General features: G+C 36.3%; 1 protein-coding gene and 1 long non-coding RNA gene across 5 annotated transcripts; both read right to left on the reverse strand.

The window, feature by feature from the left end:
• Positions 1-4,449: 4,449 nt before the first annotated feature.
• On the reverse strand, positions 4,450-36,455 carry LOC127070723 (histone-lysine N-methyltransferase PRDM16-like). Of its 3 annotated transcripts, none has more exons than XM_051009062.1 (7): positions 36,069-36,455; positions 35,589-35,749; positions 21,044-21,175; positions 19,481-19,607; positions 12,795-12,894; positions 10,800-10,956; positions 4,450-10,718 (listed from the first exon to the last, which is right to left on the reverse strand). In XM_051009062.1, exons 1-7 carry the CDS (start codon positions 36,433-36,435, stop codon positions 8,691-8,693), a joined length of 3,072 nt encoding a protein of 1,023 aa, XP_050865019.1. In that variant the 5' UTR covers positions 36,436-36,455; the 3' UTR covers positions 4,450-8,690. The 3 variants fall into 3 exon arrangements, with proteins under 3 accessions (XP_050865019.1, XP_050865018.1, XP_050865017.1); XM_051009061.1 differs by having other exon boundaries at positions 4,450-10,703; positions 35,553-35,749; XM_051009060.1 differs by having other exon boundaries at positions 35,553-35,749.
• Positions 36,456-36,536: 81 nt separating this feature from the next.
• LOC127070746 (uncharacterized) lies at positions 36,537-57,004 on the reverse strand. 2 transcript variants are annotated; one of them, XR_007784629.1, is made up of 3 exons: positions 56,972-57,004; positions 40,818-41,109; positions 36,537-36,605 (listed from the first exon to the last, which is right to left on the reverse strand). It is a non-coding gene; the product is annotated as an uncharacterized LOC127070746 (long non-coding RNA). The 2 variants fall into 2 exon arrangements; XR_007784628.1 differs by having other exon boundaries at positions 56,610-56,998.
• Positions 57,005-72,089: the final 15,085 nt, after the last annotated feature.

Consider the following 72,089-nt stretch of genomic DNA (forward strand, 5'->3'; position numbering starts at 1 on the left):
AATAAAATTATGAAAAATCAATATATTTATAAATAGTTATTATATATAAAACACCCTATACATATATATATATATATATATATACATACAGACATACATACATACGTATAGATATATACGAACGTAACATGGATCATCGAGATAGTTGAGTTTGTTTTCTATTCCGCGATAGGAGAGTAATATCGCTAGTAGTCTCGATACAGCTATAACGCATACACACGCATATACACGTACACACACACATATATATATACTTATATACATACGTACATACATACAAGGTAACAACATAGAACATAGAAACGGATTAGAGATCGGTGGGTGTGTTGCCTCGGCGCGGCTGCGCGATCATGCGTTGAAATGAAAGGAGACGTGCGACGTCTCGAGATGAGAAAAACGAGCCGAGAGCAGCGCTCGATCTATGCTCTCGATCGAACTCAACTTCGAGAGCTCGATCGGTCGCAATTTTTATTTACTCTAAATTCTCTCGTATTCCTTAAAAAAAAAAAAAAACGAGAAAAGGAAAAAAGAAAGGAAAAGAGAAAGAAAAGAAGTTTGGCGAACGAGAGAACGTGACTCCTTTCTCGTTTCGTACAAATTCGAATATATCGAAGCACTTGGTTATAAATCGAGTTCGATCAATATTTTTCATTTCAAAAATCATTTTAATACGATCGATACGATCGGTTATCAATATCGATGTCACTTTCACCTCCATTTTATGATCATTCCATCGCTCTCTGTATTTTTTTTTTTTCAATTTATATATATATATATAATTTATATATATATATTTATGTATGTATGTACATGGTAAGTCGAAAATTATTATTCGTCTTTTAGCAAATATTATTGTTGGACATTCATTATTACGTTTATTGGGATTAATCGGACAATTAATCAACGTATTGAAATTAATTTTCCTTTTTTTTTTGTTATTTCTTTATTTTTTGTTCTTTTTTCTTTTTATTAATTATAAATCAAATTCTTCTAATAGCATATAAAATCAACCGTATCAATTATTCCATCACACACATTTATATATATATATATATATATATATATATATATTGCTGATGTTTTTGATTGCTTATTTAATGATTTAACAGACAATATTTCGTTATATAAAATGAAATAAAAAGATTTCCGAGGTTGTCTATAATTTTCTGTTAAGTGATTTGATTGTAATAATTGAAATGGTCGAATTTACTCGTCAATTATTATTATCATTATTATCATCATCATCATTATCATCATCATTATCATCATCATCATCATCATCATCATCATCATCATCATCATCATCGACAAAACCCGTATGTTTTTCCTTTAACAAGAAAAGAAAGTAATAGTATTCTACAAAACAGATAGATACGATCTATACTAATTGATTAATAATTGCTAATTTTCTTCTTAAACGACTATCTTTCATTTTCTCGTATGATCGATAGCGTACATTTTCTTCTTCGATATCGATTATCGACGAGAGTTCTTCAACGGGGTGAGTTTAATGTTTTATTTCACAAAAAAAAAAAAGAAAAACGAAAAGAGAGAAGAAAAGAGAAGAAAAAGCGAGAGTAAATGAGAACATCCCGGAAGATCTATCGATCCTTACGAACGAACAGACGAACGAACAGACGAACGAACAAAACGAAAAACAGAATAAGAAACAAACATATATATATATATATATACATACATATATACATACATACAAATAGATAGATAGATAGATATATAGATAGAGATAAAGAAAGAAATAGATAGAGATAAAAATAAAAAGAGAGAAAGAGATAGAGAAAGACTCATTCTTAAATCGTCTCGTTTTGTCTGGTCTCGTCGATCGATTTGGTCCCGTTCTGATCGATTTTTTCCACTTTCTAAACGCTTTAGAGCCCCCACGATCTGCCCTGAGAGACTGCGTGGAATTTCGTGATTAGCAACAACGTTTTTGTCAACGTCACGTTGGCAATAATGTTCGTTGGCGCGTAGAATTATTGCCTCATCGGTGCCGTGGAGGTTGCCTCGTTCGCTCTCCTTCCATCTCTTTCTATTCGAGTTAGCGAGTCGTCTATCTGTTCGTCCATCTATACGTCTATCTTTTTCTCTTTTTCCCTCTCTCTTTCTCTCTCTCTCTCTCTCTCTCTCTTTCTCTCTCTCTTTCTCTTTCTCTCTTTATCTTTTCTCAGTTAAGTCGCTGTTCTTTTGTGACTGGAAGCAATCGACAACGATCGTCGACGACAACGTCCACAACCTAGACTAGGTATACCTACTTACCTATGATAGTCTATCTTCGTTTAACGTTCGTACTTCTCCAATGTATTATCACGATCGAGTTTATTATTTCTTCTTTTTTTTTTTTCTTTTTCTTTTTTTTCTTTTTTCCTTTTCTTCTTCTTCTTTCTCTATCGAAGGAGCAAAGAAATCTTATCTCTCTCTTTTCTCTATTATTCTCTCTATCATTCTTATTCTCAAATTCACATTCCTCAAATTATTCCACTCCCCTTCGATGATATTAAACGAAAGGATAATAAATACATGGATGGATGGATGGATGGATGGATATACACGTTAATTATTCCTTCCTAGCGTGTTAGTTAAAAAACTTACTTATTTTCACTGAAATGCTTGAGACTTTTTCAATAAACCTTTCAAACGAATCGTAATGCACCACGAAGGAATTCGATTCGAACTAAGAGAGGAAGGCTTTGATCGATCGATCGATCGTGATCGATTCAATGGCGGTGTTGCGTTTTAACGAGCGTCGGTGTCGTACGTTACTCTATTAAACGTTAAAACGTTATAACGTTATAAATCGTATTTCGTTTCGTTTCGTTTCGTTCAGGGGAATATAAGGTAAGTTTTGAAATAGTATACTATGAGAAATAGAAAGAATAAGAAAGAGAGAGAGAGAGAAAGAAAGAAATAGAATCGATCGAACGATCGCAGGAAGAATGTCGAAGGAAGGAGACCTTAGAACGGATCTATCTATAAGTGCAACATATCGTATAAACCTATGTATGTAACCAAGAGTAAGCTTTGAATGAAATCGAGTGGGTGTCGAGAATCGATTTCAACGTTCACGAATACGAAGTACGTGTATAAAGGCAAAGTTCAACGTTCATTGATCCGACGTATACGAGGAAAATATAGATCGTTTCGTTTCATTTATATTACGTAACGAAACGTTATTGTTAAATATTAATTAACGATATTAAGAGATCTCAGAGATATCGATCGTATCAATACGATTTAATTGCTCGTTCGATTGAGTTCCTAGTTTATCTTTTGGATATTTCATACAAAGTGATTTTATGATCAAAGAGAAAAAGAAACTGTACGATTTCTATGGATTAATTCATTGGTATACGTAATCTACCAAGTATTTCGTCAATGGGATTCGATTGATAGTGATATTTTCGATCGTTTCGATAAAAATATATCTATGATACGTTTGATCAATGGACGAGTCTATGAATAAAAGGAAAAAGTGAGTCAATGATCGTCGTGTCTCGGTAATAGTACAATACTAAAAAATATATATATATATATAAAGAAATATTAATTTTATCATTATATGACTTTCAATCGTTAATCGTTAAGTTAACTAATGGTTAAATAATTAATATAATGTCATATAGTAATAAAGAGTAATTGTTAAATAAATTTAATATTATTTAATATCAATCGCGGTTTTGAGCAGAATTATTTTCGAAGTGACATGAAGTGCCACCTAACGTAAATTCCTTGAACTAAATGATTATGATAACGCAGCGATCTGCTTTCTACATTACCTTCTGCAAAAGTCGATAAAGAAAATTTCTCGGTAGAAAAATTTTACTTTGACTTTAACTTCCAAGCATATATAAAATTAAAAATGATAAATGTATGTTATATTATTCCAATAAATCTAATCGTTTTTATCTATCGTTTAATCGTTATCGTTATACTTATATTCCGTTCAACGCTATTCACGTTTCTGAATAAAACAACTTGAGAAATAATTCGTTAGATGCCATCTAACGAGAATATTACAAACGAGAAGGTAATGATAAAGCAGCGATCTCCTATCTGCATCATCGACATTCAGTCGATAAGCACCATCTCTGTTACAAATAAATTTATATTTAAAATTAAAATGAAAGAATAATTATTAACACGTCCAACTATTATTTTTCCATGTTATTTTCCATATAATTCCATCCGATTAATCCTTCCGAGTTATATTGAAATTTTACATCAAACAACGACGCTTTAATACGTAAATTTATTTTAATAAAAGCTATGAAAATAGACCCATAAGAGGAAAAAAAAACACACAGAAAAGAAAAAAGAAAAACAGCATCCTAACTCACATTTCCAAGATATTAAATCCTTCCTTTCGAAGGTATTAACGAGCGATGGCGTTGGAAAAGAAAAACGAATCAATCGAGTCCGACGCAAGTGAGATTAGATGTCGAGGTTGAACTGTAATATTTTAATATTAATTATAATGAAGTTACAGGATGTATGTATGTATGTATGTATGTACGCGCGCCTCTGCTGTCTGTGTGTGTTTGTGTCGGTGTTTCTTTTTTTTCTTTTTTTCAATTTTTTTTTTTGTTTTGTTTTATACAGTATGTATAGATACACAAAGTCGTAATATAGTTCGTTCTTAATTATTTGAGCAATGTAATTATGCTTAATTCAATTCAATAACTTCTTATTATCGTCTACGGTGAAAGAGAAAAAGGAGACAGAGAAGACAGAGATATTATATGTATATAACACGTATTCGTAAAATTTACGTTAAAAAAGAAGTTAGAAGAAGCCCCATCGTTCATCGTCTCTGAATGAATTATCATTCTATAACGTTCTTGTACAAACGGAGAACAATCAATTTCTATTTTAATATATATCTGACCGATACGAAAAAAAAAAAAAAAAGAACATTCCTCTCGTATACGTGTAGGGACACACGTATTTTATTCGTTATATTATCCTGCCTATGTATACGCGCGTGTGGGTGGTAAGAGTGTACGTATCTGTATGTGCGTGAGTGTGTACGTGTGCGTGTTTTGTTACATGTTAATTTATGTGCTCGATTTTACGATTTTAATCGTACGGCTCGTCGCCTTCTGGCCTTTTCTAAACGAGGATGGGGTTATTCTGTCTGTTTCAATTACGACTGCGATAACTATGACCTAACTAATGAGCGATTTCGATAACGAGATCGATCGCTATGTCTCTCTCTCTCTCCCTCTCTTTTTCTCTCTTTTCGAGAGTCGTCCTACGTAAATACGTTCATAACGTCTCTCTTTCTCTCTCTCTCTCGCATTCTCTCTCTCTCTCTCTCTTTCTTTTTTCCTCTCTTTTTCTCACTAACGACGAATCATCATCCCTAAAGTTCCATTATTCATATATGTATAATTATGTATAATATGTATATGCCTATGTATATAAATTCACGGAAAAACCCTTGTTTCTCTTCTTTACAAACGTATTACTACCTAATGGAAATTTGTACACAGTTTTCGCGCAGAAATTTCATTCTTTCTTTCTTCCTTTCTTTCTTCATTTCTTCTCTTCTCTTCTTTTTTCTTCACTTCTTTCTTTTTCTCTCTCTTGACTATACTCACGTTAATCCTCTCTCTCTCTGTCTCTCTGTCTCTCTCTTTCTCTTTCTCTCTCTTTCTCTCTCTTTTCATCTCTAATCTCTCTTATTTCTTCTCTCGTAAATGCTCCTAACAAGTCGCGTCTATTTAATTAATATCTCAACTTCTTTTCGTCGCTTTGGCTTCGTGGACTATCCGATAAAAATTGTCTTCTCTTCCTCTCCTTATTTTCATCCTTCTTCTTTCTTCTCTCTTCCTTCTTCTAACTTAAAACGACAGCGTTTAAAAGCAATATTCAATTAATTATATTAATCATTCGATTTATTTCGTTCGTTACCAGTTACAGAAAAAAAAAAGAAATAAATAAAGAAAGAAAAAAAGAAAAAAAAACGAATCGTAATGATGAGGGAAGAATGTAAAAATAAAATTGAAAAGAGAGTAAGAGAGAGAGAGAGAGAGAGAGAAACGGAGAAAGAAAAAAGAAAAGAAAAAATGGGAAAAGAAATATAAAACAAAACGAAAAAGATTCAAAGAAAAGAAGGACGAGAGAAAAAGAAAAGAATTAAAAAAAAAAAAAGAAAGAAAAGGAACGATCTCGCGAGAAAAAATCGTCGCCAATGATTCGATAACGCACGAGAGAGATTCGATAATATATCACGATTTTCAATTACCGTAATGTGTTAAATCTATTTACGATGTTGTTTTTACGCGATGATCGATTTCATACTCGAGTAAAACGCAGAATAAGCTAATCAAAATCGATTTGTCGAGTCACACTCGACAAATAAATGTCGAGTGACACTCGACAAACTGATGTCGAGCGTGACTCGACACGAGTATCGTACAATCGACTCGATCAAATTTGATCAAATTTGATAAAATTTCTTCGAAGACGAATTGAATAATCTTTTTTTAAAAATCCCCCTTTTTTTTCTTTTTTAAATGTCTCTCCCTTCCCCTCATTTTTGACTAACAAATTTAAATCGTTTCGTTAAATGGCAAACAACATCGAACGAACTATTTTCACACGTATTATTTATCGTGAATTAACGTTCCAAATCGATCATCGTGAATTAACGATCCTATCGTCCGAATATCATCGTTGACTTTAATAATACAATGTGACGATTAATATCAATCGATGTCGCTTATCGATTCGACGAATCAATTTTCAAATGTGAATCTTTGACTTTAACTAGGAACGACGAGAATCTAAAAATCATTATTAGTTCGATCAAACGAACGAACGAATGAAGATTCTTTTTTCTTTTCTTTTCTTTTTCTTTCTCTTTTTTTTCGAAAGCAGATGATCGCAGATGATACAATTGAAAATTCACGTAGGAAATTAAAATAGTGATTTCTTTCAACGTCGAACAACGAAACGTCGTATCGTTCGTTGATCGTTGATAAATCGTTAAGTTTGTTAAATCGAATGAAATGTATCGTTTGAAAAATACCGAGATCGACGATTTTAAGAGAGTTTAGAAAACGCAGAGACAACGCAAATATCTATGTCGGATCTTCTTCATAGGTGATGGAAAAATGTTCTCTCGCTTCTCCGTTTCTCCATACTTGTTTCTTTTCTTTGTTACGACGGTTGACATCGTTTCGTTTCGTTTTGTTTTTTGTTTCTTATCTTATCTTTTCTTTCTTCTTTTCTTTTTATTTATTTTTTTTTTCTTTTCCATTTCATATTCACAAATTAACGCAGCGCAATTTCATTAACTTGCAAGGAGTAGGAAGAAGCTATTAAAAAGATCGATTCGAGCGACGACGCTATAACTCGGAATCGTGCCGGTCGAAAAGGAGATACGGCGAAACGATGACGATAACAAGATTTTGTAAAAAAAAACAAAAAAAAAACAAAAAAGAAAAGAGAAAAAAAAGAAAGAAAAAAGAAATCTTGTCCCGATAGAATCAGATCGTCGATTAGAATTAATGCGAATACGATGATTATCGAACAATAGTTAATTCAGAAAAGTTCGCATGATCGCCGTACATCCTTGATCGACATTTGACAATGATAACGATTAAATAATTTCGATAATAATAATAATAATAATATTAATAATATATAATAATATATAATAATATATAATAATAATAATAAAATAGTACAATAAATAATAATGTGCGAGGAACGTAGATTCGAATATTGACAGTGAGAATAAAAAGGGTATGTTTGATCATGCTACTCATAGGAACTAGACTATAGAAGAATGTTTTGCATATGTGTGTCTGTGTGTGTATGTATGTATGTATGTCTGTATGCGTTTGTATTTGTGTGTGTATATATATATATATATTTATATATTGTACGTGTCTATATTCACGAATTTTTTCGACGCTAACGTTCCTCGTTTTTATGCGAAAGAACTGAAGCCAAAAAAAAGAAAAAAAAAAGAAATAGAAAGAGCTATGATTCAACGATTTCCATATCCAATAGATATTAAGAGAACTATTATTTTCTCTCGTTATTTTTAGTCGATTCTCGAGACACCATTGTTCGATAAAAAGAAAAAGAAAAAATAATAATGATAATAGTAAAAGCACGCATATAAGTTCGATCTCATTCTCTCTTTCTCTCTCTCTCTCTCTCTCTCTCTCGCTCTCACTCTCGCTCTCGCTGTCTTTTTCTTTTTCAATTTTTACTTTTTTGTTATTTTTTTTTTTTTCCCATAAAACTCGTCCAACCAGCCGTGCAACTCGCTCGAGAATAAATGTTATACACGTTAACAAAGTGTATTACATTTTTGTCCACTCATGTGTCTTTGATGGATTAAGACAACAAAAAAAAAAAAGAACCACACACGAAGAGGGGTAGTAAAAAGAAAATGGAAAAGAGGGAGGAACGAAAGACGTTCGTTTTTTTTCTTTCTTCTTTTTTCTCTTTTCACACTATAGTTGTTTCGTTCAGCTGAAACGAACGAACGAACGAACGAACGATCTCCATCATTGATAAATCTTCATCGTTGATTGGATCTTGAAGAGACGATCGTAGCATCGTTGTTCCATTTATTCCATCGTCAGAGATTAAATGATCAGGGTTAGAGAAGGAGGTATAAGCGAGTAGTATCAGTCGATACGATCTTTCGGTTATGTGGAGATCTCGATAACCGGTTCGGCTGTATTATTGTTGAGCAATTCCTGTTTGTCTCTCAACTTAAGATCGTATTGGGAGGGCGAGGGAGAATCTTTGGTCTCTAAGGGCGAAAGACCGTCAGCCTCTTCGAGAGGTGAAACGCCTTCCTCGCTGTCCTCGTCCTCGTCGTATTCAGTTTCCATTTTGGACTCATGTATATCGTGCAAACGACCGGACAAATATGCTGGATGAGGTGGCAAATGATAACCAGGTTCACCACCATAAGTTACCTTACCCATGAACGATCTGATCTCATCGAAATACGTGTCCTCTCGTTCGTTCTCGTTGCTACTGCCAGGAGAATCAGCTACGGAGACAACACCGCTGCCATCGTCTGCCTCGTGCTTTTTCAAATGTCTATCCAAATTGGTTTGTTGACCGAAACATCTCTCGCAAAGGGGACACTTGAACGGTCGTTGCTTGTCATGAATATTTCTAACGTGTCGTTGTAGGTTGCTGGATATACTGAACGATCTTTCGCAGTATTTGCACTTGTAAGGTTGTTCGCCGGTGTGGGTACGTAAATGCCTAGTAAGATTCGCCGATCTCGGGAATACCTTTCCGCAAAACTTGCACGAGTAACGATCCTTTATCTTACCGTGCGCGTGATGATGGTGATGGTGATGATGATGGTGATGGGGTGGCATTACGGCATCTTGAAACGGTTTCACGCCGGGGAACGCACCCATCGGCGGCCTGGCAAGCAGGTCGAATCCCCCTCCTGGCCTGGCGCCGCTGAGCCCGTTCATTAGTGTCCCTAAAAAAGGAAGTCCACGGGGTGGCCCGAACGGTGGAAGAGGTGGTAATAATCTCGATTCGGCCGAAGCACCTCCTGCCGTAGGAGGAGCACCTGGGAATGCAGGAAAAGTACTTCCAGGTGTACGATACATGGCTTCCAGAAACATCGGATGTATCGGTCTGGGATACGCCATGTGCGGAGGAGTATTCGTTGGCGTTTGATCCGTTGTTGAAAGATTCGTTCTGAGACGCGGACTACTCGTTACGTCCTTCGTATCGATGACAGCCATCGGTGGGATCGGTACGACGTTTTCCTCTTCGGTCGTTCTCGGTGGATCCACAGGTGGTGGCGGAGGTTCCTCGACGGTTATTGGCGCTGGCGAAGGACTACGACTCTTTCTCTCGTCTATCGATACGTCCTGCTTCTTCGTTTGCACCCTCAGATCTAAAGGCTGATCTGTCGATTCTTCGTTCGTAGAATTCGTCGCCGTTTCGATTTCCATTTTTTTTTCTAGCGACTTTCCGAGGTTCTCACGACGCTTGCTCTGATCGTCTTCGGACTCTGACGTTGGGTGAACGAGTGGCCTGGCTGGTGACGGCCTGAACAACGAGGTTGCCTCCTCGCCGGCCGACGGCGATATCTTACTGTGTTGGGGATGAATTCTTGGCGGGGTGAAACGTTCCTTCTTCGGGCTCTCGCTTCTTTTATCACCGTCGTCGAGTTTCGGTGGGAAAAGTAACGGGGAGTTTAGAAAGTTCGGTGCATTTGGAAATATTCCGGGATACGGTGTCATCAGGCTAGGCGGATAAAATGGTAAACCACCTGGTAGACTGACCGGTGGTCTCGGATAAACGAGGAAAGGACTAGGCGCCGAAGTTGGTAATTGTGGCATTGTTCCTGGTGGGCCAGTCGGTGTCGTTGAATCGCAGAAACGTTTATGCTTCGACAGTGACGTAACCGTGCTGAAGGATTGTCCACATTTGACGCACTTTATTTGCATGCGACAATCCGCGTGCATGCGTTTGTGTCGGCAAAGATTGGAGAACTGAGTGTACGCCTTGAAACAGACCTCGCACTGAAATGGCTTAACGCTGCTGTGAATGTGAGTGTGTTGCTTCAATCCGGAACTCGTGGCGAACGTTTTCCCGCATTCGGTGCATGCGTGACTCCTCGCCCCAACGTGATTCGAACGTATGTGACGTTGGAGATTAGACGGGTCCGTAAAAACCTGTCGGGTGTTCGACTATTAGCGATACTTGGAAGATTGCATTCATTTGGAATATCGTAATTTTATCGTCGGCTATATCTAAAAATTAATAATTACCCTCGGACAATTTTCGCAAGGATAATTCCTTCGATCGCCGTGAACAATGGCTCGATGACGAACTAAAAGTGCTCGCCAAGCGTAACCACGTGGACAATCGTCGCACCGGTGTTGATCAGCTGGATATCTATGACAAGTCACCAGGTGTCCGTCCAATCTGAAATGCAATTCAAACAAAAAAAAAAAAAAAGAAGACACGATTAGCGAGAAAATAAAGTATTTCTTTCGGTGATCAATTCGTTACCGTCTAAACCGATCCGACGAATCCCCTTACGACTTAATGCAAACGGATGAAAATAAAGAGGTGATGAGGGGAAGAAAAAGAAGAACAAAAGAAAAGGAAAAGAAAAGGAACAACGACGAAAGTACAATGATCAAAGAAAAATGGCTAAAGATCGATGCGGAGTGCTTAGAGAAGACGACTATGGCCAAGTCTGGCTCGAGGATGATGACTAACAAGTGGCACCACCAACCTGCCAGCAAACTACCTTTCTCTCTCTCTCTCTCTCTCTCTCTCTCTCTCTCTCTCTCACTCTCTCTCAACTAATAACGCTCGTCCTCCCCAAGAAAATGGTCATCGTACGTGCAACACAGATACAGACACAGACACAAACGCGTACGAACAGCTACACAGACGGACAACAACCGCTAGAATGTATTCGTAAGTTTAGTTGAAGGAGGAAGAAGGGCGTCTTCGAGGGTGTCACAAAGTGGGCACGGGTTATGGTCACAGGATGGCATGGTGTGTGAGACAGCATTGATTTTACACCCTCGAACTCCTCGTGTGAAAGCTATTCCCTGTGAGATAGTGCCTTCACGGTGACGGTGCACCGTGCCAGATGAGTGCCGAGCACGCGACGCCTTCGATGATGTATGCGAAAGACGTTCGATGCGACCGAATGCGGACCTCAGAATTATTTTTCTTCGTTACAACAGGTGAACTTTCAACCTAGGTATATGCATGTACGTACACTCACACGCACATCCATACACATGTCACATGATAATATATTCTTCTCGATAGGAAAATTCAATATCTACAAAATTTCACTTTTGTAAAGTAAATTCTTTTTTCTTTTTTTTTTTTTTTTTCTAACAAGTTGAATAATTTATTTTAAACAATATCCATCGATTATATCAAGCAAGCAAAAAAAAAAACGATCGAGATCTTTTACAACACTCGAATGGAGAGCTAGAAAATAAAAGAAATTCTTTGCAAAAATAGAAATTCAATGGAACATGTAAAACTGAATAAACAATATGATTTTAATACGGATCATGTATTTTACTATTCCTAAGACAAGTGAAGTACTCAACAGAGAAAGTAGTCGACTCACTTCTATTACCTTTCTTACTCTTTTTCTCTCTCTCTCTCTCTTACTCTTGAGAAAAAAGCTATGGGACATCGAAGGGGTAGTCCTTGGAAGGAGCTCGCGTGATCACGAGCCCTTTTCGAAGCGAGTATATATCCCATAGCGCTTAGATTTAAAGTGGATAACGTGCCTCGAAGCCTAACCACCCCCATCCATCTCTCACCCTCTATTTCTTCCTCCCTATCTCCCTCTTTTTCTCTCTCTCCCTCTCTTCATATCTATACAAGACCTATATCAATTAATAATCGACGTTCGATGTAGACATTTACGTCGTGTGTGATGAGTGTTAACGATTGCAAACGAATGAGAGAAAAAAAAGGGGGAGAAGAGAGAGAGAGAGAGAGAGAGAGAGAGAGATTCGTGTCAACTATACCGTTAGTAATCTGATTCGAAAAAAACATACGACGATGTCTTATGAATCCTTCATGAGTAGAACTTTGTTACACGGTTATAATGATAACGATTTCATGGATAATGATACGAGTGAATATACGATAATAATAATAATAATAAAAATAATAAAAAAGGGCGGGGATTAAAAATATCTTCGTCCTGTTACATACATACGTAGATGCATATATGAATCTAACGATTGATCTATTCTATTTTTTTTTATACTTACAAATCTATGTCTTGAAAGGGTTTGTCACAGACAGTACATCTCGTCTCGCTCTCCTCTTCGTCCTCTCTGTCTTCATCGACTGTACCGCTATGTTGAGATGCTGTACAGAAAAAATTAAAGAGGAAAATATAAAAGATATGAACTAATTAGATGAGAAAAACCGATTCGATTCGATTGGATAATGTTAGATCCAATTCGATTGGATAATGTTACACGTGTGTTTTATTTATTTATTTTTTTTTTGTTATGGATAAAAAAGAAAAAAGAAAAGAAAACACGTACCACATACGTACATATGTGCACACATACAGTATGTGTATTACGTGACCGAAATTATTACAAGGAGGGTTTCTAACGTTTTATAGTATGCCTGTGTTTTCTATCTCTCTCTCTCTCTCTCTCTCTCTCTCTCTGTCGCTGTACACACACATACATATACACACTAGAATTATTTCATGAATTATTAAATTAAATCGCCGTTATCGTACGATCTGCACGACGAAGAGTGCAGCCTGTCTCTGCTGGTGGCGTAACGAGAAATTAAAGAGTCTGTCAATACGGGGAAATAATTTTGTTCTATGGAAAAAAATAATAACGTGACGTTGGTAAGATTGAAAATGGAATAAAAAAAGAAAAAGAAAAAGAAAAAGAAGAAAAGGAAAAAGAAATGAAAGAAAATGAAAAAATAAATAAAAAGAAAAAGGAAACAAAAACGAAAAAGAAATCTAGCCAATTTACCTAGTTTCAATATATTTTTTTTTCTTCTTTCTCTTTTTTTCTTTTGGAAAATATGTAAAACTACGTTGTTACGTCGTAATAAACTACAGCGCGACAACACTGACAATCTACTTTACTTCGAAATAATCGAACACACTTTTATTATCACAGTGATGCACTTTACAAAAAATTAAAAAAAATAAAAAAAAATAAAAATAAAAATAAAAAATAACAAAAATAAAAATAAAAAGGAAAAAAAAAGTAGAAAGAAAATTTTCCTCTTTCTTCTTGTATTTTGGTTTATATTAAACAATACACGATGCGATACACGAAATCCTTTAATTTCTTGAAGTATCCCGATCACGTAGGACGTGATCACGATCGGACACACAATAAAGTACTAAAGACGATAGATAAAATGATGGTTTGCCATGGCAGGTAGGCAAAGTGACCTATACCTTCCTTTAATGCACGCTCGTTGGAATCACTTTCTATTGGTAAAAGCGACGTACTCGGTTGACCAATGGCAAGTTAGTTCCCCCAACATATGTCAAACCATGAATCCGTGACAAAAGACCAAACGCCAACGCCTTTTTTAATCCGTTTTTTAGAAAATTAATATGCGTAAGATCAATGATCTCTAGATTGTTAATTAACAATCGATTATTTCTATATCAACGTTATCACACGTTCTATATATTTCAACGATGATAACAATATGATAATTGTGATATTGTGATATCAACTGATCGGATTAAAAATATCTTAGATTATGAATTTTTCTAATTAGAAAAGACAAACGTTACGTTCGTTATTATCTAAACAATAATATATCTTATTAATCTCTTTGATCTATCGTCCCTATATTTACCGAATACATAAAATAACCTTTTGAAAATAACGTAGTAGACCTCCAACGGTTATTTAAATCTGCCGCTACACTTGTCCGTACCAAGACCATATGGTCTAACGATGGCCCCCAACGGACCTTCATGGGAACTGGCCGCAACACCCATCGTACCACCATCGTGTACGATCCAACCCCCACTTTCTTCTCTTCTCTACCCCATAACGTTAATCGTCCTTCCTTCTATGGACTAATTCGATACGGCATACCGTAAATTTAGGACAATGTAGAATGTAAGATGACATCTGATCGATGAATTTAACTTTGAGAAGAAACGACTGTCATCTAATTGTTGGATTTATTAATATTTTTCTTTTTTTTTAATCTTTTGAAACCAATCTAAGATAGAATCCATCAACGAATCAACGAATCAACGAATGATGAATATTAAAGAATTTTTCTTTCTTTTTTTCTTTACCCCACGTTTAAAATTTGTTCATCCAAGAGAAACAACGCCATAGGTGGCCATAGAGATGCATTATGCCTTTTATGTTAATCGTTGGTGTAGAAGAAGACCGGTAGGAAAGTCACGTTGCGTAAAGTCAACAGGTGGGATCCACCGACAACGCAGATATACACACGCACACGCACACACGCTTACACGCACTCACCCCCTGCGGCCAAGTCGTCGGTTGGTTGCTACTTTTCATGGGAAAAAGTAACGGAAATCGACGCCTTACGTGACACATCGATGCTTCCAAATAATCATGAGCGAATCATTAAGGATTTTTTCTCTAACGGTATTTTTTTTCTTAGAGAGAGAGCTAACAACCTTGCAATCTAAGAAATATATAAGTACGCACGTACACGTCAACGAATAAAGAAAAATATTTCTAAACATCCCTGAAATAAAAATTGTATAATCAATCTACGATCACACGTTTGTACGATGAATTGTGAATGAATTTTCTAATTGTTTAATCTAATTTCGAAAAAAAAAAAAAGAAAAAGATATTTTGACTTTTTACGCCATTCACAATTTCATCCCTCTCTCATCTCACGGGACTTCACAAGGCTAATCTTCTGTATCCATATATAAAATAGACGTGTCATTAGTCTCCGATGAATCGAACGGGGCTTGTAACCGTGTCAGATACACCCCCTCCCCTTTTCTTCCTCCCGTAGGAATCCACCCTCCTTTTTCAGGATGAAAACGTCGCGTGTCCCTTTTGTGCACGAGATACCCCTTTTTTCTACTACTAAAACCGTGCCCCTTTTTTTTCTTTTCTCTCTCTCTCTCTCTCTCTCTCTCTCTTTCCCCTCAAACCCTGTTAATCGACAATGCTCGACCATAAATTATATCTACGACCCTAATAGAGACATCGAATAACATTGAGAGAAACAGAAAGAGAAAGAGAGAGAGAGAGAGAGAGAGAAACTGGACCAACACGAGAGACGTATCCTTAATATACCTATGTATGTGTGTGTATGTGATGAGAGAAGCTAAGGATACTGAAGAGAAAAAAAACAGTATAGGAAAAATCAAAACCATAACTCACTTTAACTACCCCATGCCAGATGCATCTACGCTCCACCCTCTAGGCACGCGCGCGTGGTTTACCCCATTGCCGTTGAAAAAAAAAGAAAATAAAAAAAAAATAATAATAAAAAAGAAAGGAAATTATGACGGAAAGAAAAAACGTGTTCAGTTCGAATTTCTTATTCGATCGTTACCTTGGATAACATTCTTAAAACTGTATCGTTAAAACGAATGTTTTTTAACGTTAAACGTGATTCTGATAATACTTTTATTTTATTTTCATTCTTTTTTTTTTATTGAAAATATTGAATAAAATTGATAATTGAATCGATAATCTAATAATCGAGATATTGATAAGAGAAATTAAATATATATTATTTATATATTATATAATAACTATAAGGTGTCAACAATCCAAACTTTTTCTTCTTTTTTTTTTTTTCATTGCAGACACCCTGTATCTACGATGTAAGTACATACTTGTCATGTATTTAGGTTACACGATTTCTAGCATTGATATTCGATATGGATTAAATGTAATATGATTATTAAGGAACTACATATGTATACATATACATATGCACGCACACACACACACATATATATATATATAATTGAACGAATATAAAGCTTATTAAAAAAAAAACGACACGATGTTCTATGAATAGAAGTGTTAAAACGAGATACCCTTCGTACATTCTCTCTTGTTCCCTTGTTTCCTTACAAAAAAAAAAAAAAAATGATCCTGTTGAAGGGAGAGAAAAAGAAAGAAAGAGATAGAGAAAACGCCCAGATGTATCTATCAAAGGACTTCTATCCAGCTTATATGTATCACATATGTATATATATATATTTTTATATAACATCATTATCATACGTACATACATATGTATTATACCTACGTCTCGTATAATTAAACATCTTATATTATTATCACTAATGATAATAGAAATAAACAAAAAAAAGATATTTACGATCTTTCAAGATATTAATCGAATATTTTTATTAAATGAAATTTCTATTCCTCCTTCTTCTCTATCCCTCTCCCTTTTTTCCTCTCTTCCCTACTACACAAGCTGGCCACGTCGTTCTAGTATGGCGGTTGCTCGTAAAAGAGCTCCTTAATGTGTTAATTAATTTTCCGAAATTAAGATCGTCGTCTGCGTGACTCGACTTAATTGCTCGGATAAGTTTTCGCGTACACGGTACAGTCTAGAGTATCGTAAAACAAACGCCTTCGTTTAGAGCCCTTCTTGAAGTCCCTTCGAACGTATACCAAATACTTAAGTATAATTCGCTTTAAAATCGAGAGACCCTTCGCATTGTCCCGTTATCATTCTATTTCTTTTAAGAAATATAGAAGATAAGAGATGATAGTTCATAAGCGATTACGAATTAAAAATTGATCTACTACTTGTTCTTTATCTTTTCTTTTATTTTTTAAATCGTAAAACTACGAATCTAATTTAAATAGTTTCAAAAAATATGGAAAAAAGTTTCGGAAAAGTTTTCAAATTCATCTTAGGAACTTTTGCCACGAATATATAATCAAAAAGAATTTTTTGATTCGAATTATAATAATAGATTTTTGAAAATAACACAACCAGCTGAAAAAATTGAAATCCGAAATTAATCGATGCGGTACGAAAGGGAAACAATTGTCAATTATCAATTAACGAAGTTGAAAGTTTAATTTAGTGTATCTTCCCTTCTTTTTCTTGAAAGAAAGAAAAAGAAAGAGAGAGAGAGAGAGAGACGGAAAGAGACATTTACGAGGGTACTAAAATTACTAGGAAAAATAGTGAGCAAATTAGTCGAAGTAGGAAAAGCTCGTTCATACGACGACGACGACGACGACGACGACTAAAACGACTAAGACGACTAAGACGACTACAACTACGACGACGATTCTCAAACTTCGACAATAAGCCCGATTTTAATTACCTCGACATCTGGGTGTCGAATATAACGTTCCGTCCCTAATCTTGCCCTTCAAGTCGTCATCCTGATTTTGACCATCGCTTAATTTCAATCAGATAATCGTCGAGCAATAAGGTACTTCTCCTCTTTCCAGATGTTCCAAATATTATATACATATATATACTTCTATGTGTGTGTGTGTGTCATAAGGAGATTAAATATTAAATTTGATAACTCTGCTTTCGAAAAAAATGATAAGGATTCGATATCTATATGTGACTTTTCTTTTTAAATACGATTTACCATATAATAAAATTATTACGAAATTAAAAAGAATGTAATATTAAACAAAAAAAAAAAAAATAAGTAAATAAATAAATATATAAAAAAAAAATAAAATAAAAAGAAGAACAGAAAAGGAACATAAAATTACGATCTTCTTTAGATTAAAGAATTTTCGAGTATAATCCTATATATATATATACACGTATACATGCATACTCTATTAAACGAAAAAAAATTGAACATAAACATGTATCGAAAAAGGGTTAAAAGGTTCACTTAAACTTCGTGTCCCGTGGCTTTTGTACTTCGTTTCTACATGCATTTTAACTTAGGCGTAAGAGGGAAGAAACGGACAATTCAAAAGCGACACGAGCCACTACTAACGAACAATGTCGACGGAGAAAGAGAGACAGACAGATAGAAACAGAGAGACAGACAAAGAGAGAAAGAGAGAGAGTGAACGATAGAAAGAGAGTGATAGATAATCAGTACTTATTACCGAGAGACAGGGGTTAATACTCAACGGTCGACCAGGTGAATCACGCCAGAAATCAAGGGTGCATGACGGTGACAGCGTTTCCCAACGATAATCCACGATTTAGCCCTTAGTCCTAAACGTATAACTACACCCCCGCTACTGTTTAACGTCCCTGACTCCTGCCTTCTCGAAAGACACCTGCCCTTCCTTTTGCATTCTACATATTCGTAATCGTATGCGAGCACGAGCCGCTACGGTTATGCGATGGCTATCACCCATAGAAAGTCGACTAGTAAATTTAACTGTTTTAAGGGCTTGCTTCGTTGACCCTCCCAAAACAATACCTTTTTCATCCTTCCAATACTTTCATATTGTTATTTCAATATTGAATAATATCCTATTTAATATCGTTTAATATTGAAATTATAAAAATGAATGATTGCATTATTGTAAAAATATAATCGTCTTGTTAACGTGAAATGTAATAATATCGTAAAGTGTAATGATTAATAGTCTTGTTAATTTTTAACGTTACATTCATTCATTCGATTAATATTTTTAAACATATCGTCGCATTATTTTTTCAAATAAATCGTCAGTATTTGTAATCTAAATCGTAAACTGACGTAATCCTGACGCTTAATTATTTATATTAATCGTTCTAGAAAATAATCCCTATACGTACTACCGACCATTTGTTTCGCTGAATATTTATAATTAATCGATAAGAATATCGATTAGTCAAATAAATAAATATCGATCGTTATAATAGATTAAATATCGTTTTGTACGGTTCTTTTCTTTTTTCTTTTTTCGATACCTGTAAAATTTAAAGGACGCAACGAAAGTCTAGATTAACATTAGATTAATATTATAAAAATAAGATTGTTCATGCTAACCGGTTTCTCTGTCGCTTCTATCTTCGGTAGCATTCTCACCAAGGATGTCTTGTAATTGGAGAGGTTCTCGTAGACCTAGTAGGAGCTCTTCACCAATTGCGATGTCTCGAATGGTCTCGTATAATATCTATGACAAAAAAAAAAAAATAATAAAACGTCAAAGAAATAAATAAAAAAGAAACTTATAAACATTTATAAAAGAAACGTGAACGCAAAACTGTGTATATCATCTCTATATTAATACTTGACTAAACATGGAAATACATATGTACATATATTATATATATATATATAAAAAAAGAATTGAATAAAAATAAAATATCGTAAAATAAAAATGTTCTTTCAATGAAAACTTCGGACGCTAATTTATGTCGAATACACAGGCACCTCTCTTTCCCCTCTCTCTCTCTTTCTCTCTCTCTTTCTCCCTCGAATGATGTTCGATAACTCTTAAAGGATCTTTATGGTGTCGTCAAAAGCATCGAAACGTCATTACGATTCTGCAAAGCACTGATAGAAAGAGAGAAGGAGAAAAAGAGAGAGAGAAAGAGAGAACCATGTCCCTCATTCCCACAGCGATTGCAAAAGGGCGTATACGAAGTCAGTAAAACGACCCCGTAGGGTGACTTAATAACTAAACACCCTGTATACATGTAACTTAAGGGCGCGCCCACGAAGCCGCGGCTACCATGTGGCGTAGTTCACACAGAGAATCGTAAGGACGGTAGTCCAAGCTCGACCCCAAATTGACATGCTGACCTTTATCGTTACGCTTTATTCGATTTGTTTATCTTCGTTGTTATAAACGATATCTATTAAATGAACGAACGATGTTATTTTTGTTGTCCTTGTTTTTGTTAACGTTACTGTGAAATAACATTCGAGAAGACCTCTACAAATCTTTTGCAACGTAGATAAATAATTTTTCAATCGTCATACGACAATCTATCTAAATACTGTACGATCTAATATCGTAAGAAATTGTTGTATAAAATTCTGAGACGTTATTATAATTATTTAATACGATAACGAAACGTACTACTGTAAGAAAAAAATTATTATAACAATTAATTACAACTATCGATCGTTAAGAAAAATATGTATAAGTATTACGAGGACGATAAAAACGACGACGATCTAACGTACGATCAATGATCTAATGTTCCAAAAAATTATACCGGAAATAAAGGTACAACATTCCTGGAAGAGTAAGGTTATAACATGTTATAATTATTTTATCCAACATATGCGCAATTTTAACAAAAACTAATTATCATAATAATTAACTCGCAACTGTCGATAGTCGATCAACTGTTGTTCTCAACGTTGGATAATTGTTCATATGGATAATGACGACTAATCATGTTCTAATCATCGAATTGTTCTACATACAAAATTCGACATTTTATTCAACTAAATAGAAAACGTAAATGCGTGATATCGTTAAGAAGAAGAAGAAGAAGAAGAAGAACGTAAAAGCTCGGTAAAAATCTCCTACGAAGATATCTAAAAATAAAGTTAATCGACGAATTTGACGATTTATTAATTAATAATATTAATTACCTCTCCTCCAATAAGTATATGCCGCAAATTGATTAGATGAGGCGTTGCTGTACTGCGTATGTATTTTAACCAATTGCTCCTTTCGTGAGAAGCGTCCAACCATCCTCGTACACCACTGCCGACTATTCGAACCTGAAAATAAAAGGGAATATAAACTCTCGTAGACGATATGAAAACAATAAGAAAATTCTGAGAATTACAACGTCGTGTGTTTACTAGAACAACAAGAACAACAAGGACGACAAGGACGACAAGGACACTTGTACGAAACGTAACGTAGATAGATACTTGGATCTCTTCTTTCTTTCTTTCTTTCTTTCTTTCTTTCTCTTTCTTTTTTGTTTCTTTGTCCCACGTCTCCAAGTATTTCATCGAAAACAATAATTTATCTTCGTTCAGAAATATAGAGGACGTCTCTTCGAAATGAAACCGCGATGTTTCGGATCCGGAACATTGCGTTTAACGGGCCGTCGATCTTGGATATCGCCCTATCATCATCACCACTCTAACCTTCTATCCAACATCCCCCAAAATTTACGGACCAACCCCTGAGTATTGAGAGAGAAACAGAGAAAGAGAGATAGAGAGAGAGAGAGAACGAGAGAGAAAACGAACTCGACAAGTGATTTTTTCAATTGTCTTGCAACGGACTCACGCCTCGCGACGCTTGGCTGGTCAACCATCTCACCCTGATCCATAGAGTCTTCTCACCCTGTATACACCCTTCTCTCTTTTAGAAAGAAAGAGATCGTCCGACTCTTTTCATCGGCACCCTTGAAAATACTTTCTACGATAACTACTCTTATATGAGATATTGTTTTATATTATATTATATATCATCGAAAATGTTTACTTTTAATTGTATGATTTAATAATATATGCATCTGTGAAATACATATGAAATTGTTTTGTAATTATTTTAAATATTTAATCCAATAATCGATATGTATGTATATATATTTTCTTTGTACGATTGTAATAATTTTTAATAATAAAAATGTTTTTACAATAATTACTGTTTTTATTATAAAAGAAAAAAATATATATCATTTTTTTTTCACTTTATATATAATTCCTACCACCTGTCGACGATGAGTTCAACCTACTATGCCATTTAAAAATCAATGAATCCTGCAGGTAGACGAGTTCTCTTTATTATCGAGCTTTTTTTATATGATTAATCAAACCATATTTTCATATATATATATTTTTATATAAATTAAGACGGTCAACCATATCTTTCTTTTCGATCATTTATTTTTTCATTATATATACATACATATATATATATATATATATATATATATATATGTATATACACACATGTAAATAGTGAAAACAGGGTAGAAGTAATACTGAGTTTTAAGAAACCGAAAAAATAGAAAGGAAATCAAGGATGGTCAAGGTTTTCTATGATGCTGCTCCTAATACCTATTTTAGCTACCAGGGATTGTTAAGGAGCACTTCCAAAAGATGTGCACGAACGAGACATCACAATAGAACTTCTCACCGGCTAACAGGACAGATTAGGATCTTTCGAAAAGCTGTGACACCTTTCGACAATGATGAGCTAACTCGGTGCTCGTTGGTGCAGCACATGGTATTCATTTTGAAACATCTATTTCCGAGACGAACGAACGAATGAAACGAGAACGTACGGAAAAGATTTGTAAAACGATTATTAGAATAATTATTGATTTCAAATAATTGCGATTAAAAATTATTCTAAATTATATTATACAAATGCAGGTCCGATTAAATTCTTCCGGACGATCTTTAAAATCGATTACTCTTTTCATTCTTTTCTTTCTTTCTTTCGTTTTTTTTTTTTTTTTTACTGATTCTTTTCCTTCTTATCAAATCTGTAAAACTATAAATTAAAAAAAGAAAAAAAAAATCACGTTGAGTAACTTTTGGCCCCACTCTGTATATTCGAGAGTTACATAAATTACTATAAATTACGAAAAATAAATAAAATGCATGACATTTATTTTACACACAGATGAATCATGTAAGAGATTAATTACGATGTAGAGTGTTTAAAAAAAGAAAAAAAAAAGAAAGAAAGATGACGTCAGATCTCTTTCCTTTTTCTTTCATCTCTTTTTGGACGATGAAAAAAAAAAGAAAGAAAGAAAAAAAGAAAGAGAGAGAGAGAGAGAGAGAAAAAAAGGAAAAGAGAAAGAAAAGAAAAGGAGACACACGAAGAGACGAAAAAGAAGAAGGAAATTCGTCACTGGCTTTAACCGCTCAGCAGGGTAGATTTTTCAGTTTGCTTTGTCGGCTCGAACGGACATGTGCTAACAATTCGTAGGACAGATTTACTCCTGCTTCTGATTCTCATTCTCATAATCGTACCGTATTTTCGTGGTGTCTCTACAAAGATACGAGCTTATGATAATTCAGGTCGCTCAACGAGGCCGTCTCTTAATCAGAGCAAAGATATTAGTGGATATTTTTAAAAAATGAACAAACAAAGAAATGAGGAAGAAAAAAAAGAAAGAAAGAAGGAAAGAAAATAAAAACCGGAACAAATAAAAAAAGAAATATCATTCTTTTTCCTCTTCTTTTCGATTTTTTTTTTTTTGTATTTTCCATCATTGAAATAACGTCAAAAGTTTATGCCATTATTTATTTATATTCCTAACGCATAAACAGAAGAAAGAGAACATGAAAACGAAATTTTACAATGTTTCCTGTAACAAGTAAAAGCGAGAAAATTTTGCGGTCGCACGTCGTCGGTCAGTAATTCAAAGGCCGTTCAAAGAGAACAGAAAGAGAGAGAGAGAGAGAGAAAGAGAGTAATACACGTTGGTGTGCTACGTAAAACTTAAGAGAGAGAGAGAGAGAGAAGAGAAAGGGGAGGAGGGGAGGAAGGGTGAATAAGTGAGAAGAGGAGGAAGAGGAGGAGTACCGAGGCAGAGCAAATAAATCATAATTGCATCATTCCTTGAGCCTCTTTAAGCGACGTTAGAGAACGCCAGTATGAAATTGCTAAAATTGCCAGAAACGAGCAACGATTTTAATTAAATGTGCAGTTTCACCGCTAACTTTTTCTTTATGCAATTACCCTTTCTCCCAGAGCGTATCCCATCTCAGTACTGCGAAAAAAGAGCATCTCTCTAGGTATGCTTAGATTCAACGTAGTGAAAAATATTATTACTCGACATTTCCCTTTTTAACTATAATATATATATATATATAATTTTTTTAATTTTAAACAGACGCGCGCGCGTTCACATAATTTTCTTTATTTTATTTCAGAGAAAAAAGAAAAGAAAAGGAAAGAAAGGAAAAGAAAAGGAATACAAAAACAAATAAAAGGAAGAAATATTATCTACCTGCTTAGTTTTAACGAGACAAAAATCTAAATGACAAATTTCTGACACACTTTTCCAAATCTGAAAGAGAAAGTAAGAGAGAGAAAAAAAAAGAGACAGAGATAAAGATAGAAAAAAAGAATATCTTTGGGAAAAACCATAGGGACATCTCTCTCTCTCTCTCTCTTTTTCCCCCTCTCTCTTTCTGTCTAAGAAAAAGGGAGAAAAGAGACGGAAAGAAAAAAAGGGAGAAAAAGAGAGAGGGAAAAAGAGATAAAGAAGGGACACATCTTGTCCATCGGATGATCTGCAGGACACTTGGTCGAGAGGATTCACAATTTGGCCTTCGAAGGACAGTTATACTGGTCATTCTTCTACAAAACATGCGAGATCTCTTCTCTCTCCCTTTTGTAATCTCACACCTCTAAACCAAACCGATGAAAGGTTTTGCCTCAGTCGGTTGGATTTGACCGAAAATAGTTAAGCGAAAAAAGGTGTCTCTGTGTGGTGTCTTTGAAAATAGTTAAGCGAAAAAAGGACACACTCTCAATTTCTTTCTCTCTCTCTCTTTCTCGTCTGCATGCTAGTACTCAATGGACCCTCATAATCGAAGACGTTCCGCGTAGTTTTCTAAATTCTTAAAGATTCTCTCTCTCTTTCTCTCTTGATCGTGATCCATCTAAAAACGAACCTATCCTTCTCAATATATCCTTTCAAAACCCGAAAAAAACCATCTTCACGAGAATACTAAAACATTTTCTACCGTATACCCATTAAAAAATATTTCGCACAGATCGTCGATATGATACATCGATATTTTTTTAATTGAAGAAAGAGAGAGAGAGAGAGAGTGAGAGAAGAAGAAGAAGAAAAGGAAAAAGAAAAAAAAAAGGAAATTAAAATTTCTCGAGAAAATTTCTCAACGAGTATATCGTTGTGTTAGGTATAGAATCGAAAGCTATCGGCCTCTGGACGGCCTGCAAAGTTATGAATAAAACGGATCGATGGCGGATGATAGCTCTATGATGGCCGACGCAAAAATGCTTTTAGCTGGCACCTCCCCTTTTTCACTACCCGAACGAGAAAGGCATTTTTCCTAAAACGGCTCTCTGATTCATCGATACCCATGTGAAACTTCCATCTTGTTATCCTATAATTCTTATTTTAACAAATCAACATTTTCATCGACGATCGAAGGAAGAGAGAAAAAAGAAGAGCAAAAAGAAATGTAAGAGAGAGAGAGAGAGAGAGAGTAATAATAAAAGGACAAGAAATAAATAAAAAATAATTGCATTTGATTATTATTCGCTGTATTTTCCGACTTAAATGAATTATTATCGTGCGTGTCATATAAATGAGAGTGGTTTTCGTGATCGAATCGAGTTCTGTTAACGTTTCGACAAATCGAGTGTGTGAAACGGTCAATTATCATCTTCTCTCTTCCTCTCTCTCTCTCTCTCTCTCTCTTCTTCCCTCGCCCCTTTAAATAATAACACATACAGCTTCTGTGTATATTAAATTAAGAGGCAACACGAAACCGACACATGCCGAATATAACATTAGCCATGGCGACATCTTTGCTTAATTTCCTTTAGCCTTGGAGGAATGGCAAATGAATGAGCGAGTAAGAGGGTAAGACTGAATGAATGAACGAGAAAGAGAGAGAGAGAGAGAGAGAGAGAGACAGAGAGAGAGAGAGAGAGAGAGAGAGAGAGAGAGAGAGAGAGAGAGAGAGATATGAAACTCAAGGTGTCTACAAGAGGCTCCTTTCAGTCTTAATTAATGCTTAATTAATCCGAAGGAATCGATTATAGTTCTAGCGAGTTTCTCGTAAATCTCTCCTCAAATGAAAACGTCGATCAATTTTCGAGACGACTACGACGACGAAAATGATTCAAGTGACTCGCGAAAAAATAAGATTTTCTTTCTAACTCGATCGTACGCGATCCCACTATGGATTCTACTACGAATTTCAAGGTATGTTTTTTCCCTTGTTTTTTCTTCTCCCCTCCTCACCCCTTCTCTCTCTCTCTCTCTTTCTCTCTCTTCCATCGCCCTTCCTCCCTCGTAAATCGAGAAAAGAAAAAAGTTTGCGAGGACTTTGGAAACTTTTCCCTCGTTCTTTTCGTATTTTTCATTCATTTCATTCCACTCAACGTTGCGTTATAACAACTTCGAGAGATTCTCTTCTTAGCTCGTTCTTTTTCTTTTCCTTTGATTTTTTCCCTTATTTTTCTTTTTTTTTTTTCTTTTCTTCTTCTTCTTCTTCTTCTTAATCGTACAACCCTCGCGTTCCTATCTACCTATCCACCTCCCACTTTCACCATTTCCCGACTTACCACGACCTTCTTTTCGATTTTTCGATAATCACGAATATTACACTAGAGTTATAAATCGATCGATATGGAAAAAACGAGGGTAATACTTTCGAGAGAAGATATTTTTATATTTAGATACTTGTTACTAGCTACTAATTAAATACAAATCCCGGACCAATTAGTATTTACCAGATTATTTTTAAAGACGAGAGAGAAGGGAGAGAGAGAGAAAAAAAAGCCGAATTACAATCGAGTACTTTCGTCGATACTTCCAAGGATTCAAAAGCTCGTGCATTAGTACGCGAAATCGTAAATCAAACTGCACGGTATTTACGGCGTTGGCGTTTAATTGCGAGCCTACGATTCAATCTTAATGAAGATGATTAACTTTTCCGCTCTACGGAGTACCAACAACGTTAACGTCAATAAGACTTGCCCGTACAGAGGTAAAATTTCGCGATAAACTAACACGGCTACTTTTCTTCGTCTTAATAATTCGATATGACTCAATGAACTTGGCAATTTACGATTTACTTCATTAATAAATAAAAAAACAAACGTTCGTAATATCGTTTCGTTAAGATTTACAATAACTTTCTTATCTTTTCTCTTCATTGTTTTATCCCTTATGGAGAGCTAAAAGTAATGCATCGTCTTCGAGATTTCTTTTCCTTTTTCTTATTTTATTTTATCTCCTTTATCTCTATAAAAAAAATTACATCATTTTTATTATCTCTATTCCGTCGATACGAGAGATTTAAATCGGTATTATTTACCAAATGATTAAGATCAAAAAAAAAAAAAAAGAAACTCATTAAGACGATCGATATTAATGACTATCAGTAACAGAAGATGAAACGATATTATTGAATCGTCGAGCAAGATATTTTTTTCTCCCCCACTCCTTATTCTCTACATGTCTCTTAACATACTTGACCCACTTGACTCGTGGCAGGCATGTAAGGCAAAGTAATGACAGAGCAAGCGGTGCCCTTCGACCCGTGTCTAACGTGCAGCAGATGCCACTCTCTTTCTCTTTCTTCCTCTCTCTCTCTCTTTCTCTTACACACCCACGATTTCTAAGGGAAGCTACCCTCGACGTATCTAGCGGTATAAATTATATCCGACTGGCGTCATCGTCAGCCCCTTATATGATCGATCATTAGAGAGAAGCCGGCGCGCCAGAAAATTTGCCAAAATTCGTTGATCCGCATTATCCCTGCGGGAAACGATCTACTACGATGATTTCCATTCATCCGTAAACAGGAAAAATAGGAAAACCTTAGATATAATAGATTTCGAACGAATGACGTTGCTTATTATTATTATTATTAGATATTATCGAGAGTTAATCGATCCATGGAAAATATCGTCGGTATTCATTCAATATAAAATACATTACGTATAATATATTACGTATCAATTTTACATCGTATTCAAATTATTATTATCAAATTATATCGAAAAATGTTCGATATTAATTTATATGAAATCGACGAAGAACAAAAAAAAAGATGTAGCACTCGAATGTATTCGATTCTATAAAAAAAAAAAGGAAAAATCGATTGCTATGTCTATATTAACTTTATTGTATTAGAATTATTGGACGATCGTTAAAACTATCCCAGTCGATATCGAATTTTTAATACGGGACATTCAAGCGAGTCGGATTTTTAAAAAAGGAACGAATAATTCGATCAGATATGATTGAATTAATATCGTTGGGACGTCTCAGAAGTATCTGATTAGTTGGCCTCGCAAAGATAATGAAGTCGATGCGCGGTGTTGTTAACTCCGTGTGTATATACATACATGGGAGTACGTTCTCCAGGAGCCAAGGGGTAACCAGCAATCTGATTTATGCAAGGCAATAGTCGAAAGCACACACGAAACGCCTCTGGCTCGTACTGTATTCCTGTGTATATTGAACTTAGACTGGCTCCCTGTACTGGACCAGATTAGTTCGGTCATTGTACCGAGAGTCCTGCTCGTTCGTATGAACACAATCTGTCAACCCCGTAAGCTTACCGAATTCTCTCGATCTTAGCTTAAGTAGCTCTAGGAAGGCCATTGGTCACGAGAGAGGAGAGAGAGAGAGAGAGAGAGACGATCGGATTCCAAAAGATCTACTCGAATATTCTCAACAAATCATTTTCAATATAACGTCGAACAACAAAACGTCGAACGGTCCCGACCAATCAAATATCAAATATCAGGTCATCCATTTTTTAATTCTTCTCCCTGCAAATTGAACATTTCTTTCTTTCTCTCTCTTTTTTCTTCTCTCTCTCACTCTCTCCCTAGCCATTACAAAAGCGTAACAATCCAACCAACGGGCAATACGTTTTGTTTACCATCGAATCACGGCTTAAATTGAGTTTACATTTTAAATGCACAAGGTAACACGGGCCCGCAGCCCCGAGACAATGAGTAACGTGAATTTTCGCTTTGTGTAACGGAGACGTATTGAAAACGATTATTTATGATGTATCGTTAAAGCCGAATATATAAACGAGGCAATACCTCGATTGCAATGAAGAAAACGATACTTTCACGGTGATGAACTGTCTGGGAAAAAGAAAGAAAAAAATGGGAAATAGTAATAAAAATCAAAAAAAAAAAAAAGAGAGAAGAAAAAAGAGAGAGAGAGAGGAGAAAAAATGAATCAAACTCGAAAAGAACAAAAAAGTGTGGCAACACAAAAGAGGAAGGAAAAAACTACAAAAGAAAAAAAGAAGAGAAGAAAAGGAAGGGAATAAAGGACCAGGAAAAAAAATGAAAATAAAAAAGTAAAAATGCAAAGAAAGAGAAGATAAACAAGCAAACAAAAAATAATTCCCCCGGAAAAGTAATAGAGAATAGGCAATTATGAAAATTATCTCAAATGGATCAACTCGTATTAGATTTCCTGTTATCACGTTTGATAGCTCTCTCGAATAACGAATCTAGACTCAAATTTCTATTACTCGAACGCGACTAGCAAGCACCTTTCTTAAAGGGAGAATAAAGATAGTATAGAGTGTAGAGAAATAGAGAGAGAGAGAGAGAGAGAGAGAGAGAGAGAGAGAGAGAAATAAAGAGAGAAAGAGATCTAGGGGGATGGTTAGCTCGCGTTTAGAGACTAAACGTTCGTGCGAGATCCAAGACAATCGGCGGCACATCAAAGGTGACGATTGTTTCCCGTAAATTATAACAACCGTAGAGCACTTACTAGACTTCTCGTTATGAGTTCGCGAACAAGTTCAATTAAGTCCAAGCCGTTGGTAAGACGAGGCAAGGCTTCCTAACCCATGGTCTCTGCAGCCCCTTCGATCAACGTAAAACCACCCCAAATGTAGTCTTGAAAGAGAAACTCGGTTAGGGAGTGAAAATTATAACGAACGAACGTAGAAACGAACGTACGACGTAGGTACGTACGTACGTACTTTCTTTTCCTCGGAAAGAAATATTTTTGAAATAATTTTGTTTGTTTGTTTCGTTTGTTTGGTTTACAAGAAATCTTAATGTAGTAACAAAGAAGTAACAATTGTGAATCGGTTTGCTTCTCTCTGTTCTATTTTAAGCCCTTCTTCTTTCTAATAAATCTTGCAATAATTGATAATTTAATAAAACGAGAAAGCATGACGAAAGTAAAGGCATTGACCAACCGAAGATTAGAAACTCGTATTAGGACGGGTCAGCAGCTCGACAATTTCAACAACACGTGTCTATTATGCCCATTATCGAAAGAGAAAGAGAAAGAGAGAGAAAGAGATAGAGATACCAAGGGAAATAAGAGAAGAAGATTTATCACCCTCGAGATAAGTCGAGGGGTGTATCCGTACAACAAAGCTTCGAGAATCGAGTTTATAATAATTTACAAAGGGGATACGAAATGAAAGATTCGAATAGCAAATTTCTCTCTCTCTCTCTATTTTTCTCTTTCTCTCTTTCTCTCTCTGTTTTTCTCTGAGAAAGAGAGAAATATCTAATTGTATAATATCGAAATTACCGATTGATTTATTACGATAAGTTAATTTATTGTCGGTAAATATTTTATTGTCGGCAAGAGTGTAAATTTAAATGTCAAAATATATTGAACTTAGTTAACTAAGCAAATCGTTAAAAAACCTCGTCGTATATTCATTAACATAATAGAATGAAAAAGACGACAATCAAAAACTCGATCCTTCAGAAAAGAAAGAGAAAGAGAGAAAGAGAAAGAAATAAAATTAAAAAGGATCAGTCAGCTGACCGTCCTTGCATTCTCGTTCGTAATACGATGCATTACTACAAGCTTCGCATAAAAAATTTTGCGTGCATTATTATTATTATTATTAGTATTATACCGGGTCGACTTTTCGACCAGCATCGATTTCGACCATTTTTTTCGCGGGAACGGAAGAAAACTCAGGGCCGTAAACTCGAAAGTAAGACTCATTATTTTTAAAAAGCTCCCCGTCGAATACATTTCGATCGATCGATTTATATATACATGTATATATATACATATATAAAACAATTTTCCATGAAAACCATCAAAATCAAATAGTTATGTAAAATTTATCGATTGTAAGTATACGAGATACGTTTTCTTTACTTTTTCGTTTCGTTCTTTTTCATAGCGAATATACAATGTCAAACAATTTGTCGAATAAATTTTAGAAGGGGCAGGGGGTGGGGGGAGGGGCACAATGACTTATAGGTACAGGGTTGAATCGTTTTCTTTACGACCGGTGGACTCTCTTAGATGACCACGGAAAGGAAGGACGAAGGGATACCCTCGATATTCTGCTTCTCGTCTAACGTGTGACAGCTTGGACAATGTAAAAGATCCCTGTCGTTACTGATTGTCACTTGTTTCCTGCCAATTCTCTCTCTCTCTCTCTCTCTCTCTCTCTCTCTCTCTTTCTCTCCCTCCCCTCTCATCACCCAATCGCAAATCTTTCTCTTTCTTTCTCTCTATCCTTCCTTACATTATTTCACATTCAAATACCCGCGAAATCTCAGGTCCGTCCTTCGTAACTCTACGCCTTGAGAACCAAACCACGAAACGACGTTCCGTTCCGTCCATTTTCCAAACGAAATAATGCGCGAAAGGGAAAAAGAAAAAAAAGAAAAAAAGTTTAGGGTCTACGTTGCACTTTCGACGGAGTAGTATCGAAATTAATAATAAGAATGCAAGGCATCAAAGCAAGTAAGCTAGCAGAGAAAGCAAAGAAGCGAACGAACGAACGAACGAAGGAGAGAGAAAGAGAGAACGTTGTGTGTATGTTTTTGTGTGTGAGAGAAAGAGACAGAGAGAGAGAGAGAGAAGAAGAAGAAGAAAAAAGGAGGTGGAGCGGTACATTGTGTTCCTCATTGTCGAATCACTTCCGGGGCTTGACCTCTAGCAACGCCCTAAAGACCAGTTCACCTGGACAATGTCCACGTATAATGGAAGCTACGTTATAAGTATTGTCCACCGTTAGAACGATATCGATTGTCTAAAATAGGTATTTCCAGGTTGGTTGTACTACCGGACGAGGACAAGGACGAGGAGGATGATGATGATGATGATGACCACAATAAAATCCTTGTCGTCGACTCGTAAGAGCCGAGTAGTAGTGGGCGTTACGGGTCAGGATAATAGAAATTGTTCGGGGCGTTTTGCTTTTCAAGGACCTTCTTTTTACTCTAATCCTTCTTCTCCTTTCTTCCTTTCCTTTTTCTAATCTTGAGTTATATACTACGTTATTAAATTTATCCCATTAAGAATCTTTCGTTTTTTTCTTTTTAGAATCAAAAACAAAACAAAAAAAAGAAGAAGAGAAAAGGAAAAAGAAATAATTAAGAAATAATTTTTAAAAAATAATTATAAGAAACGTGTCGTTATATATATATATATATATATATATATATGTTTTGAGAAATAATCGAGAAGAGATAGAGAAAAAATAAAAGAGAGAGAGAAACAGAGAGGGAGAAGAAAATAAAAAAAAAAAATAAGACCAACGATCAAAACCCAGGAAAAAATTTTCTACTTTTGCAAACCACCGGCAATAACTCGAGCACGATTGATCATTTGACATACGTTCTCGAAATCATTCGGCAAATTGGACCGAGACCCTCTACCGATACGGCACCACCACAACCATGCTAGCAGCACCCGGGGTTTCACGGTTGAACAAACTAAGCCTAAGATTGGTTTAGTCGCCACGAAGGCACGACGAGAAACTTGTACGGATCACGCGTCACCGACTAGAAAAGCTATGTCCGATAGAGATAGAGATAGAAAGAGAGAGAGAGAGAGAGAGAGAGATCCTCCCCTTTAAAAGATTCTTTCCTTTTTCCGGATTTCCCATTCCCCTTCTCCTTTTTCTGTTGGTCGATTCAAAAAAAAAAAAAAAGTGTGCGAGAACTCACGCGGCAGGTGGGGTAATACTGATACCTAACTCATCCGCAAAACGGTTCAGATTTTTTTTTTTTTTTCTTTTTCTCATCCCCTCGACGAGGAAAAGAAAAGGAAAAAACGAGATTCGAATATATATATATGTGTGTGTGTGTGTGTGTGTGTGTATTTCTTTTTTAAATTTGAAATCTATTATTTTCATGGGACGATACGATTGAATCGTAAACGATTAAAAAATTCCAATGACGAGAATATAAAATGAGATATATACTTAAGTTTTTATTTCTCTTTCTCTTTCTATTTCTTTCTTTCTTTCTTTTTTTTTTTTTTTTTTCTTGACAAAACCGACACGAAATTTCGGTTTCGTCGCAACCCTCTCATTTCTCCCTTCCTATACATACGATACGCACGACACAAAGTTTCGTGAATTTTCTAAAGATTGTGAGAAAAGGATTAGGATTCGAAAGGGGAGTAATGCGTACGGTGTGAATCGAGAGCAGAAGAGAGACAGGAAGAGAAAGCAAAAAAAGAAAAATAAAAAAGAAAAAGGAAGAGAAAGAGAGAGAGAGAGAGAGAAAAAGAGAGAAAATTTTGACCGCTTTGCGAACTTTTCAATGTAACGAGAGACCCAAGAGATAATCTCGAAATCCTTTTTCGAATAAGATGAGAGTTTAACGCGATGTTCTCTTACTTTCATCATCATCATCATCATCGTCATCATCATCATCATCGTCATCTTTTTCGAATAAATTTGTAAATAATTAAAAATATACGTAATAAAAAATCTTTCGAAAAGATTTTTAACCTCTCGCGTGCGTTTACGAGACTTTGGGTAAAAGAGGGGGGTTGAGGGGGGACAGGAGGTAAGAGGAGGGGGTGGGAAGGGATGGGGGGCTTGATAGATCGGGGCCGACGAAACGAAGGGGTAGTTTGGCTTTAATCGATCCTGTAATCGCCGGTCCGACAGTTGGCCCCGACTGCCTTTTTGTCGGCAGTTAGATGGATGGAGCCATTTACATTTTGTCAGTGCGACATGCGCTCGTGCTGCCGCTATCATATCTATCACAACCCCCTCCCACTCTTACTCCCATTGCCCCCTTCTCTCTTTCGTACCCCCTCACCCCTTCAACTCCCTCCCCCCGTTTTACATCCACGCCGGTGGATCGACCAATATGACCGGCCCAGTTCCCATTCATCGTTGCGAATTTGAAAATCAAAGTTTTCTGAAAAGAAACAAAAAAAAAAAGAAAAAGAAAAGAAAAAAGATTGTTAAGAACAATGTAAACAAATTGTTCCATTAGAAAATTTCTAATCTAAGATAATTAATTGATACGATTTATTCAAAATCGCACTCGTTAAAAAGGAGTAGAACGTTTTTATTTTCCGAAATTTTGCTTATGGAAAAAGCTTTAGGTTTATGGTTTATATCTCGTTCTTGAAAATGGCTAAACTCAAAAGTTTCAATTGGATTCATCCGAATGCAAGGGAATAAGAAGAAATTGACAGATCCGTCAACGTGGATGACACCTTCGACCGAACGATTCGTCCAGGTGGTCGCTGTCGAACTATCGAGAGACGACTCTTTCTGTCTGTCTGTCTGTCTGTCTGTCTATTTGTCTCTCTCTCTCTCTCTCTTTTTCTATCTCTTTCTCTTTCTCTCTATCCATCCGTCCTATTCCCTTTTTTTCTCTATCCTATCTCTATCCTCTCCTCTTTCTCTCTTTCTTCTTATTTCGTCGGCATCTGCGCGGATAATACCCGGTAGGGATTATATGCCAGTAGGATAGGAGAAACCCAATGACATTGGCTTAGAAGTATTTCTCGAACTACCCTCAACCATAAACAGATCGATCATCTTTCAAACGGTTGTCGATTGAGAATTTCCTGTTCTGGATGTGCCAAGATATTTGATAAGATTAATACTATAAACCGATCGATTAAAAAAAAAAAGAAAGAAAGAAAGAAAGAGAAAAAAAATTAAAAGAAATCAGTATCAATTTTCTCAAGGTATAGATACCCTACGACACACGTATATATACATACATGTGTATGCACACGCGAAGAGAGAATATATTCCAATATATTAGATTAGATTAGATAGATCGATTACGATCGAGGAAAAAAAAGGAAAAGAAAAAAGGAAGGAAGAAAGAAAGAAAGAAAGAAAGAAAAGCGAGGAAATATCAAAGAAAAGAAATCGCATGGTTATACGATTTTTCACAATCTCGATGTCTCATTCGGTTGAATAGAATTACGAGAGATTTCCCTTCCTGGATTTCCAAAAGGCACTGCTGATGCGATAAACGCGTAAACGATATACGTACATATGTATGTACTTACACACATACGTGTATACCTGTATAACATATATATATATATATATCTACATATAATATACATTTATACGTATATATATATATATATATATTGCGAGAAAGGGAGAGAGAAAGAGAGAAAGAGAAAGAGAGAGAGAAAAAGAGAGAGACAGAAATAGAACTCACCTCCCAAGCGTAACGGGGATTGAAAGGCTCGCTCACCCACTTGCAGGAAAAAGGACCGAATCTGGTACCCCGTGGTATATCTTTGCGTGCTCGAACTTGCGGCCCACCAGGCGCTGAACCACCGACCTCGACCTCGGGAACGAGTGACACCCACTCGTGACTCAATTGGTCCTTTGGCTCTTGCTTTATCGTGTCCTCTATATAAATCAAAACATAAAGACAAAACAGGTCATACATGCCGACACTTTCTCTCTTTCTCTCTCTCTTTCTCTATCTATCTATCTATCTATCTATCTATCTATCTAATTATCGATCTTCACTTTTGTACAATATAATTATTCCAAAAAAAAAAAAAAAGAAACTAAAAGCCTTCTCATCAGAATGTAAGAAAAAATGTTTGGTAATGCAGAATACGATTACGATGAAGAATAAAAAAAGAAAAAGGAAAAGAATATTATTTTTGCATTAGAATTCATAGAACAACTATTGAATTCGTTAGAATATCAATCCACTCACGATAATCGTTTCGCGTTCTCGAATAATCCTTCTGTTGATCATTCTGTTTTTCAAGATAATCCCAAGACATCCTTCTATCCTCGTCCCTAGCGGATGGTGGCCTCTGTTGCATTTCCTTTTCATAATTCTGTTGTCTCTCCATAGCTGGGGAATAACCACGTTGTTGTTGTTGTTGTTGCTGTTGATAGCCACTCCTAGATTGCGAGGTATTATAATCCAAAGGTGTATCCTGTATTGTATTAGACATGTGGAGAGCTTTGAAATCTCTATAAATAGGGTTGCCGTTGCTTGCGTTGCTACTACTGCCACTATTATTATTATTATTGTTGTTGTTATTGTTGTTGTTATTGTTGCTATTTTCTTCCATCTCGCTACTATCTGCACCACTACCACCCCCACCTCCTCCTCCTCCTCCCCCTCCTCCTCCACCACCACCACCTCCTCCTCCTCCACCACCACCACCACCACCACCTCCTCCTCCTCCTGTGGTACTTCCGCTTGTCGTTCCTGATATCGACTCGCCTTCGTCGCTGCTTCCTAAAACATAATACGTATATGGTACACGTTAGAGGATGAAAAACTTCAATAGTATTTTGTTAACATTACAAGGAAACGTTTCGAATTTTATATCGTTATAACGAAATAGAATTATAGATCGTTATAATTATAATATAAATTCGACGTTGAAAGGATTCGATTTAACCTTGATAAAACAGCCTCTTTTCTCAGCGATCATCGCTTAACAGAAAGGTTCAACCTTACTTTTACAAAGAGTAACGACAACGTCAATGTATAACTCTAACGCTATTCTAAGAAGGAAAATTCAATTTATCGGATGGATTTGCACGTTCCACGATGCCGATGGTTGGGATACGTATAATGGTTGGGATCTTTTAAAAGCCGGTCGCCGATCGATCGATCGATCAGATCGATCAGATAACTCGGAAAGAAAATCTTGACTTGAAATTAGTAACTGACAATAAAAGGTTCGGCATAACGATGAATGAAATCATCGAATATTTCAAAAAAAACACACGTATACACGTTTTAATCTAACAATATATTTCTTTTCTTTTTCTTACACTTTTGTTTTATTTCTTTTCCTTTCCTTTTAATAGATTATATATCAGGTTCAAGTGTAAAAACAAATGTCAAATGGATAATATCTATCTATGTATCTATCTATCTATCTCTTGATCAACGAGACACAGTTGTATAATCATATTGCAACTGAAATTAAAAATATATATATATATATATACTTATATAAAAGTTTAGGACGATAAGATTGAAATTTCATAACGTTGCGAGTGTCTATATTCCAATCAATCGTCGGAGCATTTTATTTAACGACCTGACACTATTTATAAAAGAGATAGATTTTGGTTAGAAGCGATTAGATTTGATTAGATCGATAGACAAACGTGTACGTACATATATATATATATATATATAGATAGATAGATAGATATTCGATCTATTTCATGAATGAAAAATGCGTTACGAATAAAGAAACCTGAAATCATTTTTCGAAGAAGAAAATAGATAAGTTGGTTTGTATCCTTTTTCATGTTCCTATTTTTAAAAGAGAACGATAGAAAATCTTAGATTTATTTGGACGACTTCGTGAGCAACGAATGAATTCGTCGGGACCCTTCTAATAAACAACCTTATCTTCGAATCGGAAGATATTCACGAGAGAAAGAAAGAGAAAAAGAGAGATAGAGAGTTCTATCGACTATCACAAAACAAACATATATATATATATATATATATATATATATATATGCACACACACATATACAGATTTTTATGCGAGTCTTTTCGAACGAACCTGCGGCAAGATGCCGCAAAGAAATTTACACCATGACGAGTCCTTCGCAAACAACATAAGCTCTGTGTGAATATCAACGGCTAAGTAAATTTGCAGGTGTATCTATGACGAAAGAAAGAAAGGAAAAAAAAAAAGAAATATATAAAAAAAAAAGAAAAGAAATTTTCAAAAAAAAGGGAAAGAAATAAAATAAATGAAATAAAGAAACGAAAAGAGAAAATTCGATTAGAAAAATTCATTGACTCGAAAAGATCAATTTCTTTAACGAATTCATATAAGATAATCAACGATTGTTGTATCGATGTTATATATCGATCGATAGTATCTATGTAGAAAGTATTAACGAAACGCTGAAAAAAAAAGAATTATTAATAGAAAATATCGCGAAAAAAAATTTCTGATAGGATTCTAATCGAGATAGCAAACAAAGCCTTCGAGAATACATCCGGTTTATTGTCCGGTGAGTGTAAAAGTCGTAAAAGAAAACGGTGATCCTACGAATAGGGCTAGTAGACACGGAGACACGACGCCTAGAGTATACTTATTCTATCGATACAACATATATATATATATCTACTAGCAGAGAGCAATCGAGAAGTATCGTATAACGACGTTGACTCGTTCTTTCTCGATAAACATAAATCGAGATATAACGAGCGCTTTACGACAAATAGAAAGAAGAAAGTATTCGACGATACGAATAGAGAGCTTTGTTCCTTCGTGATAAGAAAAGAAAAAAAAAAAAAAAGAAAAGGAAGAAGAAGGTCACACCAGGATAAGTATACAAAAGAAGAAAAGAAAAAATTGATATTATTATGAAGAAACAAATCGAGAAAAAAAAAGAAAAGGAAAAGGGACGAAAGAAATTTTTCAGAGAAGTAATAATTCTTAAGATTTAAAGAAGTATTTCTCAAAACTTTAGCCTGTTGAATCAATGAAAAAAGTGAAATATGTTTTTCTATGAAATATGTTTGTATTCGTAAAATGCGACGATTATAATTTCTAACTTGGAAAACTTTTCCTTTTTATCTTTTCTTTTTCTCTTTTGAAAATCAATAAAAGAGAAATATAAATAACAGATTTAAATACCGTATAAGAGTACATTCTTTTTTAAATGTCCCTTGTAAGAAAAGAAAAGAAAAGAAAAAGAAAAACGGTTTGGTCGATGTACCTAATCGACAGAATAAACAGGATTTTGCGAAATCCCGACAGAGGGTTCATACAGTACAAAGCAAACCGAGGATCCTCTGATGGCCCAACATATAATGACAATATTTGGGAAAGCTTCAAGATGAGAGGAGTACTTAAAATAAGGTCTTTGACTCCTGTGGGACGTTGTTACGAGTGCTCGAACATATTCTCCCTCTATAGAATTACGAGTACTTGATATTATCCTGGATGATAGCACCTCGAGAGCTTCTAAGAGCGATTAGAAAGCAGAGTACACTTTCTCTTTCTCTCTTTCTCTCTCTCTTACTCCTGTCTCTTTCTGTTCCTCTTTCTCTCTCTCTCTCTCTTTCTCTCTTTCTCTCACTTAAAAGGATTATCGACTATGAAGAGGTTAATTTATTCGTGAGAAGATATTATGTACCCTCTTGATCCTCTTGTCTCTCTCTGATATATCCTCGTCAAACTTTTGACACGAACGTGTCGAATCAAATGAAAAAAAAAAAAAATAATAAAAAATAAAAAGAGAGAAAAAAGAAATTAGCTTTGTCAAAGGGATAAATCGATCGGTACGAGTATATATATAGATATATAATGTGCTTATATAATACTACGACATCCCTTTGAAGTCACGTGAAAATGATATATAATACGCTCCCCAAGAATGTATTATTCAAGAAATGCTTTTTAATATTTATACTTACAGTTTCGAATAAAAAATATATATATATATATATATTCATATACGAAATCTATAATTCATAATAGAACCAAAAACAAAACAAAAAAAGAAAAAGAACGAAAGCATTCTAGATCCGGAAAAGACAATTAAGCAAATTGGTGATTAAAACGAGGTGTTGGAGGAGCGATTACACCAGTTAAACGATTTCACACGCGAACAAACCACATATTCTGACCGCACAGGACATCCTGGTTGATACGAAGATCCTACGGGAGCTTGTCGAGTTACATACATACGTGCATACATATACATGTATATACATATATTTAATACTAAGAACGATATTGAAAAAAAAACGAGTCTTCGTAGATAATTAAGATAGTCCTGTCGGCCTGTTACTTGGATACGATTGAGGTTAATTAGAAAACTAATGCCGCCTGGATCCTGTGGCATAAAACTAGCATCGTATTACAAATGTGATAATATTATCAGCTCGTCACGGAATTGCCACGCTCTCTCCTTTTCTACCAATCCAAATTGGACATACCATACGAATCTCTTAGAGTCCGACTTCCGGACACAGCTTGCGGTTATACTTCCTTAATGATCCTTCTTGTTAACAGGATGAATGTACGATATCTTTCACTCGAAGGTCTAAAACCATGGAGAAAATATCTTTCCTTATTCGTTTTAATGTAATTATTATAATACTCTATTATGTATCGTTACATAATATTTATATAGATATGTATTAATAAACGTACGTACGTACATATATTTATTAATAATTATAGTAATTATTATCACTATTAATATTATTTACACTTGAAGATAATGTATACATCATCCACGCTTACACGATCGATTAAAATTTTATATAATGCGAATTATCGAAATTAATCTCTAATCATCCGTAGAACAAGAGAGAGAGAGAGAGAGAGAGGGAGAGAGAGAGAAAGAAAGAGAGAAGAGAGAGAGAGAGAGAGAGAGAGAGAGAGAGAGAGAGAGAGGAGAGAAGAAAACAAACAAAAAACAAAACAAAAAAAAATTATGATTCGACGCTTACCACTCATTCTTTTGCCGAAGCTGGATCGAGACAAGTCGAGATAAGTCAAGTTCATTCCCTCGATGATCCTTGAATCCTTCGATACATCACTGAATGACGTTAAATTAAATAACTAGGGTAAACATATCACACGCGACACATGTTCCTCGAATCAATGATACACAAGAAAAAATCACACAAATGTCGTTGACGATAAAACAACAAAGGCTATACGTTCGTCATTCGATCACGTTACAACTCGTCCTGATGATCGATAGATCGATCGATAAACTAAACATTATCAATGTACACTCTATTCGTTCAATGAAATGTTCACGTTGATGAAAACGAGAAAAAATAAAATGATAAAGATAGATAAAGATGGACAGAGAAAGAGAGAGAGAGAGAGAGAGAGAGAAAAAAAGAAAAAGAAAGAAAGAAAGTGAAAGAGAGAAAGAGATAGAGATATATTAATCCGGTAACGAGAAGAGAGCTGTTCCGTGTCAGCTGGCTCTTGGCAGACTAGAGGATCCGAAATCTGTTGAGAAGAGGATGGCACACGGCTTTTCCCAAGGGTACCCAGGGACGATCCTCGGGGTGTGGCGGAGCCGCTTCCAGCGGGATCTCTGGTTGGCCCACGGGCGGAGCAACCCCTATCGCATCGAGATCCCCACCAGGCGGCCACACAGCATCCCTCGAGTGAGAAACAGACAGAGCGAGGAGGGACTGAGAGAGTGAGACGGAACAGCCCAACGAGAGAAAGAGAGAGAGAGAGTATAGAACCTCCTAGCGGTAAATAAAGCAACGCGTGTCCAGGATAGAAAAGCAAGGAGAGGGGAGAGAGAGAGAGAGAGAGAGAGAGAGAGAGAGAGAGAGAGAGAGAGATAGAGAAAATATCGGGCTACACGATAACGAAAAGGACAGCCTTATCTAAGATCTTTCGTAAACGAAAATGTTGTTAACGTGTATTTAATTATTATTTTGAAAGAAAAATTTATTGAAATATGTAATCGCGTCTGATTTTCTTATCCATTATTTCTATTTGATATTTTCTTTTTTTTTCTTTTTTTTTTTTTTATATAGTTTAATCTAACGTATGTATGTATGTATGTATGTATGTATGTATGCACGTAGAAATAAGAAAAATAAGGATTTTTTTTCAAACGAACCGTTAGAGATTCGCAGTTGGTGGCTGAAGTATTTCTAACGAGTGCAGATATTGAAAAAAAGGCTAAGAATTCTGATCTTTAAATTCATTGGACCGTCGATAGGGAGAATATATATATTTTTTTCTCTTTCCTTTCTTTCTTTCTTTCTTTCTTTCTTTCTCTTTTATTTCTTTTCCTTTATCCTTTTTTTTTTCTTATACGAACATAGTTGAAAAAGTGTCTACTCCGGGAAAAGTAGAATGGACCCCACATAGAGTCAGGGTCAACGGGCCAACCATCATCGAGATCCTTATTGGACAGGCTTGACCACTTTTTCCCTCTTTCGCAAAAGTCGCCTGTCACCGACTTCTCGATTGATTTCTCTATATTTTAAGTTTCATACCATAGATGTTTTTCTCGCGTACATATATATATATATATGTTCGTATATGTATGCGTGCGCGTATGTTCGATTCGGAAGAAACGGACTTGTCACTCTCATTTTTACTTTATTCTATCGAAGTTTTTGAACGAAAGAAAAAAGAAAGAAAAGAAAGATTTAACCAAAAGAAAAATATATATATATACATATAATAAAGAAAAGAAAGTTAAATTCCGTTGAAAATCTGAAGGACGCAATCAAAAGTTTGATATCGCAATAAGCTCGACGGAGACAGCTCGTTAGAAATTTTCTACGTTAACCTTTTTTTCTTCCTTTTGAATGATAAAAAAAAAGGAGACAAAAAAAATATATATATACGATTTGAATTTCCCGCTCGAGAAATTTAGAAAAAGGAAGAAAATGATACGCGAAGAGAAATATGAAGGAGCTTTCGAAGGGATTGGACAAGGGGATGGGATGGGAAAGGGGGTGTTGAAAAGCACCGAAACACAAATCTTCATTTCATCGTGCAAAGAAAGAACCATGGAGAACGTAGAAACGACGATATGGGAATGTTCCGGGAGGCCAGGAAGACATGTGTCGCGTGCAGTTATATCATTCTTTATGACCAACAATGGCGGTGTACCCTCCGTTCCTTTAACGTTACTGTACCCGCGTAATATTTGGGAAGGCTTGATTTACACTGGCATAAAAATGTCTTTGCCATGAACGTTGATATCACGTAAACCCTTTATACCTCCTTCCATTACGATCTAAATTCTTACACGTAAATCTCGATCTTAAAGAAGAAAAAAGAAAAAGGAAAGAAAGAAAGAAAGAAAGAAAGAGAGAGAAATATCTTTATACTTTTTACATTACAAATTTATTAAATACGACAGCAACGTTCGACGATAAATCGTTAAAATCATGTAACTATGCGCGATATAAGGGACGATCGATAAAAAAAAAGGAACAAACGAAAGAAAAGATTTCTACGTTCAAATGGATACAATTATCGATCGATAGATCGATAAAAAGGGCAGATTTCTCTTGGAAGATGTAATATAAATATAACGTTAGTACGAAAGGGTTTATATCACGTAGGGATGTAAACAGAGGTCCTACTACGTGTGTCTCGTGCAACTTCTGACACGTAGAGTGACGATGCCGTAATGTCGGCGGTGTAGTAAAGTGTGAGAGAGCAGCGTTGAGCAGGAATCAGGAAGAGAGGATGCTGGGTTTCGCGGGGGTTCTTCGGGGGTAGGTGGAAGGCGCGAAGCTATTAAACTGACAGAAACACTTGCCACCCCCTCGATACCCCTGTATACTCGTAGAGTTCCTGCAACGTCCCTTACTACGAAGCAATCCCTCCATCCCTTATCGTAACACCAGAGTTATTAATATTTTTCACGTTCCCCCCCTGAAAAATTGTCTCCTCTGTACGCTCGACCTGTCTCTCTTTTTCTCTCTACACCTCTCTTCTCCCTCTACCATCCCTCTCTCTCTCTCTCTTTCTTTCTCTTTCTTTCTCTCTCTCTCTCTCTTTCTCTCTTTTTCTCTCTTACTCTTTCTATTTCGATGCGAGAAGCAATTTTACAGGCGTGTCATGTACGTCAGAGACGAAAAGCGAAGCGACCTATCTCCCTCCTCCTTTATTTCTCTTTGTCGTTTACAACGTGAAATAACATGGGGAGCGTAGGCGGTAGGGGTTTGAGGGGGAGGGGGATAGGGTGTATCAAAGTAACGAACACAATTTCCTCGTAAACCTCAATTCATAACACTTCTCGGCTCGTCTACTTTATCAAAATGTATGACCATCATCAGCTGCTTCTGGAACATGCAAACGAAAAAAGAAAAGGAAAGAGAGAGAGAAAGAAAGAAAGAAAGAAAGAAAGAAAGAAAGAAAGAGATCTTGAGATCACTTCATCGAGATGCTATCAAAGGGTTGGCTAGCAACGAGACAGAGGAGACTACGTCGACCGTTAACGGTCGGCCAATGAAGAAGAAGTAGCTAGCCCGAGGGAGTTGTGTTCATTCGATGAAGAAGAGAGAAAAAGAAAGAAAGAAAGAAATAAAGAACGAACGAACGAAAGAAAGAAGGAAGGATGGAAAGAAGAGAGAGAAAGAAGTCAATGCTCGAAGCGACTAAACAATTAGCGTTCGCTCGAGTGGCCTCCTGAAAGTCCACGTAAAGAGTCGACTTCTTGATCTACCCCAAAACGATTGGTACGTCTCGTAGTCACAAAACACGAGTAAAGAGTATAAGGGAGAGGAAAAGAGAAAAGGAAAAATAAAGAGAGAGAGAGAGAGAGAGAGAGAGATACGCACTAGGTCAAAAGGATCGAGATTCGAGAGAGACGTATACGTCTGTGTGAATGCCACGCCTGTGCTAACGTCACACAAATAAGTGCATACCTACGTATACGTATATACATATCTGTACCTACCAACATAACTCACACATACATATATATACGTATATATAACGAGTGGCCAAAATAGTGATCGACGAAGCTACGAGTAATCGCGTCAACGGTCGTGCTCAGAAGTCTATAATTTGTGTGCTTGACAGAATCGCCTCTCTCTCTCTCTCTTTCTCTCTCATTCTAACGTGCCATTGAGAGCTACGTAAGTAGTCAAAAAAAAAAAGAAAGAAAGAAGAAAAGGAAGAAATATATATATATATATATATATATATGAAAGAGTAGAGCAAGAGAGAGAAAGGGCAGAGTGTGTGAAAGAAAGAGAGAGAGAGAAAGAAAAAAAAATGAAAAAGAGGGAGGACCGCCCCCCTGCTTGGAGGAACTTGAGACGCGATTGTTGTACGCCGCGTGCACGTCGCGCATACGCAAGGTATTGTCCCTAGTTAGAGGCCACCGGAAGTCACCGGAAGACGATGAACTAACGGAAGACCCTGGGCCTTCTCTCTCTCTCTCTTTCTTTCTCTTCTTTTTCTTTTTGGGACCTCCTCCTCGATAGAATAAGGAGGAGGAACCTTTTTCGTACCCGGCAGCTTGTCTCTTTTCCATTCTCTCGTTTCAAACAGGGGAGACTCTCGACTTAACGATTTCTCAGCTCTCCTATCGGCTTTCTTCAAGAGTTCAAGGTCAACGTTCTAGAAAATCGAAGATAACTACGTGCCACGAGAATTTGAAGTTTTCGAGAGAATCGATAAGATGGAAATAAAGAGAGAGAGAGAGAGAGAGAGAAAGGGAAAGAGAGAAGGAGATAAGGAAGGCAATCAATCGAGCGTCTTTTCCTAAGCTAAGAATTAGGTTGCCAGGTCAAGATCGAGTTAGAGAGAACAAGGAGAAGATCCAGATGTGTACGATAATATTCTACGGTGGCACGCGAACAACCGGAAGACGATCAAGTAGGGAAGATCCGGTATATATATAATATATATATGTATGTACGTATGTATTCATATATATATATATACGTATGTACGTTCGCTCGTTCTTCTCTTCGTGCACGCGCTTGTTACTAACCTTCCCTTCATTCCATACTCCTCCCACTAATGTGAAATCTATTTTAAGAAACTAAGACTAGAACGCCTCGATAGAACTATCCGTTTTATAGATCAATGTTGTAAAAAGAATCGTTCCATGAAAAACACAAGAAACGGTCGAGACAAAAAGAAAAAGAGAATAGTAATAAACAACGACCACTACGATGACAACACCATAACGATGACGTAGAGAAATCAAAATCAGAAATCGATACTACGAGCTTAATAACCATTGCAACAAAGTGTTAGCTTATTGGAAATCGTGTTTTAGCCACGTGCTGCCGCCGTTGCTGCTCCTGCTGCTGTTGCTGCTGTTGCTGCTGCTGTTGCCAGTACTACGGTGTGGCAGGACAGCGTGCAAATATTGATGCATTAACAATGCAAGCTAATTATGTTTTGGTTCGAGTGCACCATAGCCTTGGTCGTCCAGTAACACTGTACTTCCGTGTGGATCCGGTGTCGACGGTACTGATGGCGATGGCGATGGTGGGAGAAAGGGAGAACCACCACTACCACCACCACCACCGCCACCACCATCATCACCACCACCACCACCACCACCATCACCACCACCACCACCACCACCACTACCACCGTCGTCCTGGTGGGTTCGAAGTTTGCTGTGCCCACCAGCAGCTCGGCCATTCTACTATTGTGATCCAGGCTTTGGTACACAGCCGGAGGCTGGCTCGCAGCCGCAACTCGCCGTTAAATTAATTTTATCTCATGTCCCACATTAATTTTCTATCTATCTCTTTCTCTCTCTCTCTCTCTCTCTCTCTCTCTCTGTTAGCTAGGCTGTTACGTGAAAGCTAATGCCAACTTGATATCCATAATAACCAGAGGGTGATACCACCGTTTGTTATTATTTTTTTACAATGTATATACCCTTATAATATATATGAAACGTAAAATTTTTATTCACTTTTTGTTCCGTTCCGTTTTGTTTTATTTTGTTTTATTTTGTTTATTTCCTTTCCTCTTCGTCCCTTTTTTTTTCTTATTCTTTTTGTCTTTTCTCTTTTTGTTTTATTTTATTTGAAAAAAAAAGAGAAAAAAGAAAGAGAGAGCAAAAATATAAAAACAATTTTTATGCAACTTTTATCCCACGACGATTCTTATTTATCGTTGTGAAATGGTTAAGTATAATTCTTGTCTTTAAATCGATCAATGATTTCTCTAGTTCTGTGCGTTCTAGGTTGAATCGTATCAGAAGTTAATGAAATGTATCCAATTGAGCCATTAGTTCAATCGCCCTTTTACTTGCCATCGTTAAACGTTTCTGACACTGGTATACATATACGTACATATATATATATAATATATATATATAAATATATTATATATATAATATATGTATATATTATTTTGATTATAACTTCTCAACGAACTCGAGTCGAGGAGAACGATAAATTTAATAGCGTGGATCGCAGTAGAAAGACCGAAAGCTTGCACACGCATACGAGTTCGTATACGTTCAACGAGGTCCAGAGAGAGAGAGAGAATGAGAGAAAGAGAGAAAGAGAAAGAGAAAGAGAAAGAGAGAGAGAGAGGAAGTGCTATGCTTGTCCGTGCCAAAAACTTTTAACCAAACTCGATTATTTTGAGTTTAATTAAAGCTCGCGTTAAGCGACAGGCCGCTTAATTATTCCTCGACCATTCGAACGAAGCCGTTACGAAATTCTGCCAAATGATGGATCGTGCTTGCGTTAAGAAGACAAAAAAGAAGAAAAGAAAAAACAAAAAAAAAGCGAACAAGAAGAAGTGACAGTTGTATAAAAATTCGTGAATAATAATATCCATTGAAAATTTTTAATGGAGGAAAAAAAAACTTACATTTTGAATGGAACAGGAATTGTCTCTCTCGTTGATATATCTCTCTTTTCTTGTTTCTTTCTCTTTTTAATTATTAAACGCACGTTTTAATCCAATTGGATTCTTATTTAAGATATTGACGTAGCACCGTTAGATTCTCAGTAATAAATATTTTTTTCCCTAACTTTGCTTAGAAAACTAAGAGAACTTGGTCGAAGATCGAAGTACAAAAACCCCTACGGATATTATCAGCCCTTCGGCTAACGTATAAGGGTAGAACTCGTAGGAAGGAAGGAAGGAAGGAAGGAAGGAAAGAAGGGAAGGGGAACAGATGTTTTTGAGCGCGAGCCAACATCGTAATCTATGTTCCGCAACATCGTAATTAAGGAAAAATGAATGTTCCATTTTCCTCCGAGTTACGACGACCATCTTCTCTTTAAATTAATCGCGTTTCATCGGATCAGAACAACTATTTTTTTCTTTTTTTTTTTTTTGTTTTTCTTGATAATAATAAGCAAATTATCAATCATATTCAATCGTAATCTACGACGATCGATTATTTAATATTCGATGCTCCAATATTTGCAATCTTTTTGTTTTTTAATTCTCTTTTCGTTTCCCTCTTTTTCGATCATTTCGAAAAATCCAAGAGATTTATTCGCATTTATTCGGTCAAATAAATCGCAAAGTAAAGAATCGAATCGTGCTCTTACGATCTATCTCACGTTTCGAACATAAACAAGGAAATAACAATGGTCGTTGTTGACCGTCCCTCCATCGAATTTTATTCCTTACATTCACGCATCCCTTAAGGTCTGACCATTTTTCCATAGCTGGTTAGATAAAGCGAATTTAAAAGTTTAAAATCAACGGGGTGGTTGCTTTTCGATCTTCGGAAGTAGAGAAAGGAGAATAGAAAATAGAATATACTCTCGTCTCTCTTTCAATAATAAGATACGATCTGATCGTTTTACTATCGCGTTTGCCCTGTACAATGAAATACGAAATGGAAATAGAGAAATCGTACGAGAAGAAGAGGGACTTTGACTATCTTCTGGACAATGATTCTTAAAAAGAAAAAAGAAAAAAAAAGAAGAACTAATATAGAGAAAGAAAGAATAGAGAAAAAGTCTAACCATTCATATGTTCACAAAATACAACAGAAAAAAAAAAATATATAAATCTAATGAAATTTAGAAAGAAACGTGCAGCTTGTCCTTTATATTTTTTACTTAATAATGGATAAGAACAACGACAAAAATAACATCAACTACAACAATAACGACAGCAAGAAACTAACAAGAAAATAAATGAGAAAGAAAATAAAGAATAAAAAAAAAAAAGTATCTACGACAAAGCTCCGTGCGAACAGGATGATATATAGAGAATAGCAAAAGGGACATCCCTCTCGTTCGGACAATCTATCGTCAGATTCGCAATTCGATAGATAAGAAGTTAGATATCTCAGTAGTCGTTCCATCACGTGTGCGAATAGAGACCAAACTTGAATTCTATTCATGTTAGTTGGAAGAATGGCATCGTGATTCTATTCAATAGTAAAAGAGAGAGAAAGAAAGAGAGAAAGAGACAGACGATGCAGTTGGTGAGAGGAAGGGAGGGGTAGAGAGGGGTTGGATGGAAACCATCTGGGAAATCGTATATCTTCGATCTAATGGTACTCTCTAACATCAAGCAATATCCGCAATTGTGGAAGAGTAATCGATCGAAGGACACTATTCTCAAGATATATATATATATATTTTTTTCTTTTTCTTTTTTCTTTTTTTTTTCAGAACAGAGAAATTCTAACACCCTGGTACACTCCACCCTTTCATACACATTTGTTCTCCTCTTCTCTTTTTTCTTTTCTTCTATTTTTTTTTATCCCTGTGTCTACAAAAACGTCAGTGAAGTCAGTGAAAATGTCAAACGAAATGTTTCTATTCGAAGTCAATAAAAAAACGGAGACCTGTATGTAACCTGTATAGATATATATATATATATATATATATATATAACGTTAGACGATTCTACGTTAGACGATCGCATATTAGAAACAGAGAGGTTAGACGAGGAGGTAGAGAAAAGGGGAGAGTTGTTATAGGCGTGAAAGTTTATTGTCTGAGGCTGAGAGGAACCCCCCATTGAGTGAAGTTCGATCGGAACGTAATTGAAATTTCACTTAACTCTCCTTTACCATGTTTGGTTATATATCTACGAGTTTATAGATATTCTTATCTATGTGTATATGTGTGTGTGTGTGTGTGTGTGTGTGTGTGTGAGGGAGAAAAAGAAAGTTAATTAATAAAAAAATTGTTCATATAGATCAAGAATTATTTTCCATATGTTTTTTTTTTTTTTATGGAAACAGTAGCATATATGTTACTCGAACAGAGAGTAGTGAAGAGGGAGGGGGTTAAAAGTCAACGTACCCTTTTTCCGACGTTTCAAAGAAAAATAATAATAAAAAAAAGAAAAGAAAAAAGAAAAAAAAACTGAGAGAGGGAGAAAAAAGAAGAGGAAAAGAAGAAAAAAAGCTCGGAGAAGAAGAGACACGAAAATTTTGCGAAGGGCCTGATCGAGAGAAGGGTACCTTTTTCTTCTATTATCTTTTTCAAGGGTTGCGTATCTCTCACGCGAGGTGATCATTCGGTAGTTATTGTGTGTATTGCGGTTTATCCAATGATTCGAAAGAAAAATTCGACGAAGGCGTGAGAAAGACGAAGGCCTTACGTTCGTTCTTTTCGAAAAGTTAACATAATTCACGTATAATTGTTTTCATTGAGAAAAGATAGAGAGTAAGAGAGAAAGAAATATATAGATAGATAGATAGATAGATAGATGAAGAAAAAGAAAAAGAAAAAGAAAAAGAGAGAGAGAGAATGAAAATATTCTTCTCTTCCATTGTAATTGGCTTTTGATCGTCGCAACACTCGTGACTTTGTCAAAGAGGAGAAAAATAAAGTAAAAATCGAGGAGTTCGATAAATATCGAAAAAGATCAACGATTCCTTCACCCTCCGCTAACGTAACAGAAAGACACACACATATACGTATATACACGTATAACATAGCAGGACCAAGAAAGAAGATTCAATTTCGCCAGTCTCCGCGTCGATTTAAAACGAATGCTCATCAAATACGAATCGTTGAAAGTGGAAAGTGAGGGGAATGTAACGACGTGTTGCACCCCTATCAGCCTCCCTCCCTCTCTCTCTCGTCCCCCTCTTTTCTCGAAATATTGAAATCTCGCTAATAGGCTAATATTTATCGAGAAAATCTTTCGCAAGAAAAGAAGATCAAAAAAAAAAAGAAAGAAAGAAAGAGAAAAGGGGAAGTGAAAGATGAGTGATGCTTAGACGGATAATATATAATATATAATAAATACTATATATAATATTTTTTTCTTTTCTCTCTCTCTCTCTCTCTCTCTCTCTTTTATTTTTTTACTTCGTTGAGTCCTTTTTCTCTTCGTTCTTCTTTATACAAAATTACAACTAGCTCACGAAATATTTTAGAGAGATTGATCTAGGTACATTGAGCTATAGGATTCCTAGGACAGGAGACATTGAAATTCGATGGTAGAAATCGAATGGTTTGGTCAATACACGCGAGACAGAAAGAGACAGACAGACAGAGAGACAGAGAGAGACAGAGAGAGAGAGATAGAGAGAGAGAGAGAGAGAGAGAGAGAGAGAGAGACTCATGTTGAAACGGAACCGCGTGCGTAGGACATCAAACGCAGAATCGAGTCCTTTGATCACTCGCTCTGTCATTCAGATGGCTCTCGACTAACACGACCGATTGCAGGCAACCAAGTCCAACCCCATCCCCCTTGTCCCGTTATCGAGGTGTTAAGAAATTCATTATCGTGTCATCGACAATGTTTGATTGGTCCTATCGCTGTGATCGCGTTTAACTCATAATTTTAACAAACGATTCCTCTCTATCGAAACGTTTTCTCTTTCTTTTCAATTTCTTTTCATTTTCTTTAATTTACTTTACATTTTTTTTTGTTCTGTTTTCTCTCTCTCTCTCTCTCTCTCTCTCTCTTTCTCTAAAAATCGTTGTAACTCTTGAAAATAATCGATTAAGTACGATTATGTCTCGATATACTTAGAGAGCGAGATTTCCGTTTAAATGACCAAAGATGGCAATGACGTTCGGACATGGACGATTAATCGTTTCCAACAGAGTCTTAGCAATATTACATCGCAACATATATATATATGTGTGTGTGTGTATATATATACTTGTGGGTATAATGACGCCAACGTCCGATAACCCACAGCTAAGCGAAATGGCTTACATAGCGAAGCACTCAGAAAGGTTTGCCGTTTTTCTTCGATATATCGAAAAAAGCTAAGACAAGATGATATAAAGGAGCTGCTTCTTGCTCGAGTTTCTACGATATACACATGGTGTATATCGACGGACACATAAATCTATGATATTCTAATGGCGAGAACCTACATCTTACTGTTATCAGAATGTAAAGAATCGATATTTATCAAGTGCCTAAAATCGTCGTTAAATTTTCTCCGATTCGTTAAAACACTGAAAATAAGAAGTATAGAAAACGAGGAAGAAGTAAAAAATAAAAAAGAGAGAGAGAGAGAGAGAGAAGAAAAGACGAGAAAGAGAGAGAAAAGAAAAGAGAAATTTACGATAGGACACGAATCGAAGGAATCGAACGACTATATATGCGCTCGTTGGTATATTCCCCTGATTTTCTCTCATCCTAATGGGCACCCGTTTCTGAGGGTACTCGAGCCCGTGTAATTGCTAGAATCCACGAGCCCGCTACTACACCGCATTTACGCGTTATGCGGGGTGGGTGCGTGTCGAGCATCGGTGGCGGCGGCAGCATCGTTGATCGACCACCTACTGGGTGTCCCTGAAGTTTTTACACGCGCTCCTTTTAACTAAAAATTGTTCTCGATAATACTCCAACATCATCTCCTTTCATTATCATCGAAACACAATGGTATACGTATAAATTAAATCGATCGAATAACAGATTAGATCGCTTTATGTTATCGATCGATAATATAAATAGACAAAAAAAAAAGAGAGAGATACTAAAACACAGGCGATATGTAATAATGAAAATTCGATATCCGATCGATCGTCCGACCGGAAATGATATCTTAACGCGATCAATTATTTATTACGAAACAATTACGTACGTAAGTATCTATCTGTATGTTTCGTGGTTTAGAACGATGTTAAAAAAAAAGAAAAAAAAATTGATGAGGAGGAGAAGCGAGGAGAAGAGCAAAAATCGACGCGATAGTATGATCGAGAATGTGAGGGTGGGATGGGAGGGTGGTAAGGATTAAACGACGATCATCGAGTCCGAGATGTATGATATAACCAGAGGGTTAAACTCCCTCTTTCTCTCTCTCTATTCCTCATAGAAGGGAGTAGTGGTTAGTGGAAAGAAAAAAAAAAAGAAAAAAAAAGAAGATGGAGGGGTTAAACGAGAAGCCACTAGAAAACAATCCCTTCATCGCATTCGCGGATGCTCTTTTCTTTCATTCTCCCGGTCTTCTTTCTCTGTCGTTCTCACTCTCTGCCACTATATATCCTTGTCTCCTTCCTTCTTTCTTTTTCTATTTCTTTCTTTCTTTCTTTCTTTCTCTATTTCTTTCTTTCTTTCTTTCTTTCTCTCTTTCTCCTTTTTTCTTTTTTATTATTATTTTTTTTTTACTTTAGCGAGCCGACAGATGGCTCGGCCGCGTTTTTGTTTCAAGGCTCGCGCCAACAATCGTCGCATTACCGGAACAAAACGACTCGACGATCGGTCCTTTGGAAAAAGAGAAGAGGAACGGGTTCACGTGTGTTCGTACGTAGTGTGTTGTGTGTGTGAGAAAGAGAGAAAGAGAGAAGGAAGGAAACAAAGCGAGAGAGAGAATCATGGTGGTTCAGGAAGTTCCCGATCGGCCATATCATTTCGTTCGTTGAACGTAACACATGTCCAAACATAGAAAAAAAGAACCATCGATTTATTAGATCGTCCAGTTAGAAACAATGACCACTAATAATAATAATAATAACAGTAATAATAATGGTGATGATGGTGACGACGATGACGACGATGACGATGATAATAACAATAACAATAACTCGCTTTGCGTGTCGTTCTTGCAAGTGCAACGAACCGATCTCTAACCCATGACACAGGGTCAGGCTCGATTGTCTTTCAGGCGGGTGTAATCGTTACCGTTTGTTGCGAGAATCCTTTTTGCCGATTGTACTCGCATATGTTTCGTTTTATCGATAATAAGTGTAGCTTTGTAAGTGCGTATGCACATGTAACGCGCGTATCTCGCGTATGAGAGAGAAAGAGAAAGGGAAAAAGAAAAAAAGAATATATCGTGTGAATGATCAAAGTAAATAGAAAGAAAAAGAATCGTTTGGAGCAGTCGACCTTTTTTTTTCTTTCTTTCTTTCTTTTTCATTTATTTTTTCTTTTTTCGTTTTTTTTTCTTTTTTTGTTGTTCTTCTACTTTTTATTATTATTATTATTATTATTATTATTATTATTATTATTAATATTATAATTCACAGGATATGACAATGCGCTCCTTTGTAGAATATTTAACGAGACACGTCAAACTTTATAATTTATATTTCTCTTTAAATCGTTCATGAAAAATGATTCCCCTTTTCTGTTTACGTTTACAGTGGATCACGTCGACGAGGAAATAAAAATCAAGGGATGGCGTTAGCCGAACGCAATAATGATCTACTTGTCTTCGACTCCTAACGGGTTTTACGACGGTCCTTTCTTACACGTTGAGAAGGAAACGTGATGAGGTTGCGATCAATCACGGGTTTACGAGATTTTTGTTTTTCTTAGAAGAAAACACACACACACACACAAATATAGATATTACGACGTACGAAAGATTCCTATATAAGTGATCCTATATCCTGATCGATAATTATCTCGTAAAATAATTTTATCTTCTCGAAAGAATGATTACGCTAATAAGAGAAAACGAAATGTCCATTAACCATTCACGTGACATTATTTTTAACCAAAGATTTTTCACGAACAAATGGATCGATTTAAAGTATGTACCACTTAGGTGCATACATACATACATACATATATTTGTCGTGTTCGTGAATATGACACGTGGATACGTGTGAGAGTTAGTCGAGATCGGGCCAGGTCAGAGGCACACGAAGAATCTCCCCTCTAATGGATTTCACTCATTTTTCTCCCCCATCTCGTAGTAAGAAAAAGGAAAGAGTGAGAAAGACAGACAGAGAGAGAGAGAGAGAGAGAGAGAGAGAGAGAGAGAGAGAGAACATCGACACCAACCCCTAAAGCGAAGCATAGTCTCAACGATTCCTTAAGGGCCAGCTCGTTCTACGCGATATCGTTTATTCATCATTCGTTCGATTCTCAAAAAATATTAAAAGAAAAATCTATAAAAAGACGAACATTTAAAAAAAAAAGAGAGAAACTAAAAGAAAAAAAAGAAATGAGAGATGTTTTTATAAAATCGATAAAAAATCATTACTCGTATCTAACTATATTATATATATTAATTTATTTTTCTTCTTTATTTTGTCACTTTTTAGCAAAAGTTGATCGATTCAATAGCAAGACTTATGGCCGATTGCGATTTCGAAAAGATAAACAGTTTCGATCGGAAATCGTCGAGTGGTTATAAACATACATACGTGACTAATTCTATTATCGATTTTTTAACGATACCACGATTCTGCTATTCCCCGTTATACATATATGTAAAAGATTTTTGCGGGTATATATATAAAAAAAAAGGAAAGAAATAGAATGAAAAGAAGTAGAAATCATTTCGAAATAGGAAAAAAAAAACAAAAAGGAAAAAGAAAGAAAAAGAAAGAGTACAAGATAAAAGAAAGATTTCATCGAGAATTTCAGCAAGTTTTTTCATTTCGTTAATCCGAAAATCGGCATTGAAGATTTGTCTTCATTCAATATTACGTATGTCTTCCTGATTCAGACCTTTCACAATTAATCTTATCAATACTGACACGCGATACTATCTGGAAGTATCCTCTCTCTCTCTCTTTCTTTCATAGTGAACACGAACGAGATATCAAGATTCATCGGATCGTTGATAAACAACTGAAAGTTTGAGATGCATTGTCGCATTAAAGAAAAAAAAAGAAAAAAAAAAGAAAAAGAAAAGATTCTTTCTACGAAATTCAAGTAGTTTTACTATCCTTACCATTTTTTCTTCTTTTTATCTCTCGTTTTTCCTTTTATTTTTCTATTTTTTTTGTTTCTGTTTCTTTTTCTTTTTTTTTTTTGAACTTTAGATTGAAAGATGATTCAGATGATAAAACGTCTAGGACGTCGAATTTAGCTCGTTGTTTTATAATCAACGATGATCGTCGTGCGCTTTCTTCTATTATTATCAAGATGCTCGTAGGTACCTCTTTTCTTCGTCGAAAACGCAGTGAAAGCATGCGAGTTACGTGCGTTCTTCCAAGATTGCGTGCCACATAGTATTCTTCTTAAGAAGAACGAGAGAGAGAGAGAGAGAGAGAAAGAGAAAGAGAGAGAAGAGAAAAGAAGCGATGGATAATATAAGAGAGATAGAAAGAGCAAGTCGATAAGGCAAATAGGCACTTGCTAAAGTTCGCCGAACAAGAAATGACACAAATTACATGGATCACCTTCGTAACACTCTCACATAACACACACATACACACACGTATATATATATATGCATATATAGAACTAGTTCCTTTTTCTATTTCGAAATAACTCGAGTTGGAAGATGAAAAATGATCTATTGTTTTTCGCAGAAACAGATATTGCCATATTATTTTTCATGATCTAAATTTAATCAAATATCTTTTTTCTTTCTTTTTCTTTTTCTTCTCTTTATATCATTACAAAATCGAAACGAAACGAAACGATGTGTAAATCATTTCAACGATACTCACGGCCGTTCTCGTAAAGTCCTGTTCATCGAGCCAAAAGTCGACATAATTACACATCTTGATTATCGCAATTTAGCATGACGTTTTAATTAACATATAATTCGCTCTTATATATACATATGTATATATATATATATACATATACGTATATGTATATATGTAAAGTATGTAAAATAAAATAATGAGAATCGAGATGATCCGTTCGAATCGTACGATTGTATAATACGAATAAAATCAAACGTTCAAATCAATCGGACAAATTTCTAATATCTCTATCTCTTTTTCTTTCTTTTACTTAATCTCCCTATCTCTAGCTATCTCTATTAGATCCCGTAGATCGATCAATTTTTATGTAAATATAATACTTCGAAACAATTTTCTACCGATCGCGAACAGAGTCGAGCTCGTACTGTTAACTCAAATCAATTCGTAATTCGTCGTAACTTATTACCAATACATATACACTCTTCTCTCGTCTATATAAGTGAACGATATTATCTAACAAGATTAGGAACCGATTAATATTATTCGACCAACAGTTTCTATATTTTTTCTACAATACTTACAAACATATGCATATATATATATATATATATATCCTATATTGTAGCCTGACATTTTAAAAATCTGAAATTATTCTTCGCTGATAAGAAAGTCGATACGTCAAAGATAAATAAAAAAAGGCCAATCGTAGTGACCACAATTCTCTACAAATTTGAAAACGCACGTTGATGATGATACTAATGAGCGTGAGATATGATAACCGTCGAAGACACTTATAAACGTAATATCTTTGCTGATTTTTAATTAGAAATTTCGGGATAATTAATCAAATAAAATTGTACGTATCAAGTAAAAATGTACGTAAGTCGAGTTGAATAATAAACACGATTATATCAATGATTTTCAATATAGCAAACGTAATGCATACTAGCTAGATTATTAAAGCGTATAAGTAATTGTATGAGTAAGTACGAATAAGATAGATAAAGATAAAAGAGAATGGAAGAGGAAAAGAAATGAATCTCTGGACCACCTGTACCTTCGTATCGTGAGATCTATATATATATATATATATATACATATATATATATATATATATCTTTTTCTCTCTTTCATATTCAATGTTCCCCGATATGTCGTGAGGGCTTCGGCAGCCTAAACAATCAACGCGACAGAGATAAAGACGGCACCGTATACTACACCATACTATACTCTGAGAAGCCTTTACAGAGACTCATGGGGTACCGTTGTTTGTACTAGAGGAGATAAATAGAAGAGAGGGCTCGATGACATCCGGGCCTCTCTTGGACACCGCCTAGGATCCTGATTATTTGGTTAATGACCTTTATTGTGTAGCGATACCGACAGGCTTCTCACCAGGAGTAACGAGAACGAAGAGAAGGGGAAGAGGAACCGTAAACTCGAAGAAAAAGGAGAAGAAAAAAAAGAGGAACAAAGGATAGCCGATAACAACAAGCTACGCCGGGCTTCATCACCTATCACCTATCACCTATCATCTATCACCTATCACACGAAGCAATCTCAAAAACGATTCATATTATACCCAGAGAGATTCTTCTAACAAAATAATCTAATAAATTCGATTCAAAGAAAAGAAAGAAAAAGAATATGTATCTACTTTTATTTCACTTTACTACGGATCCACTTCAAACTGACGAATTAAAAAATTGATCATATAACTTTGTGTAATTTTGTGGAACGAAATAAAATTATAAAATAAACTTCCTTCGTCTAACTGGAAAAAACGACTTCTTCCTTTTTTTCTCCGTCCAATTTTTTGTCTGTTTCTCTTTTCTTTACGTTTTCTTACTAAGCGTTTCATTGATTTATTAGTTTAAAAAGGAGCAGAAAAGTAGGACTCTTGATCCTAGAGTAGTAGGATGGTCGGTCGGTCGGTCGGTCGGTTGGTCGGTTCGTTCAACCGAAAGGCAGGCAGGCGTGAAATGAAGCTTCGAATTCACGAGTTTGTTCGTATGCCTTCGAGCTATGACACAGTAGCTGCTCTCGGTGGGCCGACGAGACTCGTCCGACTTCTTTATGGGGCAACCCGAGACGACTACGTTGCATATGGGGAGAGAGAAAGAGAGAAAGAGAGAAAGAGGACGTCCATCAAAGGGTTCCAAATAATTACCGCCTTCTCTGGTCTCGTAGAAAACTGAAGTGGGGGTGAGTCGAGATGGGGTGGAGCAGGGTGGGAGATGCACCGTGAAAACGAGGTGTCACCTCGTCCTCTCTCGTGATAACTTAGTGAAATATTTCACGAGAATCACCCCTCGACTGACTTTCTCTATACTCTTCTACCTCTCTTCTCTCTTCCTTTTTTTTATTTCTTTCCCTTTTTTCCCCCTCTTTCTTATTTTTTTCTTGTCCTCGATATCGGAGATCCTAAGTCAATAACTGGCCTAGACGCTAAGACACTTGGCACTGCGTTGGGTTATATATTTTATCTTTTTCTATTTCTTTTTTCTTTCCTTTTTCCTTCTTTCTCTCTCTCTCTATCTCTCTCTTTTTTTTTCTTTTTCTTTTTTTTAGAAAACCGTGCGAAAGTATCATAGTGATTTTACACAAAAGATATTTCAATTTGTATCCTTTTTTACAAGAGATAAAAAAAGATCTATAGATCGAATGCAGTCACGCATATATATATACAACAACACACGCGTATAAATATGTAGATCGTTTAGATATGAAAGAAAAAGGAAGAACAAAAAAAAAAGGAAAAGAAAAAAAAAATGGTTGACGAAAATTGCGAGAAAAGTTATCTCCGTGTTCAGAGGTTTAGAGCCTCTTCGAGTTCCAAAGTGTTTGATCGATGGATCCTCGGCCTCGGACCGGAAATTATGCGTCAGCCTATCGTCCGCGCCGGAAGTGACGGCACGGCGCCACTACGATCACGCCACTATCTGCCGTTTTGCTGATTGCATTTTCTTTCGTGCCTTCCCTCATCCCACCCACGTCGATAAACTTCCGGCACGTTTGTTTTTCCCGCCTTGAGAGAACGCTAGGTGACAATACTCTCGTTCTGGACGTCCTACTTTTGACGCATTCCGTGATGTACGAACGATCTCGTTAAAGATAAAATTTTAACAACGCGATCGATGGATCGAAAACTCCAACTGATCGTACTTTCATCCACCTGAATCATAAGTATCCCGAAATAATTAAATGTAAATGTAAAATATAAAATGTTTATCCGAATTACAAACGAATATCCAACCGAACGATCGATACATTAAACATTTGTAATACTCGTAAGGATCGAGAAATAACGATATAGAATTTATCTAATTTATCCGTATCACAGATAAGGTTCGATTCTCTAAGAGACACATAAATATATCCGAATGTGATCTAATTCGAAGATTCGATTAAACGATCGAGTAACATTTACTGATCTAAATTTTCTTCTACATAAATTTATACGAACGTAAGTCGTACACTTACAAAAAAAAAAAAAAGAAAAGAAAAATTAAATAAAATCCAGTCGCAATGCTTATGAACATTTTTTTTCAACGCGATCGCGATAAACCGTAATAAATAACGTAGATCAGAAATCGAGACTCGCGAATTAGAATCGAGATTCGTAGTAAATGCGCGTCGCGTGCCGTTAGAACACACGTAGAACTGCAGCTGCATTCATATTTTAATGACGATATTGTGTGCGAGCTCTCAGATGTTGGTAACCGTACTCCAGTTCGCTTCGTAAGCTGTTCCAAGTTACCGTAGTTTAGTACCATGCGTAACTTTAGAAGCAAGGATCCGCCTACGAGAGAAGGACGATCGTCTTTGCCAAAATCGTAAAGAGTAAAAGAGAGAGAAAGAGAGAGAAAGAGAGAGAGAGAGAGGGGTGAATGAAGAATTTTTGAAGTGTCTAAAGAAAGCTGATACTCGTCGGTTGAATCTAACTGCCGTTAAAAGATCGATCGATCTTTTCTTTCATTTTCTTTTTATTTTATTTTATTTTTTTTTTTACTTCTTTTTTCAAGAGTTCAACTTCCAAACGATTTTCTTCGATTTACAGAATGATAGATAAACGGAGATAGAGACAGAGAGAAATCTAATCAAAGATAAAATAAAATAAGAACTTGGAAAGTTCTCTGATAACTGGACAGGAAGAAGGAACAGTCAGGTATTAGGAACGAAATAACTAGAATTACAGGCAATCCGCGAGCTTCGAAAGCTTAATAAATCAGGTCTGGAAGCACGAGTATCCGGTAGGACTATACTCTCTTCCCTCGTCCCATTGTCCTTCAACACGCAACTATACCCCGTTTAGTTTTGGCCAATAAGGTTTGAAAAGATGGGGGAGGAAGAGCGAGGGCGGTTAGTTGGGTCAGGAACGGACGGATCGTACGATTCGATTGTAAAGAATGTGATTTTCATCGAGAATTCCAACTAAATTATATATATATATATATATTTCGATAGACAAGCTTTGAATTCTATTGCAAGCGTGGTTTGGTACTCTTTGTTTTCAACAAACAATAGAAACCAGTAAATTAAGATCTAGATCTGCTATTGGAAACTCTCTTGTGTCGGTCCTTATCGACGATAATCGTCGTGTGCGAAGGAAGAGGGTGTAAGAGAGAAAGAGAGAGAGAGAGAAAGAACGATAGATAGATGAAAAAGAAAAAGAAAAAGAAAGAGAGAGGAGAGGAGAGGAGAGAAAAAAATCAGTAGAAAATCTGAACCGCCCAACCAGGGGGTAGATATTCTCGTTGCATCTGTCGTCACGCCCTTTTCAACACGCTCGTATAGGAGCCTCTCTTACGCATATGTATATATGTATATATGTATATGTATATGATATGTACATATACATGAGTTAAGTCACATGAGAAAGACGAAGACGAAGCTAGCGAGTTAGTTCGAAGGGATGTTTTAGAGTCTGGCCCGACGGGAGGAGCCTAAATGTTTTATTACTTAATCATAAAGCTTCGTGAAAGGGTGGGGAGAATCGAGGGTAGTTTTAGGATGAGAGAGAAAGAGAAAGAGAGAGAGAGAGAGAGAGAGAGAAGCTACATAATGCATCCACGGAGGCGGAACACCGAACCTTCGAATTATTGTTCTGAACCAATTATTCATACTCCTCTGTAGAATAATGTTCATGGGATATTTAAGATCCATCGATAAATCACCATGATATCTGAAACTGATTTGGTAGACGAGCGAAGTTCGTAGAACATTTTGTTTCTGTTTCTTTTTCTTGTTTTTTCTTTCTTTTTCTTTCTTTTCCCTTCTTCTTCCTTCGTTTTCAATTTATTCTCAACGTCAATGATATTTTCTTTCTACGTGGGTGTATACCGAGCTATAAATATTTGCTAGAAAAGAAATTCGATATCACGTTGTAATATTTATACTAAATATACGTATCGAATCATAATAGAATGTATTAATTAATTAATTAATTAATTATCAAAGTGAACGATAACGTCGTTGATACAATTATACGAATACGAGTTAAAGCTTTGTCGAATATATATATATATATATATATATATATATATATATATTTTAATGAATATTCAAACCGAAATACGTTCTACATTCGTCTCAATATTTTAACGACATATTAACAAAACTCCGAAATGCCATATCAGAAACTTATCCAAAATCCTTCAAACGCGAATAAGAAATAAACTGTCCAAGATATCCCCGAAACAATGATATCGAAACGAAACGAAACGAAACGAAACGAAAAATAAAAAGGATTCTAAGACCCGTGAAACAAGATCGAATAAAATTCGTTAACGAAGAGCCAAAGCTGGTTTAACGCGTAAGTGCTTGAGGAAAAAAAAGAAAGAAAGAAAGAAAGAAAAAAAAAAACATCCTGGGCTAGGCTGACTAAAAGCTCTGACGATCGCTCAATTAGCTTCGTAAAGAGAGAAAGAGAAAGAGAAAGAGAAAGAGAAAGAGAAAGAAAGAAAGAGAAAGAGAAAGAGAGGGTTTTGCGGTGTGGTGCTTTGCACGCGTCACGGAACAGAATTGACTAACGTAGGAGAGAGAGAGAGAAAGAGAGAGAGAGAATCGGGGAGATAGAAGGAAAAAAATAGATGGGAGATTCTATGTGCATTGACGCGAGAACCACCGTGACAAAGGGCTGAGGGCATCCCAGCTTATTGTCACGCTGCTCGCGTGAAATACCTTTTGCGTGTGCGTAGGAAAGTACACTATATAACTACATTAGGGGGTCGCGATCTTCTCGCTTTCTGCAAACCCTCCTCCTCCCCCTTGTGATCCCCTGATCTCCCAATCTCTCGATCCCCCGATCCCTCCTCCCTTCCTGTCTTCCTTCACCCCGCTCTTAGCACGCGCCAGCTGGCTCATTGTTAAATTACTGCTCGGTTGATATCTGCTTGATGACAATGGCGTAGAACTGAACTGTTCTACTATACGCTAAACGACGTTCACACTTTTCAACTTGTATATTTATTTTTAATATAATTAAATAATGGTGTATATATATTGGTGTATATATTTATTTTTATCGTATGTATATATGTATATTTGTTTAAAGATCGTTTGCTTTGTTTCACTTATTTCTTTTCTATTCTTTATTTTTTTCATTACGTTCTCTTTTCTTTTCTTTTCTTTTCTTTTTTGGACTAACGAATCTCGACCACAAGCAATTTTCTATTGACTAGAGATCGAAGGGAAGGAAATAAAAATTTAACGACGCTGCGATTCCTAAGCATTTAACTAAGTATTGTAATGGAAGATAAGAGATACAAGTTTTACGCCAATGCGAAGGATCATCCTCTAATGTATTTACACGGGGGCGAAGACAGCTTCGGATGGAATGGAGGGGGTAGTAGTCTATGGGGTGAGATTTGTCAACGTGTACACGGGACGATACGTGTCGTACACGACAACCGAGAGAGTTTCTATCACCATTGTCATCCGAGCTAACAGATTAAGCTAATTTCACACATGTCCACCCGCTCGGACTCATTCATGTCTAACGTACTCATATGTATATATATATATATATATATATATATATATATATATATATATATATATATAGGTACGTACGTAATAGCTTACAAAGTGTCACGTGACATAATAGGAAACTATCCTGTTAACCGATGAGAAAAATAGCTGACAGAGAAAATAAATACTACGATACAACAACTAAGCAAAACTAATACACGAATGAAACGAATAGAAAATATTCTAACTCTTTTACATATATGTACATACATACGTATGTACGTTCGCTTAAAAAAACAGGAAAAAAAGGAAAAAAAAAAAACACAGAAACAAAAATAGTGTACGATCATTGATCGAAAAATTCCACAAGTTTTTAACGACGATGTTCGTAATGAGATCAAATGATAATAAAGGACTAAAGGAGAACAGTTGGTTTCGTAAAAAATATCCAGCCCGAGAAAATCCCGCCCACATCCTTCGTGGTTTACGATTACGTAATGTCCTCTGCATGTGTCCTTGACAGGATCAGGATCGTCGCATATGTCCACCCATCCTCTTCTGTCCTCTTTTCTTTTATTTTCTTTTCTTTTCTTTTTCCTCTTTTTTTGTGTCTACTTTTTCGGAAGATCTCTAATCTTTCTTCGTTATATATATATATATATATATGTATGTATATACGTATATATTTTTATTTATGTGTGTGTGTGTGTTTCTTTAATTTTTTTCTTTTTCTTTTCTTTTTTCTCTTAAAAAAAGAAAAGAAAAAAAAAAAGAAAATGATTCGCACATTTTCAAAGAACGAACTAGAAGAATACCAGCATCAACCAAGTCCTATACTTTTAGCTTCGCTTTCGAGAGTTTAAGACGAAAGAACAGTCGTTATTGTCCTCTGTGGGTGGCGAGTACCCACAAGGGAAAAGAGAAAGAAAGAGAAAGAAGACTTTATGAGTCTGCGCATATTGCATTTAAAAGGCGAAAAGGAACGTCGAGAGAACTTTGCCACGTAATTACTCCCTCTTTCAGTATTATCCTTCGGAAATATTATTTTATATTATAACATTACAAATATCAACATTTTTCTTCATTATGAAAAGCTTCGTTAATAATTTCTAACGATCTCTCTTTCTCTCTTTCTCTCTCTCTCTCTCTCTTTCTTTCTCTCATTCTGTCTCTACGTATAGAACCGACGTTAAAATAATCATCGCCCATGGAAAATATTCGTTAGTGAAATATTTGCGAACGAACGCTTGGAAATATCGTGCCAAGTTGTTTATTCAATAACGACGATAAACACCAATAATATCCCATCGAATGATCGAAAATAACACAAACGTACTCGTATTCTTGCGATTTCACATGAATTCGTTGCATATCGTTCTATAACAAGAAGAAAAAAGAGAAAAGAAAGAAAGAAAGAAAGAAAAATAAATAAATAAATAAATATATATATGAACAAGTAAAAGAAAAAGCTACGTCAAAGAAAAAGAAAAAAAAATTAATATTCTCTTCTGTACCACTTCCTACACCCTCTTCCTTCGCCACCCTCTCACACCCACGCAACGCACACATACACACATATATATATACACGTATATACATAAGAGAAAATTATTACTTGCAAAAAGATCAAAATAATAACGAAGGGCTCATCGGCACGCCCGTATAATTCGGTACTGGTCTTTCGTCTCACGGAGACGAAATCGTCTTCATTCTCACGCGACCTTCGACCCTTTCCTTAAGCATGGGGTCTCATCGCGAACTATGGAAGAAGAATAAGAAGAAGAAAACGAAAAATGAAAAATGAAAAAAAGAGAAGAAAAGGAAAAAAATGAAGAAAAGAAGAGAAGAGAAGAGAAGAGAAGAGAAAAGAAGAGAAAAGAAGAGAAGATTCTTTCGGGAGGATCTTTCTTCAGTCATAGTCATAGTCGTCGTCGTCGTTGTCGTCGTCGTCGTCGTCGTCGTCGTCGTCGTCGTCGTCCTGGAGAGTAGTGTCATTTGACACAGTCCTAAACCCGATTCGCGCCACAAGCCGATCCTTGGTTGCCCGTTGCTTCACGTACTTCATCCTCCTCCTCATCCTTCTTCTCTCTCTTTCTCTCTCTCTCTTTCACGAGTTTTTGTCTCGCAGTACCCGTTCCCAAGGAGAGAACAAACGGCACGAAAGAATCATGGAACGTATAGTCCACTCTCACTCTCTCTGCTATCTCACACAGATATATTTTATAAGTGTGCGTACGTGTGTGTGTAGATGGATTAGTAGGACGAAGTACGGAGAACGAATATGTGCTCGAACACGACATACATATATACACACATATATATATATTACGTATGTCATGATATCTGGATCATACATACATACATACATACATATATATATACATTCATGCATACTTTTATATATATATATATATACACGGCGGCACGTTGGATTCGTTGTCGAAATTGCAAGAGACGTACGGACCTGTACAATAATTCCCAGAGTGAGATTCAATTGAGAATATACCAGAGAGAAAAAGACAGAGAGAAGGAGGGAAGCTTCGCGAATCTGTCGTAAAGATAAGGAGACCGCTTTATTGAGGAGAGAATAGGATTGTTGAAGAAGAAGCAGAACGCGCAGAGAGATATTCGAGACCTGACGGAATCTCAGAGAAAAAGATAATGAACTCTCTTTTGTATAAAATCTTACGATAAGCAAACGTTCTCTTTCTCTTTCTCTTTTTCTTCATATTTCACCTTCTTCTTCTTTTTCTTATTTTTATTCTTATTCTTATTCTTATTCTCGTTCTTATTCTCACTCTTATTCTTATTCCATTTCTTTTTCTTTTTTGTATTCTCCTGCCAAATATACGTATACGTACGAAAGACTGTTCTACCCCTACACTCCCTCCCCCACTCCCTAACCCTTCTCCTCCCCCGCCATCGCATTTCATACTCTCCCCGCTCCAAGGATATCCAGTTTTAATGGACCGTGTGAACTTTCGGCTACGCGACCGAGAGAGAAAGAGAAAGAGAGCGTGCCTAGTCGTGCCGCTCGATTTCAATCGAGCTCCACTTGATTTTTAAAGGGTGCCGTCTACCAAACGACGCTTTTCGTCTTACAAAGAGAAAGAGAGAGATAGAGAATGACGGAGAACGAGTGACGAAACAGAAGATAAAAAAAAGTATCCGTCAATACAAACACAGAGAGTTAATTACTCGACGATATAATACTTGATCATTGAACTTTCCATTCATTGAAGATTCATTGAACAAATGAAAATTAGTCATTAATGTAATCGAAATTAGCGAATTCCAATGAGAAGATCGTTTGTCTTCCTCTCATAACGCGAGAGTAAAAGACGAGAGACCAAAGACCAGAGACGAGAAACGAGAGAAACGAAAGAGAGAAAGAAAGTGGGGGCAAATAGACGAGAACGACGTTGGTACGTGCTCCGAAATGATAACACTCTCTCTTCATGGGTCCAAAGGGGCACGTGTTTTTGTGCCTTTCCCTGTCACACTATACCCTTTCAAATTATTACTCTCGCGCGGTCGTATCTTTAAAATGAAAGAAGAAACGAAAAAGAAAAGAAAAGAAACGAAAAGGGAAGAAAGGAAGGAAGGAAGGAAGAAAGAGAAATTAGAAAAAAAAAGAATCAGAAGAAAGAAGAATTAAAAAGAGAAAGAAAGTGAAAAAAGAAAAAAGAAAAATGTCGAGAGACACAACATACGTGAATGTTAAGCTATGAATCATCGTTCGATAGAGATCCCTTTAAAATCAACGAATGTATATATGTATGTACCTTGGAACCCTATTTCGAGAGGTCATCGACCTTTAATTTTCTCACCGGTCAGAGCCCATCCTCCGTCACACGTCTTCTTCTTCTTCTTCTTCTTCTTTTTCTTTTTTCTTCTCTTTTTTTTTCTTTTTTAAGGGAGACCAATAAAGCAAGTACTCGAGATAGTAATAAGTGAGCCGAGAGTGGTCCCATAATCTTCAAAGTTTCCTTTCAAAGACGAGGCAAACTAATTATAACGTATATGATGATATATCAAGAGAAAGTATATAAGTATATATATATACACACGCATACTTATCTAAGCAAGTATTATACCTATCTATCTGTATATACGTATGTACGTATAAATTCTTTCTTAAAATATAAAAATATACGATGCGTACATACATACATATATATATATATATATATATATATATATATATATATGTATAGGAAACGAATAAACGAGAAAGGCTGATCCGAACAACTTCTTTCAATTTCTCCAACTTTTCGTCCGAAGAGTTAAAAATCCACCTGGAGGTACAACCAACCACACAAGTCCAGTCCCTTTTACATTCGTAATTCTAAGTAGGCGTGCGGCAACACGTAAAATTATGCGCCGATGTAAGGCGAACAAAGAGGTGGGGAATAACATCGATGGAAACTATAATATATTACGTTAACACACGTAAAGAAGTAAACCGTCGTTGCACGGTTACTTCGCGTTCGATCGAGTACGATGGTGGCACTCTAGCACGTTAATCCGATGGTCGTAATAAGGAAAGAAGAAAAGAGGGTGAGAGAAGGTTAGGGAGAAGGGTGCTGACGATCAAGGTGGTGATTGCAGTAGTAGTGGTCAGAGTTATGCGTGCAGAACCAGGCCTTTTCCACCTTCTTCGACGTTGTCGCAACGTCGTCTGGTAAAAGTGCCAAAGAGAAAGAGAAAGAGAAAGAGAAAGAGAGAGAGAGAGAGAGAGAAAGAGATGAAAGACGTTAACGTAAGAGAGAGAGAGAAAGAGAGAAGAAGAAAGAAAAAAAAAAGGAAATCTGTAGAGCTAATTCGCGTGCGAGATAACGCGGAGGTGAGGTGGCCGGCAAAAGTCTTTTGTGTGTGTGTATGTGTGTGAGCGTGCGTGCGTATATGTGTGTATGTGCTATCGTTGAAATGGTCTCCGTCGAGTCACGGAGAGGGTCGAGCGCTAAGGCAGGGAAAGGCCACTGTCGACTTGTGCCATGGGGGTGGTAAGATGATCTTATCGTAACCCTTCTCTCTCTCTCTCTTTCTCTGTCTTACTTTCTCTCTTTAGCTTTCTCGGTCTTCTCTTTCGCGGTAACTACACTCTTACCTTCTCTCTCTCTCTCTCTCTCTCTCTCTCTCTCTCTCTCTCTCTCTCTCTCTCTCCCCTCCCACCTCCCCTTTCTACCCCTGATGACAATATCGCGTGGCTACTGAGATAACCGCTCGTGTCATTCCTACATCGAGCAACGTTGCTCTGTGACGAGTAGAGATTGCTTACGATCTTCTTTGAGATAATATCGATTTCAAGAAAATAAGAAATTAGTCGGGAAAAGTATAGTTTAATAATCATCGAGGTCGTTTCTAACTACATATATGAAAATTATCGAAGGTATTAAAACTCTCCAAGAAATAGACAGAGAGAGAGAGAGAGAGAGAGAGAGAGAGAGAGAGAGAGAGAGAGAGAGAAAGAGAAAGAGTCGATGGCAATGTTGATTGGCAATAATGGTACTGTTGTGCCCCACTCGTGTCGGAATGACGTTGCTAGAAATGAGTCTCATAAAGCAATGCTAGACACGCGAGCAAAACGTTGCTCACTCTCTCTCTCTCTCTCTCTTTTTCCTTCTTTTTTAAAATATCACGGAGACACTAGTACTACACCGTTAGAAAGCAAGCAAATCTCGTTTACATTCGTATTCCAGGTGAATCAACGAAATCCGTGTCTATTCCTCGAAATAATTCATGAAAAATGAGAATCGAGGGAGTTGTAGTACTTAACTCTGGCCCTCAACGATATATAGTCAGAAAACTTGACGTCCGCTCGTCATCGTTTCCCATCCAGAATGAGATGGCAAAGGTGAATAATTACAAGTCGAGCAAGTAGTATGAGTATAAAAGAGAAAGAAAGAGAGAAAGAGAGAATACACTTTTGCGAAGGCCGGCGTGTGCCTCGGTTATATTGTTAACTCGTAGAGCTGCATAATCACGGCCGGCCTTCGTGTTGGAGAATAGTTGTCACACTTTCGTTTTAATATTTATGAGAAGTTCGCATGTGATATCGGCGAATAAGAGGAGATCTGAGATATAAGGACGAGTAATTAAAACGTCATCGTTAGATACCGTTAGATCGATTCGACTGACTCTGTATAAATCGAAAAAAAAAGGAAAGGAAAAAAAAAAGAAAAGAAATATATGAGATAAGTTAAAAAAGATGTACGAAAGACGATACGTATCGCTCGAATGATTTTTCTTTTCTTCCTTCTTTACGAAAACACCTATCTCGATCATTTTCTACCGTCGAAATCGAATAAAGACGAAGGAAAGACTATGTAAGAGAGGATTTACGTGAATCTAAAGTACGATATCGTCGAAATTCGAAAAATACTTATGCGCCTGAATTTATGCACGACGATACAACGTACGAGTATAAAGTATAAACAGTATTTAGGGGCGAATCGATGTATCAACTAACAACGACTAATCTGTCACTCGATACGATCGAGTTTGATTTTAACACACATACTCCCTTCCTCTCTCTCTCTCTCTCTCTCACACACACATACATACACACACAGATACGTATACACACCTAACATGATCGCAAGTTGATTGGCAGACTTCGAAAACTGATCGCTATGGCCAAGAATAAATCGTGAATATTTATCAAACAGGAGAATAAGCCTTACGACAAGGGAGTACTCCCGATAGGGAAGACGTAAACTGGCTACCTAATTGGATGATTAATTGTTTCATTATCGAACACCAAGCGACAATGGAACGCTAGCTTATCGCGAGGCGCGTGATTTCAGGCAGCAACAAGCAGGTCGTTATATATTCGTTTTGAATTTACTGCGGAGGAGTATGACTCCGTTTAAGAATGAGATTGGTATCCTATAAACGATATTCTTCGAGCTTCTCGAATGTCTACGTCATCGAAAATGCGATTATCGATTGATTCATTGGATAAGTAACTAGGCTACTATGCTCCTATTAAATTAATCGAATCTCATTCGACTATATCGATAAAAATGATCTCTAAACTGAAGTCGAATGTCGGATAATCATCGTTCTAATATATATATTTATATGTAAGTAAATCAGTTTGAAGGATATTGCGGAAGCCATCTTGAAAATAATTCTCTCTCTCTCTCTTTTTCTCTCTTTTTGTCTCTTATCAGATTGGTTCCTCGTAGCTGATTGGTCGCGTTTGTTTCAGGACGGCCTGATTGCATTCCCTGGGAAACAAATGACACAAGCTGCGGTGAACCGAGCGTTAATTGCCGGAAGATTTGACGAATTATAATTTGGATCGTGGAAAGAGAACGTCAAATTATGAAAGAAATAAATAAATAAAGGGTATACGAAGGGTGACGAAGAGCTAACCGCCTGCCATTGCTACTACTACTACTACTACTACTACTACTACTACTAATGCTGCTACTACTATTACTACTACCACTACTATTGCTACTACTGCTACTACTCCTGCTACTGCTACCGTTGATGCTGTTGCTGCTGTTGGTTGGTACCGGTGGCTGTTAGTACACGAACGATTGTTCCTACTTTCGTTTATCGGATTTGCATGGCCGCTTGTTCGAAGTAGAGTATTGTTAGTATTCTCATTGGTCGTAGGAACGATCGATCGATCGAGATCCAATGGACATATTTATACACATCTACAAGCACGTTCCTTCGATATACAGTACCCTATTGTTCCCTTATCCGTCGCGAAATAGACTCGCGAGAGAAGTCTACGATCGATCGGCAAGCTCGTTAATATATAAAAAGAGAGTAAGAGAAAGAAGATGAATACAAAAAGAGAGACGGAAAGAATGAGAAGAAAAGAAGAAAGAGAAAGAAAAAGATAGAAAGAGAGAGTGAGAAAAAGAAAAAATCGCACGACGGAGATAGGGATACTTTATCGGATAAATTGTCTCGAAGAAGACGCGATTTTTTTCAAACTGTCTGACGATAGAAATAAATTGAACGAAAAGAACAAGAAAATGATGATGAAGAAGAAGAAGAAGAAGAAGAAGAAGAAGAAGAAGGAGGAGGAGGAGAAGAAAGAGGAGAGGTGGGATCAGAGGTAGCAGGAGTCTCCCGCAAACGACGAGAATGGACTGACCTACCTTAGGATCATCCGATCTATTCATACTTCTTATTCATCGTACTCTCTCAGGATGCGAGACAAAAGCACCGATGAAACAGAACTCTCCCCCCATTACTCTCTCTTTCTCTCTTTTTCTCTCTATCTTACTCTCTCTCTCTCTCTCTCTCTTTTTTACTTCCCTGACTACCGCCCCCGTTCGCGTGTTCCTTTGGCTTTGTCTCCTCTCGGATACGACTTCCGGTACCGTGGCTAGACTCAACCTGAATGGGATGATGCGCCCCTTTGAATCTGCGATTATTCCTGCGGTTTTTTTTTATTCTTCTTTTTCTTTTTCTTTTTTTTTTATTATTATTATTCCCTCCGACCATACGTCCTATCACTTACAGACAGATATTTCTTTTTCTTCTTCTACTTCT

Source organism: Vespula vulgaris, chromosome 19 (assembly GCF_905475345.1).
Source record: "Vespula vulgaris chromosome 19, iyVesVulg1.1, whole genome shotgun sequence".
Lineage (NCBI taxonomy): Eukaryota > Metazoa > Arthropoda > Insecta > Hymenoptera > Vespidae > Vespula > Vespula vulgaris.

Coding starts and splice junctions, on each gene's coding strand:
- LOC127070723 (XM_051009060.1), bottom strand. CDS start 36,435: ATGGAAGAAAATAGCAACAATAACAACAACAATAACAACAACAATAAT. Junction 35,750..36,068: donor GAGAACGCGAAACGATTATC/GTGAGTGGATTG, acceptor TGATTTATATAG/AGGACACGATAAAGCAAGAG. Junction 19,608..21,043: donor ATATACTTATTGGAGGAGAG/GTAATTAATATT, acceptor TTTTTGTCATAG/ATATTATACGAGACCATTCG.